The following is a 72,089-nucleotide window of genomic DNA, read 5'->3' as shown; positions in this document are numbered from 1 at the left end:
CACCGAGCTTGACGTCACTCCTCATCGCCTTCAAGACGTTCGAGTACTTAGCCTCGTCCGTTTTGATGACTAGGGCATCGCCCCTGGAGCGATTGGCGCCTACCCTAGACTTCTTGCTACCCTCATTCGCCTGGGCTTTCTTTTCGGCCCTTGACGTCTTCGGTTTCCTCTTGTTCTTGACCAGGGTCCAGAAGGCGTCATCCCCCTCTATTTCCCTGGTCTGGAGCGGCTGAGAGCTCTCAGCCTGCCGTAACCCCTTACCACCGTCTTTCCTGGGTGGACGAACCTTTCCAGGTCCTTCCTCCCCCGGTTTTGGAGGTACCTGGCCGGGGTTCAGCTCCCCAGCCCCACTATCCTTGTTCGGGGTAGTAACCATCCGCGTTTTGGAGCGGCCCCCAGGGAGCTCATCCCCTGGAAACTGTCTCCCCCGTTTTTGTATCTGCTCCGTTTGAGCAGTCACCCCCGACGTGCCCGCGAATACTTGAGTCTCAGACTTTGGCACCACCATCTTCGCTGGCACCTCCTCGGTCAATTCGACCTTGCCCGAGTCCGCGAATCCTTGGGCCTCAGTCTGGGTAGACCTCGACTCCACGGATTTCACGGGTTTACACTTGACCGTCCCGACCGCCCTCTCCAGCTTGGCGTCCAACATCGACTTTTCAGGTTTCAGCAAGCTCCTCTTGAGGTCCTTACTAATATTATGCTTCGATGATGGCATCCAGCTGTTCCGTCGCCACCACGAAAGCCCATTCTGTCGTCCATAACCTCTACTGGCGTAGTCGAGAAGAAGGTCAAATGACCCACGCTAGCGCTGCGCACTGAACTGCCGACTATTGCCTCTGGCCTCCTAGGCGGAGACCTGAACAACCCACCTCTTCCGTAAAGGTTGTCGCCTACGCTACTACCACTAAATGAAGAATTGCCTTGGTTTTCCATTTTGGTCCCACGAGTTGCTCGGGAAAAGAGGTCTACCACGCCAGAGCCCAGCATGACGCGGTAAGGGACAATTACTGTGGATAGTGCCCAGGTACCCCACAGGCTCCGTGAAAGGCCCCCTTGGCCATGCACCCCCTCGGCACGAGTCGCTCAATGCCTTGGGATTAGGGGTTAGGGACGATGGTCAGAAGGACAACAGTGCCCAGGCTGCACTACCAGCTAAGTACAAAACCCTTAGCTGGCGGTCGATTGTCATCGGAAGACCCGTGGAAGCGTGAGATTGGAACTTGTGAGGACCAGAGCTGTGTGGGTCGCTCCTTCCCAGACGTCAACTCACCATTTCGCAGCCCACAGAAATTGTCTCCGTTGTTGTAACTGGAGCACCCACCTTTACGTTGAGCCCAGTGGCAGTATTTTCCCCAGAATTGGTACTCACGATGTTTGGGTGCTTGTTGATCCAACCACGAACCTTCTCGACACCTTCCAAACCACCACTATGAACACTTACATGATCTTCTTCATTCAGTCGCGCATGGAGTAACTTGAATTTACGGTCGAGAAACTCTTGTTCCAGTCTCGCCAGATCCGCTATTGTCTTGTCTCGCCTTTCCTTCTCTAAAAGCAGGGCCTTCTCCTGGAGCTCTTTATCTTGTGTTGCCCTTTTTTCCATTAATAATGCCTGCAACTCTTTTTCCTCGGCTAACCGTTGCATTTCTAGCTGGAGGCGAGCTTGATGCTGTACTCATGATAGGTACGATTTCATTGAACCATTTGGGTTGCCGGGCGATAACTGGCAGATACTCCCGAATCCATCGCGTCCAGAACTTGTCTAGCATAAACTTGATGTGATTCCAGTTGGACCTTAGTGCTGAACGTTCATTAGTGGGTTGAACTGCTGGTTGAACTGCTCCGCTTGAGCTAAGCAGTAAAAAGTGGTTTGGTGTTAACGCCTCACTTTCCTCACTATCGATTGGTAGATACGTTAAGGGTCGTGAATTCACCATTGATTCAACTTCCGCTAGAGCAGTCACCAACGTTTCTTCGTCCGGATTTTTGGTAAGCTGCATGTTCTCCAGTCCAGTTTTCACCGAGCGCACCAGTCTTTCCCATATGCCACCCATATGGGGAGCATAAGGGGGATTGAACTTCCATTGCGTTTCGCCATTCGTAAATATGTCTGCCAATTTGTTGTCGATGTTGTTAATCTGCAGTCTTAACTCTGTACTCGCGCCTTGGAAATTTGTTCCACGATCCGAATAAATCTCACGACGAGCGATGAACCTGCGTATTGCAGTTTTGCATGATTCGGTTGTGAGAGAATAAGCGATCTCGAGGTGCACAGCTCGCGTTCCCAAACATGTGAAGAGAGCCACCCATCGTTTAACGCTTGCACGCCCAAAGCGTACATTCAGCGGCCCAAAATAGTCCAGTCCGGTAAAGGTGAACGCTCTTACGTACGGTGTCAGGCGGCCTGGTGGAAGGGGAGCCATTCGAGGAACTTGTGGTAAGCACTTTTTGATCTTACACCAGCAACAAAGCCTTGTAACTTTCCTTACTACTGTTCGCAATTCAGAAACATGAAATTTTTGTCGAATTTCGTTCACCACTGTCTCCTTGTTTCCATGGTTGTATCTCCTGTGGTACAAATCTATCATTAGATGCGTTGCATAGTGGACTTTTGGCAAGATGACGGGCGACATTGCTTCAAATGGAATACACTCAGCTGCTGCAATGCGAGTATCCATTCTCATAACGCCGTACGCATAAAAAATGGGAGCTAGTTTGTAGATCCCACACGCAAAAAAAAAGCGTTCATGAATTCGTGAACTAACGAGATCACGGTTTTTTTCGGGAACAACAGTCACGGATTCGAGAATACAATCACGTTTTCTGGAACGTTCTGGAAAACGTGACTGGTGTTCCCAAATCCATGAATTAAATCACGGTGTATTTTTGCTGGTTCACGAATTCGAGAACGCTTTTTTTGCGTATACTATTCTTGTCGATTTCGTGCTGTCCATTTTGTTCATTATTGTAGAGCACCGTGTACTCTTGGGGATATGCCTCCATTTGAGCCAATTTACACAAGACACTCTCTGCTAGTTTCAACTCTTCACTACTTAGAATACAACCGCTGTCAGGGGTTGCATATTTCCTCCAGTTGCGGTTCGTGAAGCGAAGAACGAAAGCCGTTGCAGCATTCATACGTTCCCATTTTGAAAAACGTCGAAAGTCGATCAATTGTTCTGCATATTGTTTTCGATGAACATGTACAGCTTTCATCTCTTCCTCCATCATAACTTCCTGAATTTGTTCCTTCGGCCATTCGGACTCTGGGTTGTACAGGAATTTAGGAGCCTTGAACCACCTGCTGCTATCTTCGAAAGTTGGCCCTCTGCCCCATTTAGTGGCTTCGTCGGCAACATTCATACTGGTAGGGACCTTTTTAGAGGACAAATTAGAGGACAAAGGCATAGTTGTTACGTACCGACGGATAACTTTGTATATGAGACAAATAATCTAAAAGATTTCCGTCCCGTAACAACAACAAAGTTATTGGGAATAATACGGCCATCATTATGGTGCAATCGAAAAAAGAGTGACCCATTATATAAAAGTAGAAGGTTGTATCCGAGACACGACCGCCAATTGGACGTAGGATTACGTGAAGTGTAAAAGATTTTATTTTGAAATTCTGAATATGTTCCCTGGCGTTGATATTGTGGTATTGCGGACTGTGCCCTTGTTATGTTGGCAGTGCCCATGCATTAAAAGGCATTGTTTAATCCTTCCGATACCCGCAGCCGCATGACTTCACGGTTGAAGCATCTCAGATGTCCAAGATTAATATTGTCTATCCGGAACAAAGTTAGAACGTTTATACGTTTATACTTAGATTTTTCTCCAGATACAGGCAACTTTCCCAAATTCGGAAGTAGTGTGCTGGATTCGCCTAAAGATGCGTTAAACAACGCATCAATTAGTTTGACATATAAAACTTCGGAAGAAAGTTCGGTTCGGAAGTCCTGACTTCCGAATTCTAATTCAGATTCAGATTCTAGCACACACACCGACAATATCAGGGAAAGACAGCTCTTCAGCAAACTCATCATAGATAATGGAAAGCGGCTTCTGATTTTGTGCCGGTGCAAGTTCCAGACACTTGTCTTCATTCCACATGAGTGTATGTTGTTGTCCAATCATCATTTCTATCTCGTTCATCTCGTCGACGACTTTAAGGAATACTGCCTTACGGTCCTCCGAAATATCCGTCTGCTCTGTTTGTCCGATCGCAGCCAATTTTTCATTGAAAACAATTCCATTCCGCCTGTAGAGCGGTGTAGTAACCAGATAGTCCAGCCATGATTTAACGGTACCTTTCTTCACGTAACCCGGCAAGGAAATTGATATGTGTAATACGAATGCACACGTTGATAGCATAGTCGTCATCCAGTTGGCGAGGAAGTACGTCTACCATCTGGGTCGTCGACTAGAATGTTGATAATTGCCAAATTACCTGTTGCATGTAAATGAAAATAGATTTGAAAAATCATATATTAATTTGATGTAATAAATTTTTAAGTAACACAACTTTTCCACAAACCTGCAAACGACGAAACTGTATGAAATTGATCCTAGGAGACACCAGTATTGTGGTGAGTGGGTCTAGCGGAGGCAAATTGGACGGAAACTTGGGATATGTAAAGCCATTCGATTGCGACAATGTGGGAATTGATCCGCTGTTCAGGTTTGTTCGACAAGTAGCACACGCCGAAAATGCTTCCACCGTTTCGAAATAATGTGTCGTAAGTAACACGGCAGCATTTGAGTTGGAGATTGGTTTCAAATCATTCCTGAACCAGATTCTAGCACACACATCACATGCGCAACCATAACCGTTTTCCACGAATCGTTTCTGGAACTCCCGATCAGCCCGATCGAAGTTGGGTTTGTCTTGTGTTCAAAGTGAAGAAAATATGTTCGCCATCATCAGCGACAGCATACACGTTTTCTTCAACGTCACCACGCTCATCATCGACATCTGCCCTTGCGGACTGCATCACAACATTTTCACCGGCGTCGGAATCTTCATGATCAGAGTTTACGACTGTATCAGCACTAATTAAGTTGAATTCTACTCGAAGAAATCGTAACACGGGAAGATTAATCCTTCTTGACAGACAGATATACATAATTGACAGATGCATTCGCATTTAAAATGACTGTACCAAGTACAATAAGACATTTCTCGCTTAACTTTTCAAAAGGACCTAAGTAACATTTTTTCATGAATTTATTTGAATATTGCAATCAATAGCTTTCATGTTGCTCTGTTAATTGCGCTATTCAAATTAATTCATCAAAAAAATGTTACTTAGGTCCTTTTGAAAAGTTAAGCGAGATTTAAAAACATAAAAGATGAAATGAAAAATTATTGCCAAGCGTACTATAAACAACAATAGCATAATAGTATAAAATTCAAGTAGCATGTGTTTAGGATATGTTTATACAAAACACCCTATCTCAGCTCAAACTTCTCCCATGTAATATGATGGTTATGATAAGAACCAATTTGTTTCCCACAATATGCCTATCCAATCACAAGCAGCAACACAGCTTATGATTTGTACTTTGAAAAATATTTGTCTCGGCTCAACCTTCTCTCGTGTGAAATTATGATTCTCAGAAGTAATGCACCTTCCCAATCACAAGCAGCGACAAAACCGAAGCAGAATCTAGAGAAAATTTCATTTCATTGCTACTGACCCCAATGTCAGCCACTCGATAAGTTGCCGCTAAAAAACGATAGACACCATCCATGCAAATCAATTTTCGCAACATCCCCCTCCGAAGAGCGCTTGCGCTGCTGCCGACGCCAAGCGATTATAATTTGCACTTTGAAGAAGTAAAAGAAGAAGAAGAAGAGTCCCTGGTTATGTACGAAAGCACTGGCATCGAACAAAAGAAAGGCGGAGCAAGCAAGTCGATACCAAGCGATTATAATTTGCACTTTTTAAGAAGTAAAAGAAGAAGAAGAAGAAGAAGAAGAGCCCCTGGTTATGTACGAAAGCACTGACATCGAACCAACGAAAGGTGGAGCAACCAAGCCGATGCCAATGATACGGCTCCCAAAGGGGCGGGGCCTCGAACTCCATGCAAACGTATTCTGACCAGCCGAAGTCTGGTTTTCTTGGAAAATCGGAAGGACAATTGCATCGCAGCGCCAACCAGACATCACCGGCGGTGGTAAGACTGCGAAGAAGGCAACAGTAATGATGGTTGCTACGGGCGGTGGCAGCAACGATAATTGCTACGAGCGGCGGCAGCAAGGCTGAGAGAAACATCATCAAGGACGTCTCATCGAAGGCGTGGAGCATTATAAACAGCATCGAAAGCGACATCTTCGTGCGTGTCGAGATGGCCAAGGCCGCCGTTTCGTAGGGTTTCAAAGTCGCCACCAAGTGAATGAACGAGGAAGTAGCTTTACTTAAAACGGCCCTTTTCAGGGCCACAGTCCCACTCAAAGAGGAGAGGAATTTTCGTACCGCGCACGTCGGAAATCAAAATTTTGAAATGAATTTCCACTACTGATGACACTGTCAGCCAATTTTTTATTTTCCGCTGGAACACGATAGACGTCATCCATTCTAATACATTGTTTTGCAACATCTCCATGCAAGGAGCGCATGGGCTGCTACCGACAAACAATTTTGTCCATCACCAAGTGATTATGATTTGCATTTTTTTGCAGATTTTTGGCTCGGCTCAAATTTTTATCGTGTAAAAAGATGATTTTGTTTCCGATGACGCGCCTTTCCAATAATAAACAGCAAGTATACCGAAATCAGAATCTTGGGAAAATCTCATTTGACTGCTAACGCAATTCAATGATGTGAGACGTCATCATTGTTTACTTCCCGCACTTTTACTGCTATCTATTCCAAATTTCTACCGTCGCCAAGCGGTTATGATGTGCACTTTGAAGAAAATATTTCGGCTCTACCTTCTCTTGCGTACAATAGTAGATTTGACAAGAATTGATTTTGATCCACAATGCGTCTTTCTAATCATTCATAGCAAACAAACGATAGTCCGTATCTTGCGTTAAAATTTCACTTTTCTGCTAAATAGTCACTATTAAGAAAACATTTTCAGTGGCGTCACTGGTATCCGGGGACCGTAATCGATGCCATTTTTACAAAAAACTATTTCTTCTCATAAAATTTTGGTCCTGAGACGAACCGATTTTCTTTCCAAAATGCGTCACTAACAGTAAATAAACGATACATAGTTCGAAGATTGTTGCTTTTGGCGATGGCTTCTCGATGTTCCACTTTCTGCCGAGACTGCTGCTACGAGCACCATTGTTGTGCCCGCTCTCCGAGAAAATTTAATTGAACTGAGGATTGGATTCGAGCCCGTCGGTTGCACGAGTTTGATGACTGTGCTTGCGATGCACATACGCGATTGGTTGGTTTACCGATTTTCAGTGCCTAGTAAAATTCAATTGTTCAATAGTACAGCACTTTGAATGCATCGATCGATTAACACCAAAATCTTTAAAATCGGTTGAAAGACGGCTGAGTTATTAGCCCATACTTCCTGACCACTTTTCGTGACGGTCTCAGATTTGAAACTGCAGAATGACCCCCCAATGTTCCGGAAAGACGTAATCCTACGTCAAAAAAATTAAAAAAAAAACGCTTATGTCAAGACATTAAATTCTCGAATCTAATAAATGAGTTTAGGTTTCCTTCCTGTTGGGTTTGAGTAAAATGCGTTCAGCGTACGTTTAAAGACTCACATCTTGGCGTGTCAATTGGCGAGCAGCAAGCCATGACTCTGCCTCTCATAGTCAGGGCTGCCATATATACAGATTTATCTGTATTTTACAGATTTTTGAACGTCAATACAGACATGATACAGATTACAGATTTTATACAGATTTTTCAAATAGAGTACAGATTCGCACAGATTTTTTGTTATTTGAAATGATATCGTCCCTATAAAAATCACATACAAGATCTAATTAAATATTTTTAATTTCTAAATAAAATCCTAAAATCTAAACTACCTTATTGTGAGAATAGGCAAGCTGGAAAACTATCATATTTACTGTCTGCGATGATTCACCACAGGTATTTGAGTGACGGCGAATTGCCACGATTGCTTTGATTAATATTTTGGTGGCTCTCCGTTGTGCTTCATATAAAGTCTACTTCGATGCTTTCAAATCTATTGGATATTGCCTTTTCATAATTCAAACCTAGCACCATTTCACTGTCACACATAAACAATACTTGAAACTAATAATTTAATAATAATATTAATACATGGAGTTGTGACTGCCTTCTGCGTACTTGACAAACTCAGTTGAGTTTCAGATAAAGTACTGTTATTCCTAATGAAATTGATTGGGCCTCAAAAAAGAACACCAAATATATTTTAAAGAAGTTTCGAATATTTGAGCTTTTAAGCTAGTTAAATGTTTCTCCAGTATATTCAGTCCATGTATATCGAATTGACTGATAGATACCAACATCAGTATTTTTGATAAATAATTATAGAATTTTTAAACAACTCAAGTAAATTAAGATAGACATTGACAAAAATCATTGTTTCCGAATTTCGGTAGAAATTGAAGGAGCTAGCCAAAATATCTGAAAAACATCACTTGTAGAATCATGATTATTTTTTTTTGCTGAAATGGAATAGTCATTGAGATGAGATGCTGTATTCAAAAAACAATATGAATTTCGGAATTTCGGAAAAGATTGAACTTTTAATGTGAATCATAGGTAACAACCGAGAAAATTTAAGTGATGTGATGCTTCTACATGATTGCAAGGAGCCCCCTTAATAGATTCCAACGGATTTCTGGGATTTCCAATTTTGTTTAACTGGTTTTAAAGAACTCATTGAAAATGTTATCTAAGTGCATCACATTACAATCATCAGAATCGCTATTTTGCATAATTTATAAAAAAAAATCTATTTTCCCAAAAATACAGACAATACAGATTTTTTACACATGCCAATACAGATTTACGAAAAAATCATCTGACAGCCCTGCTCATAGTCAGATCGCCGTGGCGAGCACACGCATCAACGGAGAGTCGCTGTTACAGAATTTCGTTCCGGTCATTTTACGCCACACATTTTGGCGATCCTGCCTGTCTATTTTTTTGATCCTGTCGCTGATTTCATGAGGTGAGTTGAATTCATGTGGTTACATTGTGAAGAATGATATATTTTAGTTTGAAAAGCACATAGCGCGTCTGGAGGACCGTTAAAAATTGTTTGTGGTTTGCTAAATCACAAGGCGCGTCTCGAAGACCGTCGGAAAATGGTTTGTGGTCTTAAAAATCACAAGCCGCGTGGTGGAAGGAAAAGGTGGCCGAAAAATGTTTTGTAGTTTGTAAAACTACAAGGTGCGTATGGAAGACCAACGGAAAATGGTTTACGATCTAGAAAATTCCAAAGTCCAGCGAACATTGATTTTGATCAAAACAAATTTAATATGGGCTTAAAAAGTATTCGTCTTCTCAGGTTTGGGGCACTTTTCAAACGGAAACAGGAGTTGTTGAATGGAATTCAATATTTAGTAGGATTCCTCTGGTGTGTTTATGACGGCTTGTAGTCTTTGTGGTGGGGGGAATGGCATATTCTCCCATCCTTCTTTCAACGCTAATTTTAATTCATTGTTGTTGGTAATGTGACTTTTACGAATTTTGCCGTCCAGCACTTTCCAATGGAAAGATATATTTTCCAAGCCTAATTTCTGAGTACTGGCGTTCACATTTCCGTTCAAAATGCGGAAAATTATTAAGGTTTTGAAAATTCGCTTAGGAATTTCTTCGGAAGTTGCATTAGATCTTTTTTAGGAAATGCCGTTTGGAATTTCTTGAAAAATCCCTTTAGGAAATCTTTGACTTTTTCGTTGAAAATTCCTTCAAACATTCTGTTGAAAATACCTTCAAGGAAGTATTAAAATGTCTAGAAGAATACATCCAACAAAATATAGGAGAGATTTCAGGTATTTTGTATGGTTTAATTGAAGAAAAGAATTCCTAAAGGAATCTCTGAAAAAATATCAATGGAATTTCCGATGAAAAGATCATAAAATTCTCCAGACTTTTATTCAGGAACTTCTCTAGAAATTCCATCGGAAATTTCGAATAAAATTGATCAAAATTACCGTGACATGAGATTTTTTTTTCTGAATATTGTTGGCGTATATAATTAAATATCTATGACAATATTTAATTTGGCCAGTCACGTGCCACATCGTGTCCTAGTTTAAATCCACTAAAGATCAAGGATACTAAATAAATGAAACAAACGGTGCAACGAAAAGCAAGCCTTGTGTTTCCAGTGCCTCTTAGCCTTTTACTTCATGTACTTTATATAGAAATAAAATGACGAATACAATTCTTCGGGTAATTTTTTATAGCAACGAACAAGTTTGTAGGAATTGTTCACAAGAAAAGCTGTTTTACACTGCTAGCTGAGCCTTATATAAAAAAAATAATATTCGCCCATAAAGTACATGATAGTACAACATTTAAGTAGTGTAAAATAAAAATGGTTACTCATGCTTCGATATAACGTACAATTCGATATAACGTACAAACTTGAAATCGATATGTACGTTATATTGAAGATTACCTGTACATAATTCCTTCAATAATATGAAATTTCCCCACACCACCGCTCCCAGATCATGATGGAGCCCCCACCATGCTTTACTGCTGAAAAAAGGTTCTGCGGCTGTATCTCAGTATTCCTTTTCCGCCATACCATCGGCCATTTGATACAAATATGCTGTACTTGCTTTTGTCATATAATATGATTTGATTTTGAAAGAACTCTGAATCTGAAAAGAACTGGGAATCTATGCCAAAGGTTGACAGACAAAAGGTCGAAAGGACAAAAGGTCGAAAGGACAACAGGTGGAAAGGACAAAAGGTAGAAAAGTCAAAACGTTGAAAGAAACAAAAGACCGAAAGGACAAAAGGTTGAAAGGGAGAAATGGTCAAAAAGAAGAAAAGGTCGATAAAGATCAAGCTGATAACAAGTTGGGTGTATTGCATTTAACTTCAAGCAAGAGTAATACACTCATCTCAACCCGTTCGACGTTTTGTCCCTTTCGACCATTTGTTCCTTCGACTTTTTGTCTTTCGACCATTTGTCCCTAACCCACTTCTTACAATAGACTTTAGTGTGCACAAATCTAACAAATATAATGTTCTTAATCATATTCAAATTAAAAATCGATCGTTGTTTTTCATGTCCTCCTTTTCAACCAAATGTCCTACTTTTTTGTTACGATTCGGGTGAATTGTCCTCCTTGGGAAAATATGATCACACTATTCTGCTGTAATAAATGTCTGCGGAAACACTACCATAATTTTTTTCCGGAGGAACTCTCTAAAGGAAGGAAGGAAGAAACTTTGTATAATAAGAGAGTTTAAAATTTCACGCAGTATTCATGTTCACAATTTATCATGCAATTTTTTTTGGAATTTCCGATGCAAATTCGGAACAATTGTGCATAAAATTTGGATAGAATCTTTCGTGTATATTCCGTGAAATTCAAATGTATTATTTGAAATAAAATATATACAAACAAACAAGGATGATAGTATGCATACGAATCGCGTAGTCTAATGAATGAGATGAATGAATTTATTAGAAATTATCTAAAAAAGGAAAGTCGGCAGAGTAAGGATTCAACCTTACTGTGTATTGAAATTGATTTATAATATGTATTCTTATATTATAATATACATATTATGTATTAAAAATTTAGACTTTCTCATCGAAGCCCATCTCGGTTGGAATGCCAACAATCATCACTGTAATAAAGCTTTTCCTTTTCTTATGGTGTGGACAAATCAGTCCGAAGAATGCGGTTTTCCCAGCCCCACTGTTTACCCAGCCAAACCATTTCCGGGAAAGAAGACAACCGGCCGAGCTCGACGTTTGCACACAGCTTATTACTACCAGCGTTTTGATGCGCTAGTTAGAATGTCGTTTCCGAAAGCTCAGCCCCAAGATGGGCTGATGGGAATGCGGTTGACTGTTTTTACGACTGTTTACCATCAGCACACGACTGCTGCTGCTGCTGGTTTCATGAGCGCTGCACTCTCTGGTTGATGATGGTGCGGAAGATTTATTTGTTTGTGTTGGATTCGGATACAGCGCACGATGGCTTTGTGGCTGCCATTCTTGGCGCACCATCAGCAGCAGTTAACCGCGCGGTTTTGGGTTTGCTTGGGTCCTACCGGGAAAACGTGGGTTATCTCTGAGTTGTAAAACCCTTTCCAGGAGTTTTCGTGCGAAAATAGGAAACTTTGTAACCTATATGGCGAAAGTAAGTGTTAATCAAGGCTTGTTCTGTGGGAAACCGGAGGTACCGCCACAAAACAACGTCATTGTGACTTTGTAGCGCTGGTAGTTGGGGGTTCTGCACCGGAAGGGAAAACTCATCCATCAAAATGCCCGCAGCTTATAAATAGGAAACTCTGTCGACGGGCATGACTTTGTTCGGTTGGGGTGTAATCATGAATAAACGTGTTTTTGTGTGGTCAACATCGAGTCGATCGCAACATAAAATGTTTTTGAACGTATTTATTTATTGATATTAAAATTATTATTATAGAGTTTTGGCACTTCCTCAGCAAGAAGATTGCTGTGGTAATTTTATGCTGATCATATGCTGAAACGAAATGATTCATGGCAAATTATACTAGAACATGGTTTCCGGCGATTCCGGTGGAACCAATAATTGAAAAAATAATCATTGCCAGATTCAGAACATGGAATAAACTGACCATCACTTTTTAAAAGGGTGAAATCTCATTACGTGTTGCTCAGATTCAGCGGCGGTGGGAGACCCGGACGGCAATTCAAAACAAGCGAAAACAACCTGGAAGAGCGTAAAGAAGCAGACGCCATGATAGAGCGGGCAAGAACCAGAGGAACCAAGTACTAGTCCCGGCTACGGTATTCGGTTCGGTTATAAAGAAGGAAGCGAGCGTAGGTGGTCTTTCTGGACGTCAAAGAGGACAAAGCTGCAACATCTCCTCTACGATATTTACCGACAAATAAAGCTTTCTGGGGTCTGGGATCTCCAGTAGCCTTGCGGCAAGTTCGATTCTCGGTCCAATCTAGGATGTTTTTGGGTTGGAAACCTTTTCGACACCCTGGGCATAGTGTACCTTTGTACCTTGTACCTTTCACACAAGATGCACACTCATCTTGAAAAGCAGGCCAAGTTCCAGTTGGAATGTAGAGCCATAAAAGAAGAAGAAGATGATGAAGCTTTCAATCGGCTGTACCACGAAAATCTGTTGGGCGCTCTTATAGAACACGGCGCTCTTATTACACGGTCAAGCAGTTTGAACAACTTCGACTCCACCTCTCGTTTATTCAAACATCCACCAAGTTTAACCAACAGCGGCACGAACAATCAATTTATTCGCCCACTTGAGCACCAACCATCAAAAAATATATGGGGGTTTAGTAGTAGTAAAATTCTTCTTTATTTAAACATTTTTTGTTCTACAATTATTTTTAAACATGTACAGTGATCGGCCGGCTTGGCCCTCCAACTTCAATTTTAATTATTATTATTATTATTATTTTGATGTTGTTACTTAATTTTTAAAATATAATGTATCATGACGGCCTGCAGGAGGCGCTAGTGTGTGTGTGTGTTTTTTTAATTTGATAACCCAACTACTATGTACACTAATATTTACAATAAAAATTTGATAACCTAGATTGGAAATAGCGCCCTAATTGGAGCCTGATCCGAATGCAAGCAACGGACCCTAAACTTTTCTTTACATTCACCAAAGCGTTCATATAAGGTTTTTATTCCGGCCAGACGGTGGACCTAGGATGTTCTTGTCCTGGGAGGGGTGTTGAGGATCAACCTCAGGAATTTGTTTTGGACCCGTTGAAGTTTGAGGTGGTGGGTTTTTGCGCAGCTCCCCCAGACCGGGATGCCATATTCGATCACAGGGAAGATGATTTGCTTGTAGACAGCAAGCTTATTTTTCAGGGACAATGACGACCGACGGTTGATCAAAGGGTACAGGTGTTTCAACAAAACGTTACACTTTGTCACCGTTTTGTCAACCTGTTGCCTGAAAATAAGCTTGCTGTCGAGGGTCAAGCCAAGGTAGTCAGCCTCATTGGCCCATTCCACAGTCGTGCCATTGAGGATGATTTTACAGTCCCCAGGCGGAACATGTTTAGGGGATTTGGAGTGGGGGAAAATTATGACCTGGGTCTTCGCCGCGTTCATACAGATCTTCCAGCTGGTGAGGTACTCTGTCAGGGCATCCAGGCCTCGTTGGAGTTTTGCCACTAGCGCTCAGATCACTCTACCGTTGTAGACGATGGAGGTGTCATTTGCGAACAGAGACAGAATGCCGCCTTCTAGAGGCTCTGGCATGTCGGAGGTGAACAGATTGAAAAGCAGGGGCCCGAGGATACTGCCCTGGGGGACGCCTGCGACGATGTTGTGCGCATTGGGACTCGCTCCGCTGATTGAGACCCGGAATGTCCTTGCCGACAGGTAATTGTTGATGATTTTCACCAGGTAGCTGGGAAGATTGTAGCGTTGTAGTTTGTACACCAGGCCATCATGCCATACATTGTCAAATGCCTTCTCGTTATCGAGTAAGGCCATGGCGAATGTTTTTGAGACAAATTTGTTCCGTCTGAGGACGTTGGTAGCTCGAGTCAGCTGGTGTAAAGTTGACCGACCGCGTCGGAAACCAAACTGTTCCTCAAGCAAGATGTTGAGATTTTCGGCAAACTCAAGTAACCGGTGATGAATAGCTTTTTCGAATAGCTTGGATAACCCTGAGAGAAGGCTGATGGGACGATAACTTCTGGGGAACTTCCACGACGATGGAAAGTAGCTGAGCCGGAGACACTGATTAAAGATCAGCGAGAGGTGCTTAAAGAACGGAGCACTCATGTGTTTGAGCTCGAGATTTAGGATGCTATCGGAGCGTGGGGCCTTCATGTTCTGCGATGATTTTATATAGGCCGTCAATTCGCCAGCTGAGATCTCCAACTCCTCCGAGAAGTCGTTGGGAATCAAATGGATGTTGTTAGCATGCTCGTTGACGGCTACTTCGTGTGGACTGACGATGTTCTGCCCAAGATTGTGTGAGCTGACGAAGTGACGACCTATTTCAGCGACCTTTTCTGCAGGAGTTATCAAGCGATCCTTAGAGCCATTATTGTCTAGTGGGATCAACGGTGGAATGGGCCGAGGCTTGGATTTTAGTATTTTGGTCATTTTCCAGAACGGCTTAGCATAATCTGGGAGAGTGCGGATCTTATTCGAGAAGTCGTTATTTTTGAGGTCCACCATTCTGGCCTTGATAATTTTTGTGATTCGATTGCAGCGTGCCTTAAGCTCAGGCAGTTCAGTACGCTGAAACTGCCTGCGAGTGGCATTCCGCAATCGAATCAAATCTTTGGTGAGTGTATCGATGTTTAAGGAGTTGCTTACCTGCCGAGCCGTCGGGACATGCTGCTCTCTTGCCACCGAGATTGCCTCTTCGATGGCGCACAGCTGGTGGTCGATACTTTCCGGCGTCTCCGGATGCACCTCATAATCGACAGTGTTATCGACGCACTGCTGGAACCGCTGCCAGTTCACTCGGTGGTAGTTTCGCCGTAGCTGCTGGTGCCGATTGACCGAGGAGCCCAGTTCCGCAACTACCGGATAGTGATCCGAACTGAGCTCCTGGTAGACGACCGGCTGCGAGACGTGGTCACTCAGGTTTGTTATGTAGAGGCGTTGGACAGTACGCCGCGATGAGCGCGATTGAGCCGACCGAAGTGGTGATTTCGACACCGATGGCCTCGATGACACTGAGCTGGAAGCTTGGAAGCAGACGACAGTTGATGTTGTAGCGAAGAGCGATGGCCACACCGCCTCCCCTGGTCGGCCGGTCGAGTCGCACGATGCGGAAGTCCGGGATGTTGACGTTCACCTCCGGTTTTAGGTGCGCTTCGGTAATGAACGTCACGTCTATTTCCTTCTCCTCAAGGAAATCCTTCAGCTCAATTATTTTGCTCTTTAGCGAGCGAGCGTTCCAGTTGACTAGGCCCACCCTAGCAGCCATTTTCAATGATGAACATGGCAAGAGTGAAGACCTGGTCGAAGAAAGGTGCAGCCACGCAGTCGAGTGGCGAGCTGCGCGAAGATCGGTATCAGTTGCTCCGGAGTGTACAGCGAGGCAGATTCCTCCGGTGGGACGACTTCGTTCTCCGACTGCCGACGGAACTCAGGAGGAGGGAGCGGGGGCCATTCGCTGGTGGATGGTGCCGACGATGTTGGAGCTTGGACCGATGCAGCTGCCGCTGCCAGTCGCTTGTGCGGCTGTAGCGGTGGGAGTCACACGACGGGGAGCCGGAATGGCTGGAAAGTTCACCTCGTTGATTACAGGAACACGGTTCTTCTTCGGAATGGTCCTGGTGGAAGCCTTCTTCCGGATTTCCAGGAACTCGACTCGCTTTCGGCAGCCCTTTGTGGTGGCCCGATGTTTGTCGCCACAGTTGGCGCACTTGGGATCGGCCACCTCCATTTTGACGTACTCGTCAGTCGGGTGGGGTTCGCCACACTTGATGCAGCGCGGCTTCATGCGGCAGTTCCTGGTGCCTTGCCCGAAATTGAAGCAGTTGGTGCATTGCGTGACATCGCGGTGCACTGACCGATATCGCTCCCAGTCAACGACGGTGGAATTTATAACACAAACCAGCTTCAGGTCCTTCCAGGTAGTTGAGCCGTGCTCCAGATGAATCAAGTAAAGCTGGTCGCGATATCTCCTCACCTTGTCGTGACGAGCGATCAGAGTGCACGGCCACTGGCTTCAGTCCGCAACTTTCAAGCTCTTCTTGGAGCTCTTCCTCCTTCATGTCGTGAAGTCCTCGCAGCAAAGCCTTGAGCGGTTTCGTGCTGGGGTGGTCATGAGTGTAGTACTCATACTTGTGGACCTCGAGGAACTCCACGACGGATTGATGATGGTCCTTGTTTGCCGGCATCACTTTCACGCCCTCGCTGCAGAGCTGAAAAGTACATTTCAGCCCCTTAGCGATCAGCTGGCGAATTTTTGGGCGTAAATCCGGTGGATCACCTTCCACAAACACGGGCGGGCACTTCCCCTTCCGCTCCGGTTGCACCTGTGGCAGCTGCGATTGCTGCTTCTTCCTCTTTTTCGGCGGATTGCCGGCGTCATCAAGCGGCAACGGCGAAAGCACGTTGCTCTGCAAAAGCTGCTTGGAGGGGTTACCCGCGCCTTCAAGAGCAGTGCGCTTAGGCACTTTTCCAGCGACCGAATCGGCCACCGAGTCTCCCATGACGGGTCCGGGAGAAAATAACGCCAACGCGACGAAGCGAAAACGTAAACAGCGAGCGAACGAGAAAATACACTTGGAAAAAAAGCGCGAGCAAAAAACACGTCCGTACGTGCTGCTGTCTCGAACTGGAATGCTGGTTGTTCGAACAACTTCACACACGTTCAAACAAAGCAGCAACCGAAGCGTTTTCTTGGGGGCGGAGTCAATGTTCGTCAAACTGCCTGACTGGTGTGTACGCTGCAAGACGCAAGAGAGTTTTGGTTTGTGGTTTTGGACAAAATTGTCGGCCTCGCCGAAGCGCAGTACGAAGCCTTTACGTGCAGATTCTTAATTTGGGATTTGTTTGACCTGATCCGGGTAGTCACTGAAGTAAAACAAGGATGTATTCTACCTCCGCGGCTGTTCCTAATCGTAATAGACAAGTTCATGGTGGGTGCGATTGACCGTGGGCTGCTCTATCTGCTCTTACTATGAAGCATTTGAACTACTTCTATTTGGCTGATGATATTGCTCTACTAGCGCAACGGCGCGGCGCTCTGATATACAAAGCAAGCTGAACGACCTGGCCGAAAGCTCCTCAGTATTTCACCATCAGCAAGACCAAACCGTTGGATGTCAACATGAACAACCACTCCAACTTTACAGTAGCCGGGCAAGTAGTGGAGGAGGTCAAAGACTTTCAATATGTTGGCATCCAGTTAGCGTCAGACAGTGCAGTGGAACCAATGCAATATCGACATAAATAGGAACACGGATGAGGAAGACTACAGCTGTTTGCGAGCTAACGAACTATATAAACACAGACTGTCTGTGATATAAAGATCCAATCCGATAAGTCAACATTCAACATTTCGAATATTCAAATTTCGTCAGTGAGACTTGGTGTACATCTGCAGAGATCACGCGGAAACTGTAAGTACTCATCAACTAATGTCTACGTCTACGTCTAAAATTCAGGCGTGGTGGCTTCATAACTGGTTCTCGAATGCTGAGCTTCATCTACGATGTCATCAAAATCGATAACAACAGAAAATCGCGAGCGTAAATGGAGATGGGCTTCCAGAACTTTATAACAAGACGGCTTTCAGTTTTTTCTTCAAATAATGATTACAGGGTTTTGTCAAATTTTCCCGGCTTTTGTTCGACTTGAAAAAAAATCAGGGTAAGAGTTTTTGAACTTGAACTCGGTGTTTCATTTTCTGACCAAACCGGAGGTCAGTTTCATATCAAGACGAGCTCGGTGGTCTAGTGGCTACCACTTCTGCCTCATAAGCAGGAGGTCGTGGGTTCAATTCCAGGCTCGTCACTTTCCTACTTTGTATTTCTATCTTAGTTCTTTCTGTGTTTCACGTTCTACCAAAACAATCCTACTGTTATATCCTTCCACACAATCCCAAACCTCCCGTGGCACCTATGAGAGGTCGTAGAGTTCTCTGCATCTTTCTTAAGTAGGTGTCCAACTAACCATCCTTCCCCTTCCTCAGCATTCGCAAGGACGTGGCCAGGACAGATCTCGACTATTGGAGAGTGCATTACTTCCATCTAAGAGATAGTGATTAGTCCCAAGTCAATATCTGTGGTAACGGATGAAAGTGATGCTACTCTCATACAATAGTCTTGGCTTGTACCACCTACGAATTTGTGCGAATTGCTCAATGCTAATGCTAATGCTAATGCTAAACCGGAGGTCAGTTTCATATCGAAGAAACTGATAATTTGTAACCTTTGAAATAGATGCATTAAATTACTAACAACGTGTTATGCGAAATGCTTTAATCAACAGGCACGCTGAAATTGTGCGCTTCGTGGCCAATTGGCCATGTTGTTGTCAACCGGCATTTAATCAATGATAGGGGAGGAGGTTCGATTGTGGGCACCGTTCGGTTATGGGCACCCCTATGTATCTTTTGACAACCGTCATTTGTTTGCTATAATAGCATGATGTTTTGTGCTCAATATCAAACCGGATGGGCATCTCTACTTTGAACTAGAAACAAATAAATTTTTCGTACAAGAAAAACAACACGAAAGTTGATAAATCATTCAATATCGTTTTACTTGTCCCTTAACTTATTTTTAATAACGTTTTAAGGCAGTTTTTATAATTAGTTTGCCATAATTGTTCGAAATAATGAGTTCATTTAATATTTTTGTTCTTTGGGCATGTCTAGTCATTATACACACACTTTTTGGAACAAAGCGTTGACCGATTTGCTTGCAACAAGTTGCATTCGATGGGGAATGCTTTCCCATTGTTTCCTATTGAAAATTGGTCAGATCGGACTATGGGATCAAAATTAATGGCTAAAATATTATTTTTTGAAATGAACGAGAAAGGCACTATTGCTGCTAGGGTGATTAATCAGGATTTTTTTGACTGTGATGCATACCAATAGGCCCAATAGGCCATACCAAGGGCCCTCCTTAGCCGTGCGGTAAGACGCGCGGCTGCAAAGCAAGACCATGTTGAGGGTGGCTGGGTTCGATTCCCGGTGCCGGTCTAGGCAATTTTCGGGTTGGAAATTGTCTCGACTTCCCTGGGCATAAAAGTATCATCGTGTTAGCCTCATGATATACAAATGCAAAAAATGGTAACTTGGCTTAGAAACCTCGCAGTTAATAACTGTGGAAGTGCTCAATGAACACTAAGCTGCGAGGCGGCTCTGTCCCAGTGTGGGGATGTAATGCCAATAAGAAGAAGAAGAAGAAGAAGAAGAAGAAGAAGCATACCAATAAAACGTAAATCAATGAAAAATTAAAACCCATTAACCTAAAGTGCTATTTTAGATCTTTCTTATGTGATTTTTTTCAACATCCTCCTTAATGCACCGAGGGAGGCATTGTAGGGAGTGACGCACCCCTCGTGCAATGTACGTTAGGGAGAGTCGGCACAACCGGGTATAGCAGGAGAGAGAGAGTATGTAACGGGGTGAGAGAGAGGATAGGAAGGGGTATTGAAGTGACGGCCATTGTATGGGACAGACGTGAGTGTTCTTGATAATAGAGAAGATCAAAATTATTATTCTGTTATCACCGTGTTCGAAATCCGAAATCCTTACATCTGGCGACGAGGATGGGATGGAAAAGCTGGTGAGTAACGCTGGAATTGATTGAAATAGTTTTCAAAAAAAAAAAACGACTGGTGGAGCTGATTCTTTGGTTATGCTACAGGGCATAGTACCGGGAAAAGATAGGTTAGGTTGAAAAAAAAAGAAAATGCTGTAGAATTGGATTTGACCGACTCTCACACATAAATACACGCGCAGAATTAGAGAGCAGTAATGTGCTTTGAGAAGTGCATCAGAAGCGAGAAAAAAAGGAAACTGTTAGTAAAACTGCTGTCGGGAGACATGCCTCTGATTCTGAAGTAAGCAGTGTTGTTCTGAGGAACACCGTCTGTGAGCGCTCTGAGGAGCTGGAGTGTCACAAGGTGGATCGCTCTGAGGAGTGAGAAGTACATCTGAGGATGATGAATTGCTATGAAAGCATAAAGAAAAAACGTTCTGAGGAACCATTGCCTTGAATGACTATATAAATTGCTTTCGTAAACACACAGTGAATCGTTCTAAGGAATTAATTCCATGTATGTGTGTGACTACTGGAATGCCGATAAGTGCTGGGACACATACGAAGCAATAACTGAAAAAGTTTGCGTAAAATTGAACGTTTTCTTGGTATGGGTAGCATTTTGTCGAAGTAACGATTGGTAACGTATTATGGTTTTGATGCTGTTGACATTTGCTCACTCTAAAAAAAACTGTTTTGTTAAAGTAAGAAGTTTTGAACCAGAAAAAATATAAATATTGGGAACTTTTATTATTGGCTTTGAGTTAGGTTCAGTCAACTTCGCTCAGTTAAGTATATCAATTATTTACATATAATGCATTCCACAGATTGATGAATCTCCGGGACCGGGACCGGGCGCCCTCCATTTCGTTGTGAGGAGATCGAAAAGAACCAACTGGCGAAGGAATGGAAAAGCTGGAAAACAGCGCTGGAAATATACTTCGATGCCTATGATATTGCGGATCAGAGAAAAATGCGTGCCAAACTATTGCACTTTGGCGGAAAACAGCTTCAACGAGTCTACGAGAACCTACCAGACGTCGATAAGTTGCCGAATGTTTCAATCAAAGCAAACTGGTACCAACAATCAATATGAAACTGGTGATTTTTTCGTGGTTCCAGTTTCGCATGCTCTGAACGGTCTTCGGTACCCAGACATGGAAGCGTCGCTTCAGTACGTAATCTATTAATGCCCCCTTCAGATTTTTTTAGTACTGCTGTCATAGCAACATTTTCGTTGATTGTCTTTCCAAACTAAAACAAACTACAAAATTAATAGCAGGTGGAGGCATATACCGATGCAGAAGCGGTGTGTAGTGGGCAGTTTCGGGCTCTGAGAAATTTCCCGTCGTATAAACGATTACGGTTGACAATTCCGAAGATCCGATTCACACACATGATTCACACACCGGAATTCATAGATCTTTGAAAAGACGCCAACTGGAGGTTTTGACCGATCATGGAATGCGATTGTTGAGCTACTTACATCAGCATGGATAATCAGAGTACGACGTTTTTACACGAATCGCCGGCGATACGGGTTTGCCTAACGATTAACATTATATTAGCATTAAACTAGTCTCATTCCAGGGAGAATCTGGTTTAGTTGGAATCGAGAATGACACACGAGTTTTTTCAAGCTACAAAACCCTAGACAACCAACAAAGTCCGCTCAAAATGTGCCAACCTTTTTTGCGGGATAAAGCGTCTTTACCAGCTGTAGATTCCGCACAAGAAAAAGTTTCTGAAATCTGACAGAAGTTTATTAAACGCTTCAAAACTAAAATGATACAAAGGGTATGAGACAGTGTACCTAGATTATATCGGTTGAACTTACATTTCAGTGACCTTTATACATAGTTCTATGGTTCCAGAATCAACTTTGAATATGCTTAGTAAGGAACTGTGGACGTGACATAAATGTAATAATTGATTCTACGTCTGAAGAATTACACCTCGCTTAGCTAATAATTCACTACCTTTCAGATTACAATTTCAGATTCACAGTTGCATTCATTCATTCATTCATTCATTCATTCACACAACATGGGCGGGAGAGGGTTAACTATTTTCCAAGTAGAATGAGGATTAGGCCTAGCTTAAGAGCTGCTAAATACTCGAGTAGATTTTAAGGTGGTTTAAGCGTGCAAATGCGTGGCTCTGTGGGATTTCCAGGTCGAATCTGTGATTTATTGTCTAACCTCGAAGATAACTGCCACGTGATTTTAAACAATAGGCCACTATTGTTACAAGTTGATCTTGATCGTTATGCTACTAGATCGCCCTGTGTCGGTGAATTCCAAATCCTTCCGATTAAACCAAATCTCGATCAAGGATAAACCAGATAACATCATGTCTTTGGTAACAAGTTAACCTGATGGCTAATTGTTCACGTCAAGCAGGTAACAAACCCGCGTTGACGTGGATATTATTCTTGAAAATACCGTCACCTATGGTAAACCATCTTTTAGGAGCACGGGTGGGAAAATCCGTTGCGTTGTTCTCGCCTTACGAAACCACCCCCGGAACCGACTCGAAGAGTGTACCGCTCCGGCGACGAGCCAGTGACTGCCTCCCATCTTTCGATAGTGCGAGAATCAGGAGAATTGCCATCGTCCGATCCACACGAACGTGAATTCCACCGCTGAAACCAAACTGCCCCTTACAAATGTTGGAGAACGCTTTTCTCGATTTCCGCCCGGAAGAAAATCCCCGAAGGCTTGGCCAATTACCTATCGATTCAATTCCTCAACCTTTTAGACATTGGAATAAATTCCACAGTTTTAAGCGTTGATCTGAAAAAAAAAATAAAAATAATAATGTTGAAGGAAATTAAAATTATCGTAGAACAGCCGCAAACCATTGGAAAATAATAAATAAACAGTCAGGATGATAACCTTGACAACAGTAGAGAATTAGAACAATTCAAATTTTTGTTGAAGCGTTGCTTTATTTTACTGGGTACCGAAATATTAGTACATGGAACCATAAAATAAGTACTAATTTGCTCTGACCACAACATCTTGATTATTATATCTATGCTGGTACGACGTGGCGGTGTCCAAATTGGATGAATATTTCGAGCCAGGAAGACAGTACATTCTGGAACGGAGTCGGTTGAGAAAAATTCGCCAGGAGAAGAACGAAAGATTTACCCATTTCGTGCTCCGCATAAGACAACAACTGGCAGATTGTGGTTTGGAGAAATATTCTCCGGAAGCGCGTGAAGTACTGACCGAGATTTTCATGATAGACATTATTGTGGAAGGTTGTACATCGGAAGAGCTACGACGCCGTATCCTGCAGAGAGATGCTACGTTGGCAGAGGTTGAAGCTATGGGTGCTATGATGGAAGGAGTGGAACAACAAATGAGCGATTTGACGTCCATCAATGTCAAAGAACCAGCACAGGAAAAAGTGTTCCGAGTGGAATCTCATCGGGATAAGTACAGATCAGTCGTCGGACGTAATCGAAAGTTTCAAAACAGCCGAGAGATCACGTGTTTTAATTGCGGGACGCAAGGACACATAGCGTCTTCTACGGAATGCAAGGCGAGGGATCAACCATGTCGCCGCTGCAAGAAAACAGGGCATTTTGAAGCTGTATGCAGGATGCCGAGCAAGAAACGGTTTACGAAAAGCTTCACACCTAAGGGAACAAAGAAAGTGCGGTTAGTAGAAAGGTGTTACCAAGAGCCCACCAACGATGACTCATCGGCAGACTTGACAGCGACCAAAGTGGAAGAGCCGAAATCTTACTATTGCTTCCATTTCGGAAATGACACAAACGTCATTGAATGTAAGGTCGGTGGTGTTCTGTTGGAGTTGTTGGTGGATTCTGGATCCGATGTAAATTTGATTCACGCTACAGCATGGGAAAAGCTGAAACAACAGAGAATCAACGTTTACGAGATGCGGAAAGGATGTCAGGAAGTAATAAAAGGATATGGAAGCAACGTAGCTTTGAATGTGTTGGGGTCATTCCGCACCGAGATCAAGGTAGGAAACAGGACAGAATTGGCAAAGTTCTTCGTCGTACAGGAAGGGCAGCGGTGCATTATGGGTGACGCGACTGCGAAAGCCCTCGGAGTCCTGAGAATTGGCATTGAAATTAATAAGCTGGAAAAGAGGAGCACCCCATTCGGAAAGATTAAGGATGTTCAAGTGCTGATCCATATGGATCCTGCATTCAAACCGGTATTCCAACCGGTCAGACGCATACCGCTTCCATACGAGACGGCAGTGAAGGATAAATTGGATCAGTTATTGGCACAAGATATCATAGAGGTGATTGTTCCTAGTTTTTAGACATTGATTTACGTTGTCGTTGCAATTATTATCTGAATAAACGTCCAATTGTTTGAAATGATTAACTATTTCATAAAGCAACAATAGAATTTGATAGTTTTAAATAATTGCGAAATTTAAGACGTAATATTATTTTTTTAGGTCAAAACGGAACCTACCAGCTGGGTATCGCCGTTGGTTGTTGTGGGTAAAGCAAATGGTGAGCCCCGTGTATGCTTGGATTTGAGGCGCGTGAACGAAGCAGTACTGCGAGAGCGGCATCCCATGCCGGTCGTTGATGGGTTACTCGTGCGTATTGGGAAGGGCAAATTCCGTAGTAAACTCGACATCCGCGACGCTTTCTTACAAACAGAATTGGCTCCAGAATCGCGTGAAGTCACAACTTTCATTACTAGTCGGGGACTTTTTCGATTCAAGCGGCTGCCATTTGGCTTAGTATCTGCACCGGAAATCTTCCAAAAAGTAATGGAAGAGATATTGGCCGGATGCGACGGTACGGTTTGCTACTTGGACGATATTTACATAGAAGGTGATGATCTGAAGCAACACAAAAGGGGCGTGATGTTAAATAACGAAAAATGTATTATTGGGGTCTCTGAGCTTCAATTCATCGGGCACGTAATTTCGGACAAAGGGATTCGTCCTTCTCCCTCTAAAGTTGATGCACTCGTATCATTCAGAAGGCCGGAGAATGCTTCCGAAGTGAAAAGCTTTTTGGGTCTGGCGAATTACATGCATAATTCATTCATCAATAACTTGGCTACTTTAGATGAACCACTCAGAAGACTGACTGAAAGAGATACACACTTTGAATGGTCAACTGAATATTAAACATCTTTTGAGGCAATCAAAAATGCACTGTCGAATGAAGCGAGCTTGGGACCTTTAAATACAGATCATTCCACTTCTGTAATAGTGCATGCGAGCCCCACTGCACTAGGAGCTGTACTAGTCCAGACGAATGAGACTGGAGTACGTCGGGTTATATGTTAGGCTTCCAAATCGCTTACCAGGACGGAGAAACGGTACTGCCAAACAGAGAAGGAAGCGTTGGCTGCCGTTTGGGGGGTCGAACGATTCCAAATGTATCTCTTTGGCAAAAGATTCGACCTCGTGACAGACTGTAAAGCCCTTCAATATCTTTTCACGTCACGTTCAAAAGCTTGTGCCAGGATAGAAAGATGGGTGTTGCGTTTACAAGCTTTCGACTATTCCCTTAAGCACATAGCAGGCGAAAAGAATGTAGCAGATGTCCTTTCACGACTATCAACATTGGAGCCCCAGCCTTTTGATTACTCTGAGGAGCTGTTTGTGAACGAAGTAGCAACAGTTGCGGCAATAAATGCTGCCGTGAGATGGGAAGAAATCGAGACTGTATGCAAACAGGACGAAGAGATACAGCAGCTTTTGAATAAGATTGCGTGCGATCGTCTATTTGAGCTTCCAACAGAATACCGCGTAATTGCACAAGAGCTTTGCCAGGTCGGCAACGTCTTGATGCGAGGGGATCGTATTGTTGTCCCCAAATCTCTGAGGGACAAGGTACTGTCCCTAGCCCACGAGGGTCATCCTGGCGTCCGTATGATGAAAAATCATTTACGTGTAGCAGTTTGGTGGCCCAGGATGGACAAAGATGTTGAGGTTTATGTTAAGAAATGTAGAGGATGTATGCTCGTGTCTGCTCCAGATGCCCCAGAGCCAATGAGTCGACGGGATTTGCCAAGAAGGTAGGAAATCCAAAGCCAGCAACTTCAAATGTCAGTAATGCAGGAGAAGAAAAATACAAACGTAAAAACGATCCGGTCCCGGGTTCCTCTAATGAGATACTTGCAGAAACCTTCAAAGCTCCATCGCCAGCTCCACCAGAGAAGCGGAAACGAAAGGAGCCATCTTGGTTCGATAATTACATGACACATAACATTAAGAAGTTTCAAGGGGGATGTAGGGAGTGACGCACCCTCGTGCAATGTACGTTAGGGAGAGTCAGCACAACCAGGTATAGCAGGAGAGAGAGAGTATGTAACGGGGTGAGAGAGAGGGTAGGAAGGGGGATTGAAGTGACGGCCATTGTATGGGACAGACGTGAGTGTTCTTGATAATAGAGAAGATCAAAATTATTATACTGTTATCACCGTGTTCGAAATCCGAAATCCTTACAGGCATCATCACTGATAGGTGAATTAATTTGAGTTTTTTTTAGCGTCTCCTGGCTTTTAGAATGAATAAACTATTCGTTGTCTTTAAATCTGGGTGGTTTTTATTCATGCTTCTTTATTTTTAGCTAAGTTTTCAAGGGTGCCCACAACCGAACCACGAAATGAAAATGTCCAAAAATGTCAAATTTTCTAAATTGTCAATATTTTTTTCTAAATCGATGAAATCATATTAATTTGTTTGCTAGTAGTAAGGTTATAAGTTTAGCTTTCGATTGCTATGCAAATGTCGACATAAGATCAACCAGGGCCAAAGTTATGGAACAAACACAAAAGGGTGCCCACAACCGAACCTCCTCCCCTACTTACATAATTACAATGGTTTGATTTTTTCTTAGTTGCAAAACTTTCGTAAGTTTCTGACAGAGCCCATGAACATTGTATGGCAGTCTAGTATGGTTCTCCCCTCTTATGGCCAATTTCTTTACCTCTGCTTAACTCTTGCGGTGCTTAAACATGGTTTAAAGCCTAATCAGAGGTGAAGAAATCGACCCTTAGAGCATAATGTTCACAGAAAGCAGTAAAACCGTGTAGTGTAAGCGAAATACTTTTAAAGTTCAACACTCGGTTTGATTTTATTCAGACTCTTTCACAGAATACCTTTCTGAAGAACTTGATGCTTTTCAAATTATCATAAAATTATGTGATGAAGCCACAATTATCTCTTATAAAATAAATTAAATCAAATCGATGTTTAGAGAACTTAGTAATGAAGTAGTAGTAGTTATTGGTATTGCTTTTCTAAAAATCCACACCATTATAAACAACTAATATGAACAAAGAATTAACACGAAGACCCAAATCTTTATTTAGCAATATAAATCATTATTTTGTTTTCTTAAATAGATTTAAGCACGTTTTTCTTCTTCTTCTTCATTGGCATTACATCCCCCACTGGGACATTGCCGCCTCGCAGCTTAGTGTTCAATTAGCACTTCCACAGTTATTAACTGCGAGGTTTCTAAGCCAAGTTACCATTTCTGCATTCGTATATCATGAGGCTAACACGATGATACTTGTATGCCCAAGGAAGTCGAGACAATTTCCAATCCGAAAATTGTCTAGACCGGCACCGGGAATCGAACCCAGCCACCCTCAGCATGGTCTTGCTTTGTAGCCGCGCATCTTACCGCACGGCTAAGGAGGGCCCCAAGCACGTTTTGGGCAACATTCGATTCGTAATGTAATTAATTTTACATTTAGAATTTCTAGAATTTTGTTTTGTCTTTCAGTTTTCTATTCATTAAAATAAGAAACAGAAACAAACCATCGACCCGACACCCATGATATTTTGCCAGACATCCAGCCACTGATGCTTATAGAATAATTGCGCAGTGCGCGCGCTTCGCCGAGTCAATGTGATTAGATTTTGTGATTTCTGATGATTCAGGGAAGTGTTCGTAGGTATCAATAAATAAAAAAGCCATTGTTTTGAATTCATAACATCGATTTATGTCCAGAAAAAGAAATATAATTCGTAATCGCAACGTAGTACATAGTTAAGAACGGCGAGAGCGATGAGAAGATCGTCCACTTGAACTCCGGGACCGGTTGCTGCGGCTCGAATGTTTCGAGTACGATCTGGATCGTGAACGACTGCGACTATACGAATCCGATCGCGAACGGCGATGACTCTTTTCCGAGCGAGATTTTGACTGATACCCACGAGAACGGCTGCGGGACCGCGATCTGGACCTGGAACTCGATGCACTCCGACTGCGGCTTCTGCTGCGGGACCTACCGCGCTCCTCAATCAATCGGATGTACCTACCGTTGAGTTCCGTATCGTCGAACATTTTAATCGCTTGCTTCATATCGTGCCGGGTGGCAAACTCAACGATTCCCTCGTTCATTCGATCACGATGGGCATCGGCGAAGGTAACCCTACCTGCCTCTCGCATACGGTCCTTCAAGTCGCGCCAGTTAACGCGAGATGACAAATTCTCCACCACCAGTCGATGGTTCGTTCTTGTTGGTCGGGGCGACCGCTGACGGGAACGTCCCCTTCGTGGCGGCCGTCTGGTAGCTTCCACAACAACCCGTTGTCCGAGCAGTTTCGTGTCGTTCAGCTCGTCGATGGCATCTACCGCGTCCCGGGTTTCACTGAACTGCACAAATGCGTATCCACGCCGCAAAAGGATCTCGTTGATTCTGCCGAAACCTTCGAAGAATCGCTCTAGGTCACGTTCCCGAGTGTCAACCGGCAATTTTCCTACGTAAACTCGACTGGCCATGGTAAAAAAGCACTTAGAACAATGTTTATCACTAAAGCACTGGGATATGTTTGATGGCTTCGTCAATCGGAACGGTTGAATTTGTATCAAAGTTGGGTACCGTTCTGTTCAGTACCTGACGTGAAGGTAAACAAAAGCATCATGGTAGTTATATCGAAAGGTGTGCTCCACATGTGTGATGGGTATAAAACAATGTTAGTGTAAGAAACTGAAAACCAAACAAAATCAAAGCTTGAATAGAGATGAGTGACGTTTAACGCTCGCACACTGATGTGCAATTCGGCATGTGTAAATACATGTTTGTTTTCCTTCTGTTCATAACCTCAAAATTGATCAAGTCATCACAATGGTTGCGAAAGAGTCAAAAAATATATGGAAATATACTCATTTTTACCCAAACTTTGCTGAGTAGCACCATCTAGGAGTGTTTGTTTTCATTTTATTGCCACTCACACATTCAGACGTGAGAATCTCAATATTCTCATATGATGACGATGCAGATGCTTTTGTATTGTTTATCAATGCCAAGATATACTCATTTTTACAAATATACTCATTTTTACCCAAACTTTGCTGAGTAGCACCATCTAGGAGTGTTTGTTTTCATTTTATTGCCACTCACACATTCAGACGTGAGAATCTCAATATTCTCATATGATGACGATGCAGATGCTTTTGTATTGTTTATCAATGCCAAGAGGGTGTGGGAAACAAAAAAATCCGAAAAATCAGATGTTATAAACGTTACAAACTCTATATGCAACGAATAACGTCACAAATCAGCTGATGTCCATGCTACACCAACACGAACAAAGAGCGATTCATCAGACCTCCGTAAATAAAAGCATTGCTGGCCAGTCAGGGTGGCCAATCTTTTTTGGTGTTAGATTGCACGTGATTTAAATTTTTTAAATTTATTAATCACTAGCAGACCCGACGAACTTTGTTTTGCCTAAATTAATTTATTATCTGATTAATTCTCGAAATTGATGGTAAATTTGTATGGGAGCCCCCTTTCCAAAAGGGGAAGGAGTCTCGAACCATCTTAAGAACCTTCCCCGACCCCAAAAACCTGGCTTCTATATGCGAACCGCGCAAACAAGCGATTCATTATCAAATATGCTCCTAAAAAGGTTAATTTCGCGTGATATCTATTAATAACATGTTCTGATATCGTGTATATTTTTCTACAAAATTGTAAAAAAATATCATCTATTTTTACTAACCATTGCATTTTTAATGCATGCAATCCAATCATTGAAGTGACAGGTGGGTTCTCCCTGTGGAATTTATAAGAGGGATGTTTATATAATGCTGTAATTATGCAAATATGGCTATAGAGGGTCCACTATTGGTCATCATGTCATATTTCGGTTTCCAACTTTAACCCAGGTGGATGTCATCCATATCTCGCACAATGGGCTTATTTTGCAGCATTTCGCGACTGGTCTTCACTGGCATTTCTGGATCCCAATGGGAATTAAATCAGATGTTGGTGAACAAATACTAACAGAAATTATACTTTAAGATGCCGTGCCGCCCAAACCGATAAAGTAGCAGATCTGGCTACCCTGCTCGCCAAATAGGCTTTCAGCGATCGTGTACGTACACGCACGTTTCACTCACACTTTTACTCGGTTTGTTTGCAACCACGAGCAGCTGTCACGGCAAAATCAAATGGGATTGTTTGCAACCACGAACCTGCGTTCGTGTTGGTGAGAAATGTCGGCGAGACCCTAAAGGGCCTATGCACGGAAAATCAAAACTACCCAAAAGTGGATTGTGTTTACTCAAAACTATAGACCTGTGCAGGAGTTCATCAAATTCACTCCCCGAATAAAAAATATTATAGAAAAGCAATACAATTTATTGTAACATTGCTGTCAAAAACAATGAATTGACCATAGATTATACTGTAGATGAAATCAAGACAAAATTTTCAAAACGACTTATCTGTTTTTGTAAACAAAGATTCAAACGACGATTTGACGAATCTGATAGCTCTCCCACGCAAACCAACACCATCAACAGGTAGCGGAAACCTTCACCTACCTATGGTCCAATGCACCGAATGAACACAATGACGTTTGAGACGGGCGCTGTTTACTAAAAATGAACACTTGCATGAACTCGATGAATGAAAAAGTATTCATTCTTAGTAAACAGCGCACCGCTCAAACGTCAATGATGAACTCGGTGCATTGGACCATTGGTGATGCTGGTTTTCGTGGGAGAGCTATCAGATTTGTCTATTCGTCGTTTGAATCTTTGTGTACAAAAGCAGATAAGTCGTTTTGAAAATTTTGTCTTGAAATAATAGAAATACATTAGAATGTATAGTTTTTTTTTATTTTATTTCTTTATTAAAGAGGCTTGCAGCCGTAGGCTGGCTCACCTCTGAATGTATAGTTATAAACCATTCAATTAATTGTAAATGAAGTTTTCGCATTAGAATGTACGGGTTGTTAAGTATCGTAACTACACAGCAAAAAAAGTTGTTGAATATTACATCGAAATCGCTGCAACCCGTTGAATGCATCGGTTGTGGAAAATTACATTCCACGATGTACCCATGAGCTTCCTGCGTAATTCATGCAACCGATGTAATAATTTTCGATGTAATAAAATGCAACGTAAACAAACGTGATGTATTTGCAGTGATGTAATTAAATTGCTATGTAAACGACCCTTCAATTTTGTTCTTTCAATAACATTTAAAAAACTTGTTTATACCTTTCTCGTTTTATTATTCTTTTAATTTTTCAGTAGAATGATGATTCGCACTTAAACGGTAGTGTATTTAATTAAATATATTCCTTATGACGAATATCGATGACCATAAGTACGATGCAGATTAACCGTCACTGCACACCAGCGGGTCGATCTCCAGTTGCATATTGGCAAGTGGCACGATTCTGTGAAAAGGGTGTCCTGAGCAGTAACTGCTTACAGCCTAGAAATGTTGACACCGCAATCCTAAAAGAATTAATGACTACATTTTCAATCTTGAATTGGGTTTTATCCTTCCGAGACAAGCGAAACCCTTCTGGGATACCGAATAAAATCTTTTTGATATCTTTGATTAAATTGCGATTTGGATTCCGAATGGAATCTTATCATGATTTCGAAGGGTATTTTTCCGGGATTCCGCAAGAAATAGATCAGGGATTCTGGAGGGAACTCTTGCGAGATGCCGAAGGGAATGATTCGGATATTCCGCATAGATTTCTTCCGAGACCCCAGGGCGAATCTCTCCAAGATTCTGAAGGGAATCCTTTCACAATACCGCAGGAAATCTTTCCAAGTTTCCACAGGGAATCTTTCCGAGATTCCGCATGGAATCCATCCGTGAATTTAGGGAAAATCTCTCCGGGATTCCGCGGGGAATCCTTTCAAAACTGCTGGGAATTCTTCCTCTTCCGAGAAAATCATTCCGGGAATTCTCAAAAAATATTTCCGAGATTCCGCAGTGAATTCGACCGAGATTCTGGAAGGATTTCTTCCGAAGTTCCAAAAATAATTCTCCAGGAGTTTCGAAATAAATCCTTACGGCATTCCAAAGGGAATCCTTTCAGAATTGAGGAAATAATCCTTCTAAGATTCCGAAGAGAATTCTTCCGATATTCCGAAAAAAAATTCCGAGATTCCGAAAAAATCCTTTCCGTATTCCCGAGGGAATTTTCTCAAGATACTGAATTACTGAAATGCGAAGGGAATCATTTCGGGATCCCACAGGGAATCTCTCCGGGAGTTCGAAATTAATCCTTCCGGGATACCAACGGGAAGGTCGCTCTGCCGAGTTACGGAAGAATTCCCTGCAGAATCTCGGAAGGATTCCCTGCAGAATCCCGGAAGGATTCCTTGCAGAATCTCGAATTGATTCCTTGTAAGGATTTCCTGTAGAACCCCGGAAAGATTCCCTGCAGAACCCCGGAAGGATTCCCTGCAGAATCTAGAAAGGATGCCCTTCAGAATCCCGGAAGGATTCCCTGCAGAGTCCCGGAAGGATTCCCTTCAGAATCCCGAAATTCCTCGCAGAATCCCCAAAGGTTTAACTGCAAAATCCCGGAAGCATTCCCTGCATAATCTAGGAAGTACGCCCTTCAGAATCCTAGAAGGACTCCCTGCAGAGTCCCGGAAGGATTCCTTTTAAAATTTGGGAAGGACGCCCTTCAGAATCCCAGAAGGATTCCCTGCTGAATTCCGGAAGGATGCCCAGCAGAGTCCCGGAAGGATTCCCTGCAGAATCCCGGATCGATTCACTGCAGAGTCCCGGAAGGTTTTCTTGCAGAATCTCAAAATGATTACCTGCAGAATCCCGAAAGGATTCCCTGCAGAATCTCGGAAGGATTTCCTGCAGAATCTCGGAAGGATTCCTTGCAGAATCTCGAAATGCTTCCTCGGAAGCATTTAATGCAGAATTCCGGAAGGATTCCTTGCAGAATCCCGAAAGGGTTCCCTGTAGAGTCCCGAAAGGGTTCCCTGCATAATTTCGGAAGCATACCCTACAGAAACTAGGAAGAACTCCCTGCAGAATCCCGGAAGAATTCCCTGGAGAACACCGGAGGTACTTCCTGCTGAATCCCAAAATGATTTCTTGCAGAATTTCAGTGAGGTTCCCTGCGGAATCCCAGACGGATTCTCTGCTGAATCCCAGACTGATTCTCTGCTGAATCCCAGAAGGATTGCCTGCGGGATCCCAGAAGGATTGCCTGCGGGATCCCTAAAGGATTTCCTGCATGGATGCAGGCAGGAATCCCTGAGGGATCCCGAAAGGATTCCCCGAGGGATCTCGAAAGGATTTCCTGCGGAATTCCGGAATAATTTGCTATGGGATCCCTTTGGAATGCTGAATAGAAATTGCAAATTATAAAGAAATAAGTCAGTTCAATTCCATAGAGCAATTAGGATAGCTATCTATACATAAATATGTTTATGTTCATACATACCTATTACACTTTAGTACTAAACTGGTCTGATACACTTTGATCAATAAAAAAAAAATCGATCGGTTGTCCAGCGCAGAGTGAACCGCCATCGATTCCACCACGTTCAAATTGCTCTTATCGTTGCTTGTGGCGTTGTTAGAGGTGCCATCTTTGGCCTGAAGCTAGCTGATTAGAATGCTCTTGGTGGTCTGGTTTATGTTCGACCCAGTGGTACTGACATCAGCGGTTGAACACGGTGAGGGGGCGGCAGTGGGAGACTTTCAGCGTGCATTGTAGGGCGATACGTTGGCAGATTTCCGTTTGTCATCTCGCGTAGCCTTGGTGATGTTGGAGGCATGAGCGGCAGATGTTTTTGATATCAGTGCGGAGCTAGGAATCGATTGCAGACTAAAAACAATTCGTGGTGCATCATTTTCAGCTTGACCTTCTAGGTTTTCGGGCAATTGTCCACAATGACGTCAGCCTCTGCTTTCATCTCATCGTCAATCAAGTGACCATGCGGTACGTCGTATCACTTCGTCACTGCCGTGTTGCGATTCACCCCGATTCTCCTTTTACCACTTGCCATCCGAGTCGACTTCGTAATCAAAGAATTTCTGGAAAAGTTAAAACATTTGTTAGCTCCATAACACGAAGTCTTCATTAAAGCGTGTTACTTACAGTGTGCTGAACGAAGGGACGTCATGGTTTGGTCTGAGTGCTTTGCTTCCGCTACGTTCTCCGATACAGCGGTCGGCGATTTTCTTTAAATAGGAAGTATTTGGCACGATAGCGGTGGGTTGGAGAAGCTGCCGCTTTGATCTGATGACATAGGTGTCTGTAATTGAATTTAAATTTTCTTTTTCTTTCTAGAATTTCAACGGAAACATTCAATTTCAACTCACCTATAATCAATACATGGCCATCCTCTCCTTCGTCATCCAGCATTTGCCAACCACGTAGTCTTTGTTTTTAACTGCTGCATGTACAATCCATCCCGTTCATTCTCTCCTGCACCGGCTTCAACCAACACTTCTTCCAAACGTTTCATGCGTTCCATTCCCTGTAAGAATACTCTGCACACTGGAGCCAATCCCATATCGTCCTTCACACAGAAGGGCGTGCATCCCAATCGAGAAACCACATAGCTCTCATCTCCCACAGATTGACGATCCATCGATTTCTCATCACCCGATTGTTTTACATCTTTTGGCATTGTTTTCTTCACGAAGAAACTCTTAAAGGCCTGAACAGCCTTCTGTTTGCGCTTCACTTCTGCTTCAACTTCCTCTTCCTTCTTCGAATGCTCTCTCCTTTTGTTCCTCATTCTTATGCTTCTCTTCAGTTTTCACTTCCACTTCCGCTAGTTTTTACCGCTCCTTCTCTTCGTTTTTGTTTCGTTTCTGTTCATCCTTCTCTTTTTTTATTTGCGTTTCTGCTCTCCTTTCTCCTCCCGTTCCTTGTGCTTCTGCTCTTCTGCTCTCTTTTTCACTTTCTCCACCAACAGTTCCTGTTTTTCCTTTTCACGATGCTTCCTTTCCTTTTCCTCTGGCTTCTTTTTCTTCTTCTCATTCATTTCCTTAAGTTTAAAAACGAGTCTTGGTTCGCCTTTTTTCCACTAGGCTAACTGCTTAGGAGTGAGCTTTTTCTTCTGTTTGCTATCCGACAGCAAGGAGCGCTCCTTCCAATTGCGCGTGCACAACATATAGGCATTTTCCTCGTCATTTCCGCTGCTCACTAGAATCCCAAAGTCCAAACAAATGGTCACACTAATGGAATCCCAAAAAAAACTTATCGAGACCCTCAAAGGACTCCGGTCGGAATCTTCAAAGGATTCCCATCGTAATCCCCAGAATTTTGGTCGGAGCTCCCCAAAGGTTTCCAGTCGTAATCCTCAAAGGATTCTGGTCTAAATCTTTAAAAGATTTCCGTCAAAATCCCCAAAAGACTACCGTCGGGATTCCTAAAGGATTTTTTTCGGAGTCCCTAAATCCCAAAGATTTCTCCTCGAAGTCCCCAAAAATTCGACAGCAATCTATAGGAGATTCAGACAAGGATCCCTCTGGGACTCCGACGAGACTCCTGTGGGGTTACGTAGGGAATTTGTGCAGTTTCCGGCGGGAATTCTTTGGGAATTTCGACGATTCCACTGGAAATCCAACGAAATTTTAAGGGGATTATGTCGGGTCGGGAATCCTTAAAGAAATCAAAGAAATCCAGTTAGAGGCTTCTGACGGAAATGCTATGGGGATTCCATTGGGAACACTCCCGTCTACAGAGAAATCCAGTCGGAATATACAAAGAATTTCTGTCGTAATCTTAAAATAATTCCGGCGGAATCCCCTAATGATTTTCGTCGGAATCCCTTGGGGATTCCAGCCGGAGCTACCAAAGGATTCCGTCGTAATCGTCAAAGGATTACCGTCGAGATCTTTAAAAGATTGTCGGAATTACCAAAGGACTCCTGTTGGAATCTTGAAAGATTTCGGAGGAATCTTCTAAGGATTCAGTTGAAATTCCCAAGGGATACCTGGAGTCCTACCGACCGGTAGGTATCCGCGAAGGATTTCGGTTGGAAACCCCAAAGATTCCGGTCGAAACCCAAAAGGTCGGAATCTCTAAACGATTCAGCTCAGAATCCCCAATGGATTCTTGTCGAAATCCTTAACCATATCTTTTACACGACTATTTTCGAAGATTTCAATAAGAACGAATGATCTATGGAAAAAATGCTAGAATAAAAGTTATTTGGCATAGCTAAAATTAGTGGAAAACGAAAAAAAAGTTTTTGATTGTAAATCAATAGTTACTTCAATAGTTTCACTATTTTTACTCAAAATTGATCATATTTGCAGTCTAATGAAACCATAAAGTTGCGCCAAATACTGCTCTTTGTTGTCGAAATAATTCGATGAATGTTGGAAGGTGCAAAATCTGATTTAGCTCTACAACTATCATGGGAAGGAAAGGGTTAAAGGATTTCTACTGGAATCCATGAAAGGTGCCTTCCGGAATGTGGTCAGGCCGAAGGCCATTTGGCCGAAGGTCATTAGGCCGAACGGTCATTAGGCCGAACGGTCATTAGGCCGAATGGCCATTAGGCCAAATGGCTATTAGGCCGAATTAGCAAGAAGCAAAAAGTGAAAAATTAGAAGTTCTTCCTTTACCTTTCCCCTTCTTCCTTCTCCCTTCTTGCATCTTCCTTCTTCTATCTGTCTTCTTTTTTTCCTTCTTCCTTCTTCCTCTTTCCTTCTACCTTCTTCCTTCTCCCTTCTTCTTTCTTCTTTCTTCCGTTTTCTTCCTTCTTTCTCCCGTCTTCTTTCTTTCTTCTCTTCTCTTCCTTCTACCTTCTTCCTTCTACCTTCTTCCTTCTTCTTTCTTCCTCCATTCTCCCGTCTTTCTTCATCCTTCTTCTTTTTTCCTTCTTCCTTTTTCCTTTTTCCTTCTTTTTTTCTTTCTTCCTTCTTCCTTCTTTCTTCTTCCTTCTTTCTGTTTCCCTCTTCTTTCTTCCTTATATCTTCTTCCCTGTTCCTTCTACCTTCTTTCTTCTCCTTTCTTCTACCTTCCTTCTTCTCCCTTTTTCCTTCTTTCTCCCGTCTTCCTTCTTTCTTCTACTTTCTTACTGATTCTTCCCTCTTCCTTTTTTTTTCTCCACCTTCTTTCTTCTTCCTCCTTCTTCCTTCTTCCTCCTTCTTTCTTCCTTCTTTCACCTTTCTTCTTCCTTCTTCCTTCTCCCTTTTTCTTTCTTCCTTCTTCTTTTTCCTTCTTATATCTTTCGTCTACCTTCTTCCTCCTTTCTTTCTTTCTTCAATCTTCTTCCATCTTCCTTCTTTCTTCTTCCTTTTTCCGTCTTCCTTCTTTCTTCTTTCTGGTTTCTTTCACCTTCTGGCATCCTTCTTTCTTCTTCATTCTTCCTTCTTTCTTCTTCCCTCTTCCTTCTTCCTTCTCCCTTCGTCCTTCTTTCTTCTTGATTCCGTTTTCTTCATTCTTTCTCCCGTCTTCCTTCTTTCTTCTTCCTCCTTCTTTCTTCTTTCTTCCTTCTTCCTTTTTCTTTCCTTCTTATTTCTTCTCTCTTTATCCTTCTTTCTTCTTTCTTCTTCCCTCTTCCCTCTTCCTTCTACCTTATTTCGTCTTCCCTCTTCTTTCTTCCGTTTTCATCCTTCTTTCTCATGCCTTCTTTCTTTCTTCTTCCTTCTTCTTTCTTCCTTCTTCTTTCTTCCTTCTTCCATCTTCCTTTTTCCTTCTTCCTTTTTCCTTTTTCCGTCTTCCTTCTTCCTTCTTCATTCTTCCTTCTTCTATCTTCCATCTTCCTTCTTCATTCTTCCTTCTTCTTTCTTTTATCTTCCATCTTCCTTCATCATTCTTTTTTCTTACTTTTTACTTCTTCCTTCTTTCTATTTCCTTCTTCCTTCTTCTTACTTTTTACTTCTTCCCTTTTCCTTCTTTCGTTCTACTTCTTCCTAACTTCGCACTACTCACTTCTCACTCCCCAGTTCTCATTCGGCCTAATGGCCATTCGGCCTAATGACCATTCGGCCTAATGGCCTTCGGCCTAATGGCCTTCGGCCTAATGACCCAGCATCTTCCGGAATCACTAATTGCTATCAGAATCTTCTAAGGAGATTACTGTTGGTACCCCTAGAAGACTCCTGTCAGCATCGCCAAAGGATTCCGTCGTAATCCTCAGAGGACTACTTTCGGGATTTTCTCAATAAAATTGGGATCCACAAAGGAATCTTAAAAGAATTTCCTTCGGAATCCCCAATGGATTCATTTTGGTATCTCTTGACTTCCTTCAAACAAACAAAACATGTTTTCCTTCGAAATTCTCACAGGATTAATTTCGCAATCCAAAAGCTTTCCCTCTGGAATCCTTCAGATGGATCCTCTTTGGAATAACCAAAGGATTCTCCTAAGAATTTACCTCGAAAACCCCAAAGGATTCCAATCACAATCCACGAAACATTTCCATCAAAATACTCAAAAATTTCAAACGGATTCTTAGTGGAACCCTATAAATATTGCCATCGGCATACAAGAATGATTTTCGTATAAATCCTTAAAAGATTCCCAAATTTAAAATCAAGTATTACTGTCGAAATCCTCCAAGAAAAACAATCAGAACTCTCAATGGATTGCTGTCGGAATTCAGAAAAAAATCCCATCGGAATCCCAAAAAGGTTTCCGGAAGGATTCCCGTCGGAATCCTTAAAAGATTTCAGTCGAAATACGCAAATATTCCCGTCAGAATCCTCAAAGGATAACCATCAGAAATCGTCCCGTCGGAATTCCAAAAGAATTCCTGACAGAATTCTTTTATTCGTCTAGACATTTTTGTGGATCCCAACGGGAATTCTGTAGGGATTACGATGGAATCTACAAAGAATTTCAGTCGAAATTCACAAAGGATTCGGCCGCTGTTTAAAACCACATTTTTAAAATAGACCTCAACGCAATCCGAAATTCCTGGGCAATTCCATTGCGAATTTGGAAATCCGTGGAAGATTCTGTCGGAAACCTGTCCATGGTCATGTTGGTTGTTGTCGGCAGTTTTTTCATGCCGATTCAACTGAATTCTGGTTTCCTATTTCCTGAGGAAACCGTATAACCGTGACTGTTTCTCGGTTTCCTGATTACTTGTCCGAATCTGGGGACAAAAAGAAAATTATAATTTAAATTAAACAATGAATTTAATAACAAAAAAATTGAAACTTACGCATCTTTGAAAGAAACAATAAAAAATAACATGGCGCACCGTCGCCCACCGGAGCAAAACTGATGACAACCAAAATATGGTCAGTGTTGCCAAGATTTAAAATTGTATAGCATACCATTGCAATATTACACACAAAGATGTGTTATTTTACACATCCGATTTTGAACCACTTGGTTGCATCTGAATCTGTGTAATAATCAATGCATTTCAATTTGAAAATTACACAAATGCAATGTAATGCGAAAAGGTCTTTCAGAACAAGTGTAATTTCGAGTCGATGTAAATTTACATCGAAATTGGTGCATATTTGCATACGATTTTTGTCATTACATCAAATTTTTTATGCATCGATGAATTTACGTCGATGTACATTACAATAATTTTTGCTGTGTATACAAAATTTGAGATTTTTCCATACACTTTTTTTTGACATACAATAGAGTGTATCGTACATATATGGTTGAAAAATCCAAAGAAAACCGTTCATGTTACAATAGACCTGTGCAGGAGTTCATCAAATTCACTCACCTGATGGATTTTGACATTTGAGCGGGTCGTCTTCTCGAACAAAAGTTCATTTTGCGTTCATTATGCGACCCGCTCAAACGTCATAATTTCTTGGGGGAGTTCATTTTGCGTTAGTCTATAGATTAAATTGTATTTGTATAGCACAACAATACAATATTGGACTTTTTAATTATGACGGCTTTACCATTCAACAATAGACTTATGCAGGGGTTCATCGAATTCACTCACTCGATGGATTTTGACATTTGAGCGGGTCGTCTTCTCGAACAAAAGTTCATTTTGCGTTCATTATGCGACCCGCTCAAACGTCATAATTTCTTGGGGGAGTTCATTTTGCGTTAGTCTATGAAATTTAGAGAAAAATAATGCATATTTTTCGCAATGGGGTAGATATTGTTTAGCAATTTGAACAAAGTTTTCATACACACTTAAAATAAATCGCCGAATTCGGTAAAATTTTACCGAAATCTCAACAGCAGAACTGATCGGTAAATAATGTTACAAAAGATATTTTAGTTACTAGATAAAGATTGTCGCTTCTGTTCCCTTTGTTCTGCTGTCCGAAACATGTGTGGTACATACCTGTCAAATCGTATGGATTTTCCTTCTTTGACATTTAGCTCCCCTATCTTCGCCAGCAAAAGATGTTCCGGACAGCGACGACAGCGCCAATATTTATCTAGTAACTAAAATATCTTTTAATGTTACTGATTTTCGGTGATTTTGACAGTTGGGCAATGGAAAAAAATACAAAAAATCTGTAAAAAAAATTACCAGACAGTTCTGCTGTTGAGATTTCGGTAAAATTTAACGAATACTGTAAAATGAGTTAAGTGTGTAAGTTATCAATGATTAAAACTTATGTACTAAAATGTACCAAAACAAATGCAAGTATTGTTACATTAGAGAACTATGTTGACGTATTATATCCACGTTGTTGATACAATATGTGCAACCATCAAGAAACAATAAATCCTATTGTATACCGTAGAACATATGGTAATTCAATTGTTTACACTATTGAGACTATGGTCCAATGCACCGAATGAACACAATGACGTTTGAGACCGGCGCTGTTTACTAAAAATGAACACTTGCAGCGCACCGCTCAAACTGATGAACTCGGTGCATTGGACCATGGTACTGATTTATCCGGGTCACCCGATGGATTTTGACATTGGAGCGGGTCGTCCACTCGAACAAAAGTTCATTTTGCGTTCATTATGCGACCCGCCCAAACGTCACAATAGACTCACAGACAAACAGACGTAACAGCTTGAACATTTTCCTGAAAAATTCATCGCCCAACTCCTCTACCACCATCTTGCGAGCATGTTACACGAAACGATGTTTCGTAAGACATTGTCGCCAGAAGGCGCTGGAGTAAAATGTCAAACTCGAAGGAATACGACGCTAGCGCCTCTAGTTGTGAAGCGCGCAATCAATCAAATTCAAATTGATCGTTGAAGTCATGGACGATGGTAATTTATCTAGTGTTACGTCTGTTTGTCTGTGATAGACTTATGCAGGGGTTCATCGAATTCACTCACCCGATGGATTTTGACATTTGAGCAGGTCGTTTTCTCGAACAAAAGTTCATTTTGCGTTCATAAGGGTTGCTGACGTTAATCATCTTTCTCTTGCACGCGCACGGATGGAATTTGATGAACTCCTGCACAGGTCTATAGATAGTAAAATCTACACGATTAGAAAGGGTAACAAGGACTGTAAAGTGTGGGAACCCAACGTTAAGTCATCCCATTTTTTCCCAAGGTGAGTAAAATTTGTTAAGAAAATTATTTTGAACTTTTTAGTGGAGTGTCTTCACTTGTCATAAGATGAGTTTGTACAATCCCATTTAATTCCACCACTTAATTGTACCTTGGCAGATACGTATTTCGACCTCAACAGTAATACTAAGGACACACCTGTGGTACTTGTACCATGGTACAAGAGGACAAGAAAATTATTCCAAGACTATCTTTAATAAAGACAATAATTGGTATGGTACTTATTTCAATATTCTTGTACCATGGAACTTATACCACCAGTGTGTCATTAGTATAAGGTCGTCCTCAGTGTCGTCGAGTCAAGTACGAGTGAAGTGAAGAGTGAAGTAAAATTCACTTTTGGTTAGTTTCTATACAAAATAAAGGACATTTGACTTAATATTAAGTAAATTTTACTTAATTTCAAGGAAACTGTCACAACCCTGCGAGTTGCGACGCACCGAACTCTTCGTGTGCACTCTGTTCAACCCCTGTTTTGGATCCAGCCCTGAAATCTATACACGGAAGAAATAAACTCCCCAATAGTGAGTTTAATAAGGGGTCGATTTGGACGATACCGATAAAACGGCGTTCCAGCCAACTTCATCTTTACACATCCTCCGAACTAGGTTGTCCGGGGTAGTGTCCAGACCACATGTGGCAAGCATGTGGTCACGCATTGCGCGAAAACGTTGGCACACGAACAACACGTGCTCCGCCGTTTCCTCTAAACCTGCGCACACCAAACACTCGGACGAGGCCGAGCAAGCCAGCAACGTTACCTGCACTGTGATTTTGCAGCACATTTAAACGGCCGGGCCGAACCCCCCCCGTGCAGCATTGCGTCTTATGTCCCTCCAATCCGCAGCGTCGACAGAGCTTGCTTCTGTCAGAGCCTTTGCAGTCCCATTGCTTGTGTCCCGGTTCCAGGCACTTGGAGCAAACTTCGGGTTGCTCATATATGCCCACAGGGCATACCGACCATCCCACCTTGACGCTCCCTAACTTGACTACCTTGGAGGCGTCCGCTGCAGATAGCCGAACGAATGCTACCTGTGTCCCTGCCGGACCTTTCCGTAGCCGAAGGGCTGTGGTGGGCGTCTCCACTTCACACTGTCGCCGCAGTGCCGTGACGAGCTCTTCGACTTCGGTGATCTTGTCCAGGTCTTTAACCCTTAGATTCAACTCCGTCGTGAGTGTCCTCACCTTGACCGTCTCGCCTAGGACTTCCTCCGCCAACTTCTTGTAGGCGGCGCCTTTTTGCGAGACGCCCCGCTTCAGCTCGAGGATCATCTCGCCCATCCGGGTACGTCTTTTTCGACGTACGTCGGCGCCGAGTTCACCGAGCTTGACGTCACTCCTCATCGCCTTCAAGACGTCTGAGTACTTAGCCTCGTCCATCTTGATGACTAGGGCATCGCCCCTGGAGCGATTGGCGCTCACCCTAGACTTCTTGCTACCCTTGTTCACCTGGGTCTTCTTTTCGGCCCTTGACGTCTTCGGTTTCCTCTTGTTCTTGACCAGGGTCCAGGAGGCGTCATCCCCCTCTATTTCCCTGGTCTGGGGCGACTGAAAGTTCTCAGCCTGCAGTAACCCCTTACCACCGTCTTTCCTGGGTGGACGGATCTTTCCAGGTTCTTCCTCCCCCGGTTTTGGAGGTACCTGGCCGGGGTTCAGCTTCCCAGCCCCACTACCCTTGTTTGGGGTAGTAACCCTCCGCGTTTTGGAGCGGCCCCCAGGGAGCTCATCCCCTGGAGACTGTCTCCCCCGTTTTTGTGTCTGCTCCGTTGGAGCAGTGACCCCCGTCGTGCCCGCGAATACTTGAGCCTCAGTCTGGGTAGACTTTGGCACCACCGTCTTCGATGGCACGCCCTCGGTCGATTCGACCTTGCCCGAGTCCGCGAATCTTTGGGCTTCAGTCTGGGTAGACCTCGACTCCACGGATTTCACGGGTTTACACTTGGCCGTCCCGACCACCCTCTCCAGCTTGGCGTCCAGCATCGACTTTCGAAGTTTCAGCAAGCTCCTCTTGAGGATCTTACTGATATTATGCTTCGATGACGCAAAGTCGATGATGGCGTCCAGCTGTTCCGTCGCCACCTCGAAGGCCGAAAGCCCATCGCGTTTGCGGTTCATTGCCTTCACAAGCCATGGGCCGTCTATAACCTCTACCGGCGTAGCCTGGGAGATGGTTAAGTGGCCCACGCTGGCACTGCGCACCGAGCTGCCGACTATTGCTTCTGGCCTCCTAGGCGGAGACCTGAACAACCTACCTCTTGCGAAGGGGTTGTCGCCTACACTACTATCACTAATTGAAGAATTGACTTGTTTTCCCATTTTGGTCCCACTAATTGCTCGGGAAAAGAGGTCCACCACGCCAGAGCCCAGCATGACGCGGTAAGGGACAATTCCTGTGGAGGGTGCCCAGGTACCCCACAGTCTCCGTTAAAGGCCTAGCTCATTGTTTCACCCCCCTGGCCATGCATCCCCTGATGTCAGAAGGACAACAGTGCCCAGGCTGCACTACCAGTTAAGTACAAAACCCTTAGCTGGCGGTCGATTGTCATCGGAAGACCCGTGGAAGCGAGAGATTGGAACTTGTGAGGACCAGAGCTGTGTAGGTCGCTCCTTCCCAGATGTCAACTCACCATTGCGCAGCCCAGGTCATATAGGTATGACCTCTATATACATATGTATACCTGTATCAGGTTAATAAAACTTGTGAGCCATGTCGTTTTCCGAAATTCAGATATATCATTTTCATTAAAAACCTAATACATCTTTTGTACGGCTACAAATCTGCGAATTGATATCAATTAGACAGAGTAGCCATCCAACAGCCACATCCTCATGGGTGGTTAAATTTATTGCCTTCGCCGATTCATTCCTGGCAACGCCAACTATCAATCGCCCAATCCATGGTAACGGACAAGGCCCAGTTTTGACCCCATGCATCGCCGATATCTGCCGACTCCTTGTAACCTACTACCTATGCAGTTACCGGCCTGATTTTTGCATTTTACAAGTGCACCTGCAGTTGTGTTCTATTTTTTTTGCTGTTGTTGCGCCACCCAAAAGCGGCTAGCATTCCCTACATCCGTAAACGTTATTCCACCTCGGTACACATATTTACAGGGCAAGGGACTTCCGTTTACTGAGTCGGTCGGTGGCGCACACACAGTTGCAACATGTAAAACACCGATGCGGGTCCCGTTAGTTGCCCGGAGCCCAAACAGAGTCCATCGCCGCCCAACCATTGCAGCACTTTTCCGAACGTGCATATTTTCTGTTGTTTTGTGCACTTTGGGCCACCAACCAACCGCCACCCAACGCCTCCCCCCCCCCCTTTCAGCTCACCGGAAATATCGTGAACCGTTGTTGGGTGTGATGATTGCGATTGGTGAATTCGTTAGCAAAGTTCTCCGGACAAGCGTTTGCACATTCACATGCTGCTGCTGCAGCAATGCTACGCAGAAAGACTGTCATTCGGTAAAACGTGGTACAGACTAAACAAGGTTTGCTAATCCGGTTTGAACCTGCTGGAGGGTGCGGTGTGTGGTGGGTCATTCTGGAATTGTGCTGAAATAGAATTGCTATGTTGTCTTCTAGAAAATATGAAATATTATTTCCATAATAATTCTAAAACAACATTCAACAAGTTGTTCGAATGGACACAAGCCTTGGTATTTTTAAGGCAATAAGGTCGACTGCAACCTCACCGTTATTCTTCTGGAAGGCATAGGTTCCATTAAAGTTATATTAGAGGATCTGACAATGATTTGAAGTCCTATAAGTTCATGAAGAAAATGAGGGGAATTGTCGTTCTCTTTTGTTATTTTTTCATCTTTGATTCTATTTAAAGAGAATACATCATGTTTGATACAATTTTCCCATTTAACAGAATATACAGATAATATACCAACATTATATTGCATTATGTGAAGTAAGTCACTAACATTTATTTTTATTTTTCAGGTAATGCTGCATCTCACCAATTCATCACTTCAAATTCAAGTAACAGGTATGGATAGTGATACTTACTTTTTGTTAAACGCAATCTTTTCGTTTATAACTGGATCAACAATTAATACTACCCAGCGTAACCAGGAAATAGAGTACGAGCCGAAATTTCTTGGGCATAAAAGTATCATCGTGTTAGCCTCATGATATACAAATGCAAACAAACCTTGCAGTTAATAATTGCTGTGAGGCGGCAATGTCCCAGTGGGGGATGTAATGCCAATAAGAAGAAGTATGAAACTTGACGAACAGTATGCCAAGTACCTACAGATAGTATCTCTGAGTTGGTAATAAAAATTCCTTTATTCGGCTTGTATCCAATAAACGGATAAGCCTTATATCGGAGCGTCGTTATCCGACATTCAGCTTCTATTACTGTTTGAAGTTCTAATAATTAGCACTTGATAATCATATATAAATCTTATAGGTACTAAAACCTTGTTAGATGACCTAAATGAGGCTTATTAAAATGCCTAATGGTTTCCTGGGTAGTTTTATATATTAAGAAGTTAACGTACAATCAAATTCATTAAATTCATCTAAATACATTATATTTGCATATGTACATCTGTATTCTAATGCGAAAGCTCCACTATTTCCATAATTAACAATACGGTTTAAAAACTCTGTACATGGTATTAGCAGGATACCGTGCAGCGACTAGACAAAAACGTGCCACGTGGTGCTGTTAGAATCGCACACTCTTATTCACCTGTGTGGGGTACGTTTATGCATTTTTGAGTTAGTTACCAGCGAACTGTACGAACACGCAAGCTTTTTTCGCTTTCTAAAACTACTAGAAATGTTACGACTACTGGAGCAAAAGTTTTTTGTTTTACTCCAACAATACACCAGCTGGTTTCATTTTTTTGTTCGTACTGCTTTAGCTCCGAAGCTGAAACACTTGTTTTAAGTTATCGGTACTGCTGCTGCTGGACGGTAACCCGCGTCCTTCACGTTCCCACCACTCGTATACGCAGTCCAAGGAAGCACTTTTCACTGGTGCCACCAGACGAGCGTTTTGCGCCACTAAAATTTATTTGCATACGGGCAATAAAATATATAGCGAAAATAGAAAGAATTGAACATTACCAACCCATTTGCTGAACCGAGTCAGATCTGTTATAGGTTCTTGGTGGAAGTGGAGTGGCGGTGCTCTACTTTAAAAAGGGGAGATGAGGACATTTTGCATCTATGAATGAGTGAATATATTTTTCGTTCAATTGAATGTGCGTTTTATATTTGAATGAATCTCAACACGGTTGTTGAAGACAATATATCAATTTAACTGGTCATGGAAACACCAAATTTAAGACAACAGGATATAATGATTTCAGGTATCTGCTACTAGTCTTGGGAATTACTGATGTCCCAAAATTGTGGTGAACATTGGTACCAGCGGGTGTTAGATTTTCTAACAATTGTTTAAGAACGATTCCCACCAACATCAATGATGCTCTTACGGACGACATCGCCAGTCTCAGTGCCTTTCACGAAAGACGGGGCATTATATAAAGAACCATCTGCCATCATGGACCTTAAGGTGGCTCAAAAAACACTTTTTCAAATTTTTTTGATGGGCCGTCCTTTTATTCGGTTCTATTTGATGCCCTAATGCTCTGGACAAAATTTCAGCCAAATCGGTCAACGTTTGGGCGGTGTTAAACTCGTTGGAAGTTTATATGGAAAAATTTATGCAGAAATATCCAAAAACAGTAATTTGCAGTTGGACGGCACAATTTACGATCAAGAACCATGATACTCATTCAGTTCTTGTAGAATTAAATACAGAATGATATGCTGAAAACCGCGAGAAGATTGGAGTTACTTATTTTTTATTCAGTGTTAGTGTTTCAATTTTTTTCATTAGTTTCAAGCGTTAAGTCTTGCTGCCTTTACTAATATTATGTCCAGGACGACTTTTTTAACGCAGTTTTGACGTACAAATTTAGGTTTTCCCATTGGATCCTGCCAAAAACTAGTATAGAAAGAACAGAAAAAGCGTTGAAATATTTTTTTTTCGGATGCTCTAGGCCGTCCAAACTGTTCTGGAGCACATATCCTAGAGCGTATCAGAAAATATGTGCAGAAACAAAATGTCCTAAACCGGAATATATGTCCAAAACTAACCATATGATCATGATACATAAATTAATCGAGTTTTGAATAAACGTAATTTCAGATTCTCCAATACTTCCTTCCAAAACGTCGTTCAGAACATGTGATCTACCCGATCAACCAAGTCATGGAAGATGTATCCGTTCAGCGCTAAACATCCCAGCAGGTCTTTTGAGCCGAAAGAATTAGGGTTAGGAAGAAAACTACAAAGAAGTACAGCTCAATCTGATACATATATGTTATATAAAGAGTTGACCTCAGGGATGCCAGACATACAGACATGTCTGTATTTATACAGACATTTGGTCTTGCATACAGACATCATACAGATTACAGACATTATACAGACTTTTGATTGAAGTTACAGACTTTTACAGACATTCAGTTTTTAAAAACTTTGCAGAACCCTGTTGGGCTTTCCAATCAAACAATTTTGGGTTTTCAAACAAAATTGTTATGGGGATTTCATACGGAGTTCTATAAGGTTTCCTGGTATCATTTTGGAATTCCGAGCGTAGCCTTTTAGGATTCTGAACGGGATTCCTTTTGGGTTCCAAACAGACTCCTTCTAGAATTGCAAATGGAAAGATTCTTTGATTTCTTTCGGAAACCTAAAAAGATTCCATTCAGAAGTCTAAAATTAATCTATTCTGACGCCTAAAATGATCCTGTTCGGAAACCTAAAGAATTCCATTACGGTACACAAAAGATATCCGTTCGTACGGATTTCCGTACAGAATTATGTGAATTATGTGAAGTTTCTGAACGAAAATCTTTTGGGCTTTCGGAAGGAATCACTCTGGGCTTTCCAAAAAAATCTTTTTGGACTTCTGAACGGAATTCTGATGGGATTCTGAACAAAATCATTTTAGAATTCCGAACGGTCTTCCAAACGGAATCTTTTTGGACTTTCGAAAGAAATACTTTTGGATTTTCGATTTGAGTGTTCTGGGCTTCTGAACGGAATCTTTGTTCGCTACTGGACAAGAGATTCCTATTACCGAAGCTCTAAAAGGATTTTTACTAGGAAGCGCAAAAGAAAACGATTGGAAAACCCAGAAGAGTTCATCCTGAAAGCCAATAAAAGATCCGTTAAGAAAACCAAAAAATCTCGGTTCGTAAACCCAAAACAAGGTCTTTATTTTGATATCCGAACGAAATTATTAGGGATTGTGGAAGGAATTCTATGAACACAACTCTTTTGGGCTTCCAAAACAGAATTCTTTTGGATTTCCGAACGGAACCTTTTTGGAATTCTGAACAAAATTATTTTGGACTAGGATAGGAAGATGGAAAAGCCATCAGGGCTTCTGAATGGATTTTTTTCTTTCTGTACAAGGGATATCCTTTTGGGATTCCGAAGCCTAAAAAGATTTCGTTTGGAAGCCAAAAGGATTTTGAACAAGAGCGCAAAAAGAGTTCCGTTCGGAAGCCCAAAAAAGTTCGAAAGTCCAAAGGTTCTCCGTTTGTAAACCCAAAAGATGTCCGTTCCGTTCTTTGGGTTTCCAAATGGATTTATTCCTTCTGTGCCTCTCCTCCGAACCGAACTCTTTTGGACTTCCCAACGGATTTTCATTTGGAAAATCGCGTTAATATTGTCAATTTATGCTAATGTAACAACATACATATTGATAACATTATTCAGAGCTATGTAGTGGAATATCTCCACTCGTCATAAGACGAGATAGTATTATCCCATTTAATTACACCACTTGATTGTAACTTTACAGTAACTTCCAACATACGTATTTGTACCTCAACCTTACTTGTCTTCAGTATCTCATACTGGACTCGACTCACCAACTTTTTGATTATTGAAACCTCAATATTCTACGTTGTCGAAAAGCAAGATTTTTTATGATTTTTATAATTCCTGTACCTTCTTAACTCCATACAGACAAATACAGACATTTTGCTGAGTTTGATACAGACTTATAAAAATTGTATCTGGCATCTTGACCTTAGTCTTCAAACTCAGATAAATGAATATTAGCTATTAGTCTCCAACCGACTACACCCCTTCCAATAAAATAGCAACATATTTGTTGCTTATTTGTAGTTTTTAGATAACTTGTGTGGGATTTGAGTAAGTTACCATCAGCGTGTCAAACGGTGAGCAGCAAGCCATGACTCGGCCTCTTCTTGTTAGATCTCCGTGGCACGTACACGCTGGGAGAAGTGTTGTCATCGCATTTCGCTCCGGCCATTTGGGGTTACACCAAGGGCCTCATACGCCTGTCACTGGCGAACAAAGCTCGAAGAGTACATCTGCATCGAAGCTTAGAACCGGTGTTAGGGCGCAATCGTTAATGTGAACATTTTTATATTCGGTTAGTTACTGCAAATAAATTCTTTTTCAAGTCCCTATAATCAAGCAGGTATCTCAAGCATACCACATCGTTATATTGCTGCATGATTGAGTGTTTAATTTTGATAAAATATCGAAAACAAAAGAGTGCATAAAAATTGCCTCGCCATAACAAAAAGGTGGTAGAGAATTAACACTGTTGTTTACAGTTTAGAACCAAATCCAGATGTCGCACATGTTGGGGTAGGGATTCAATGCTCCGCCTTCTCCCCCTGGGTTACACATTTTGGCGATTCTGTCAGGTTATTTTTTTTTTTTATCCTGGCACGCTGACTTCAAAAGGTGAGTGGAATTCAAGTGGTTTATGTGCGAAGAATACAATTTTTGATGGTTTAAAAAAATCACACGGCAAGGTTATTTGTATTGCCACAAAGCGTGCCTGGAAGACCGCTAGGAAAATGATTGTGGTTTAGAAAATCTGAACGACCGGTGGAAAATGGATTGTGGTTTGGAAAATCACAAAGCGCATTTGGAAGGCCGCGGGAAAATGGATTGTAGTTTGGAAAATCACAAAGTGCGTCCGGAAGACCGCGGGAAAATGGTTCATGATTTGGAAAACCACAAGGCGCGTCTGAAAGACCGCTGGAAAATGGAGTGTCAAACGGCGTGCGGCAAGCCATGACTAGGCCTCTTCTTGTTAGATATCCGTGGCGTGTACACGCACCCACGAAGAGTTGCTGTCCTCGCAATTCGCTCCGGCCATGTGGGGTCACACAACTTGGATATCGTCTGGTGAGAATCGTTTAAGCTGTAGTGACGAATCTGGAACCTGGTAGTATGGTCACATTAAATTGAAAGATCGTATCACCGTCTGTCTGTCTACAATAAAGGGTTAATGTCGTGTGGTGTATTTGCATACTCAGCATTCTTTTTGAAATATTGTTAAAAGAGTGTCGAGTTATTTTTTTGCCGTAAACTACGTCTAAGGTGAAGACTCGGATTTCCATATTCGAGACCGTGATGGGCGATGACCGTGATGATAGTTCGCCTCCGCGCGGTGCTCACTGAAAACGCATATCAACGGCAGTTGATAGGTGGCTAAATGGTGGCTAAATGGACTACGACGACGGGAGCGCTGGTTAGCGCATTGAGACTGATGCTAGTTAAGTCTCAATTACGGTTCTGGCAGGCGTGTTAAAAGCTGTGTGTTTTAGTATATTGTGTATTGCAAGGGCTGACAGCCGAGTTCTATTCCCTTAGTAAAGCCGGGTGAAACCGACTCGAAACGGCGGGTGGGCTAATGGTAAGGCTGCCTTCCGTCCCAGAAAATCCGTGGCGGACCTTGCTGCACGATGAACTCCCTGACTAACGCCGATCTGGCTCTGAACACGAGAGTGTCAACCCACGCCTGGGCTCCCTGCTTGCTCGCAAGCATAGGCAACCATGAGATCACAGAGGCGACTACTTAAGTAAGATTCGATGGCAGCTGCAAGGGGACCCATGAGCCATGTCAAGTACTCCAGTTTCCAGGGGTAGGGGCGCCACAGGCGCAGCGGGAGATCCTTTCGCAAGTAGGGGTCTAGCGAGGTCTCCTCCCACAGCTCGTTAGCAGAGTCTTAGAAGAGGGAGGAGGGTCCTCACCCCGCAAGGAAACTTAGAGAGAAGGGAAACAAAGGAAACAAAGAGAAGTGCGCCGATGTTCTTAAGACTATGCGAGGTGCCGAAAAGCTTTCGACACTGGGTGAGGACCTGCAAAGCGTGAGACGCACCAAGGCAGGTGAACTGATCTTGGTGCTGAAGCGTGGAGCACAGGCGAGCGGTACCGCCTATAAGAGGTTGGCCCAGGAGGTCCTGGGTGAGGATGTGGAAGTGAGGTCCTTGGGCACCGAGGTGACCGTCCGGTGTAAACAGCTGGACGAGGTCACCGAGGCAGAGGACTACATTTCATCGTTACGGGTGCAATGCTATATAGAAGTTGAGCATCTTCTACTCGCCTTATAGGTGGGACCTTTGGCACGCAAGTAGCTTGGTTCAAGTTACCGGTAGCGGACGCCAAAAAGGTCCTGGCGGTCGGGAAACTGAAGGTTGGATGGTCAATATGCCCAGTAAGCATATTCCAGCCACCTTCAGTCGAAAAGTGTTTTAGGTGCTTCGAATCTGGTCAGAAGTCATAGGAGTGCCGAACCGAAGTAACCTGTGTCGTCGTTGTGGAGAGGAGGGACATTATGCAGGTTGCATTCGGTGCGGAATATTGTCCCATTGATTCCTAATGAAAATTGGCCGGATAGGATACAATCATACAAAAACGGGTAAAACCCCATCACTCATTTTTTGGCACTTATCCTCAACCGACTCGCTCGCAACAAACTGCATTCAATGAAGAATCCTGTTCCATTGTTTCTTAATTTTAAAATTAATTAAAATTTGGTCAGATCGGACAATGGGATCAGAAGTTATGGCCAGAATACTAATTTCATTTTCATTTTTCATTTTTTTTTTTTTTTGACCCTTGTGTCCATCCGATTTGCTTGCAACAAGTTGCGTTCGGCAAGAAATTGTATAATGCATATAAACAAATATGAAAAATAAGACCTATCCACATATTTGTGTTATTTTTACCTTTTCTTACATATTTCTTAATTCTTTTGAACGAACGAGAAAGGCACCATCACCGATAGGTGGATTAGGGGAAACCGCCAAATGTTGAACGGCTAATTTTGTCGCCTATTGTTGAACTCCCATAAGAAATGCAGGTGCGTTCAACAATAGGCGAAGAAATTAGCCGTTCAACATTTGACGAATTACCCTATTTAGGGTTTTAGTGCTTGAAATTGCTATAAAGCTTTTTTAAGACAGTGATATATAAAACTTATCATACACATATGACGATATTATTACCTTGAAATAAGCCTTAAGGTCTGAGGGAAGGGTATTCCGTTAAAAAAGCACGTGGCATCCCTCTCTGAGAGAGAAAATTGCACAATTCAGCCCGCCAGAATGACATTGTCAGTGTCGCCAAAATTATTTCATCATTATGCAGTTTACAATTGCTTTAGAATTTGCCGTAAACGGAGAACAAAAGGAATTGGCAACTATGGGGAAGAAATTTATTACTCATGCATGCATGCATCCAGTGGTTCGGCGAGAGAACAGCAGCAACGCCGACTAATCACGCAATGAGCAGATCAAAATAAACAAACTCCAGCTGGTTTTGGAAAATGAAAACATGAGCCATGAAAAGGATTTGTGTAATAACAGTAGTGCTGATGTAAATAAGAAAAATAAGACAAACAAGACAAATAAGACGAACAAGACAAATAAGACAAATGAGACAAATAAGACAAATAAGGTAGCCATAATAAATAAGACAAATAAAATTAGTTCCTCCAGGAATTCCTCTGGAAGTTCCTCCACAAATTCCTCCGGAAGTCCCCCCTGCATTCCTTCGGAAGTTTCTACGGGAATTCTTCCAGGAGTTCCTAAGAAAGTTCCTCCAGGAATTCCTTCGGACGTTCCTCCAGGAATTCCTTCGGAAGTTCCTCCAGGAATTCCATCGGAAGTTCCTCCAGGAATTCCTTCGGAAGTTCCTCCAGGAATTCCTTTGGAAGTTCCTCCAGGAATTCCTTCGGAAGTTCCTCCAGGAATTCCTTCGGAAGTTCCTCCAGGAATTCCTTCGGAAGTTCCTCCAGGGATTCCTTCGGAAGTTCCTCCAAGAATTCCTTCGGAAGTTCCTCCAGGAATTCCTTCGGAAGTTCCTCCAGGAATTCCTTCGGAAAGTCACCTAGGAATTCCTCAGGAAGTTCCTCCAGGAAACGGAGGATCTTCCGGAGGAACTTCCGGAGCAACTTCCGGAGGAACTTCCGGAGCAACTACCGGAGGAATTTCCGGAGCAACTTCCGGCTGAACTTCCGGCGGAACTTCCGGCTGAACTACCGGAGGAACTTCCGAAGGAACTTCCGGAGGAACTTTCAGAGCAACTTTTTGAAGGAACTTCCGGGGGAACTTCCGGAGGAACTTCCGGAGGAATTTTCGGAGGAACTTCCGGAAGAATTCTCGGAGGAATTCTTGGAGGAATATTCGGAGGAATTCCTGGAGGAACTGTCGGAGGAATTCCTGGAGGAACTTCCGGAAGAATTCCTGGAGGAACTTTCGGAGGAATTCCTGGAGGAACTTCCGGAGGAATTTCTGGAGGAACTTCTGGAGGAATTCATGGAGGAACTTCCGGAGGAATTCCTGGAGGAACTTCCGGAGGAATTCCTGGAGGAACTTCCGGAGGAATTCCTGGAGGAACTTGTGGAGGAATTCCTGGAGGAACTTCCGGTGGAATTCCTGGAGGAACTTCCCTGATAATCCCTGGAGGAACTTCCGGAGGAAATCCTGGAGGAACTTTCGGAGGAATTCCTGGAGAAACTTCCGGAGGAAATCCTGGAGGAACTTCCGGAGGAATTCCTGGAGATTGGAGATCCTAGAACATCTGATTTGGGTAAAACTGAGTAGAATATCATTCCCCTGGCCACTATTGACCTACATGGACATGACGGGTTTCTATTGGCGCGGGTTTCCGTAGTTTTCATTGTCAATATTTGCATATAATCTTTCATTACTATAGAGGTCATTTTGGAGTCGCTAGGGATGTACAGAAGAAACATTTTGTTGACACATAGTATAGTCGATGCTAGAATAGTGTTATAAAACATTTTTTGAACCTGTAAGTTCCAACTGAAGAATGTCATGTAAATCGAAATTTACTATATTTTGAATAAAAAAAAAACATCCTTACTCACGCCCCTCTAGGGACAAATTTAGCATCCCTAGAAACATATCTCACTAGTATGAAAAAACTAGATGAGAGAGGGAAAGACATCCGTAAAAGAATTGTGAAAATCGGTCGAAAGACGCTTGAGATACAGCTGTTTTAAAATTTAGTTCCCACGATTTTCTGATCACTGTATTCAGCTTTGAAGAAAAATGCTATTTGCGCAGATTTGCGCAAAACAATCATCATATCCAGAGTGTAAAATAATCGAAAATTTTTAGTGAAGTCCATTTTTCTTCATTTGTCAGTTCACTTCCGACACATTCATAGTCGGCTCTGGACAGTCAATATTCATTGAATATTTATGCACATTTTACAAATTGATAAATTATCTGAAATCTGAACACGTTTCAAATGAGTAAAGTGATTTATCACACAGGACTGAATCTGATTTTCATCCGCGAGGCACTTTTAGCGGTAAACATCAACATAAACAATGATAATTATGTTTTTTTTCTGCACATAGTAACCACATTCAGTGACAGTCGAATGAATGAGTTCGTGGAGTAGTCGTCTGACTATGTCATTCTATGTTTTGAATATTCATGCGATGTTTGGCAAATGTAACCATGTTATGGGTGGACCCAAGATGAATACACCACTAGGTGTTCCAATCTGACAAATTCACGATTCAGCCATCTTGGATTTTAGTATGGGAGAGCCAGCCGGTTTGTTTATGTTTTGCACCGAAAATGAATTTTTCACCCCCGCCTTCTTCTCATCCATAAATTGGGCAGATTGAAACACCTAGCTGTGTATTCATCTTGGGTGGACCTACTTGTCCCTTCGGTGGTAGCAATAACAAGACGCCGTGCGGGTATCACAGCTGAATCTTAACCATTGTGCTACTGCCCAGCAGCTGCTGTGGCAGTCGGTCTCTCACGGTGGCCAATAGAGTAATTTTCACCCGGATGGTCGATAGGCTATCGTCCGACCTCGTGGGTCGGAAGCCGGTTGTTATAGCGAGTGACTTCAATGCTTGGGCGGTGGAGTGGGGAAGCCGCTGCACCAATCAGAGAGGTCAAGCTTTGCTAGAGGCTCTAGCAAAGTTGGAGGTCGTGTTAGCAAATGACGGCTCAACCAGCACTTTTCGTAGGAATGCAATGGGGTGGAGTCATTCTTTGACGTTACGTTCTGTACTGAACTGGAGGACTGACTGAACTGGAGGGTCGATGAGGGCTACACCCACAGCGATTACCTAGTCATCCGCTACGTGATCAACCGTGGTGCGTAGCATCCCCGTCAGGTCCATGGGTGGAAGACCCAAAGCTTCGACAGCGAAGTTTTCACCGCGGCTCTGAGACTGGAAGGTAACACCGACAGTCTTACCGGGGACGCACTGTCCGCACTGACAGTTGTCCTGTCACGTGCATGCGATGCCATCATGTAGAGGAGGGCACCACCGAGGAACGGTAGACCTCCAGCATACTGGTGGAGTGCAGCGATCGCAGACCTACGGTCAACCTGCCTTAGGGCTAGGCGAAGGATGCAGAGAGCTCCCTCTGAGCAACTGAGGGATGAACGCCGCTTAACGTTTAAAGCTGCGAAGTTGGCCATTAACAAGGCCATCAGTAGTAGTAAAAGAAAGTGTTTTGACAACCTATGCCAGAACGCCAATGCTGATCCTTGGGGCGATGCCTACAGGATAGTAATGGCGAAGACCAGAGGCGGTATCACGGGATGTAGCTTGTGTGATCGCGTGTATGTTACCCATTGGGCTAGTCATACTGGAAGATAAGGAGAGTTTCGAAATGCGCGGAACCAGAGGAGCCCGTAAAGCCATTAGAATCACCTCGACTATCAAGTAGCAACGGAACCATCGGCTGATACCTAGCGTATCAAGAGGGATAATAGGAGGCATGGGGAAGTTCACTTCCATCTGACACAGTTCCTGTCAGGCCATAGCTGCTTTAGGTGGTACCTACACAGGTTTGGGCATACGGACCCTCCCGTTTGCCCAGACTACCCAGGGGTCGACGAAACTGCCGAGCACGTACTATTCGTATGTCCTCGTTTCGTCGAAGTGAGGAGTGGAATGTTTGAGGTCTGCGGGAGGGACACTACTCCGGATAATCTTATCCAGAGGATGTGTCAAGAGGTTGAAAAGTGGAATGCGGTCTTGGCCGCTACCGCTCAGATTGCCTCTACAAAAAAAAATATATTCGAGACCGTCACGAAATTAGGAGAGATTTCAAACGCGTCTTTATCTTTCGATGGATTTTCAAGATTTTCTTATAAATCGATTCAGAAGCTCTCTAGCAATTTTCCAATTACATCGAGACTATTGATTATCAACGTTAAACTATTGAAAATGTTATTTCTTTCCAAACCCTTTCATGCATCCCCAACACGGACATCAGATTGATATAAGGTACGGGCCTTTTGGCCCACTGCTTTGTTTTCCCTGTGTTAAAAAGACCCATGCTTCGCGTGCGCGCGTCATTTTCATTCATGATTTCGTGGAGAGCTGACCAGTACGTCCAGAAGCGGTCCCAGCGACAACGACTGTCGCAGCGGTGATGGTGATGCAAAACATTTTTCGCTACGATAGTGGTGACGATCGTGGCAACAACATCGTATCATTTACGTCCGTGTACCAACCAGTATCGGATCTGGCAGTCGATGATGTCTGTAACGTCAAGTCATCAGATGGCGGTCGCGTGGTCGAGTGGTTACTGTTATTGAGGCACATAATTGGAAATAAATCGGTTCTTGTCAGGACCACCATCATATTTGGAAAGAAGGTTAAGTTTAGATATTTTTATCCAATGTGCAACCGCTAGGAACTAGAAAATTTAGGAGTGGAATTTTCTAGCATGATTCTGAGTTCGGTTATGTGCTGTTAGTGATTCAAAATGCATATTGTCGAGAAGAGTAACAAATGAAAGTTGATTTTAGACATTTTTTCTTCATAGAACAAAGCATAATCGTTTGGTGTCAGTGTCGGTCAAAACAATGGCTGTTGGCGAGTCATTGCTGCAGAAAATTATTCACTAATGTGTCGTCTGCAGTGATTTGGATGTCGTCGGCACAAAATGAAATTTTTCCGCAAGACACTAAATTTTGTTTTGTTTCTGCTGATGATTGAAAATGAAATCGGTTCCGACATGAGCTTTAATTCAAAGTGCAAAATACAATCGATTGGCAACGGCACAAAGTTGCCGTCGGCAGTAGAATCTCAAGCACGTGTCGGAAGGAAACGATGCAATAAATTTATTCGCATTATGACTGAAGAAAATTCGATGGTGTCAGTATTGGTGACCGTCTGCAGGTCAGGGATGCCAGATACATTTTTTATAAGTCTGTATCAATCTCAGCAAAATGTCTGTATTTGTCTGTATGGATATTAGAACATACAGGAATTAGAAAATTATACAAAAAGCATGCACTTTTGAAAACGTAGAATATCGAAGTTTCAATAATCGAAAAGTCATTGTAATACTTAGTCGAGTCAAGTACGGGATATTGAAGACAAGTAGGCTTAGCGCTTTCGAACAAAATACCTTTGGCTTCCTTACGGAATATTTTAAGACTTCGGAATCCCAAAAGGATAACCCTTATACAGAATGAGAAAAAAATCGACTCCACTCAGGTATTCCAATAGAATTCCTTTTGAAAGTCTAGAAGGAATCCGTTCGAAAGTAAAGTCCAAAATAATTTCGTTCAGCAGCCCAAAGAACTCTATTTTGGAAGCCTATGCGAATTTCGTTCAAAAATATAGAAGAATTCCTTTCAGAATCCCAAATAATTTCGTTCGGAAACCCAGAGAAAGGACTCATTTGGATTTACGAACCGAGATTTTGGTTTTCTGAACGGAGTTTTTTTTTCGTAGCTTTATTAGAATGATTTTTAAGTTCAGTATAAAGTTCATCACTTAAAGAAGAACTGAACGGAGCTCTTCTTGGCTTTGGAAAGAACTCTTCTGGGTTTTTTGAAGCGATTCCATTTGCGGTTCCGAGCAAAATCCTTTCAGGACGGCGGTAGGAAATCGCTCAAGTATTCTAATGGGAATCCCTTGTCCAGAAGCAGAAAAAGATTCCGTTCAGAAACCCAGAACCACGGGGATGACAAGCTACGCCATCTTTGTCACATCTTTTCATCACCAATACGAGTGCACTGCTAATGCAACATAAACAATTGCGAGGGTGAAAATGATATAAAACGAACAAAGGCATAGACAGTACCTTGTGCAACTAGCATTCTAAATAATTGAGCAAATAAGTTGAACATTCTTATGTTTGAAGCATGGAATCGTGTGTAAAATTGTTTTAATTGATAATTCGTTAACTTTTTCTCTATTTTCTCATGGTTGTATCATGTTGCATTATTGAGTGGTATGGGCGTTTTGCATCATATTCTCCTGTAAAAACGTAAACATTCAAAATTCACGCACATACTATTGCAAAATAAATCAGTATTTGTGTAATTTGACACTGGGGGATAAATTTATCCCCCAAAAAAGAACGAACAAGCAAATCTGTCAAAATCCATAGTAAAAAAATTGGATGTCGCTCCTCTGCCCAGAACGCTCCAATCGAAAGTCTAGTATTTATTTGGAAAGTCCAGAAGGATTCCGTTCGGAAAACCAAAAGTATTCCATTCGAGATTCAAGAGAGATTATGTTCAGAATCCCATCAGAATCCCGTTGGAAGATTCCTTTCGTAAGCCCAGAACAATTTCGTTCGAAAACTCGAAGGGATTCCGTTAGTAAACCCAGGAGGATTACGTTCGGAAGTTCACATAATAATGTTACCGTTTGGAAACTTTATAGAAATCCTTACGAAATCCCAGAACAATTTTGTTTGGAAACCAAAAATGGTTTAATTGGATAGCCCAAAGTTTCGAAAACTGAATGTCTGTAAAAGTCTGTAACTTTAATCAAAAGTCTGTATAATGTCTGTAATCTGTATGATGTCTGTATAAATACAGACATGTCTGTATGTCTGGCATCCCTGCTGCAGGTGGTTACTAAAGATTTTTTTTCCAGTGGATTTGTCGTCAGTGGACTTGGGCCCTCCTTAGCCGTGCGGTAAGACGCGCGGCTACAAAGCAAGACCATGCTGAGGGTGGCTGGGTTCGATTCCCGGTTTTTTTCGGATTGGACATTATCTCGACTTCCTTGGGCATAAAAGTATCATCGTGTTAGCCTCATGATATACGAATGCAAAAATGGTAGCTTGGCTTAAAAACCTCGCAGTTAATAACTGTGGAAGTGCTTAATGAATACTAAGCTGTGAGGCGGCTCTGTCCCAGTGTGGGGATGTAATGCCAATAAGAAGAAGAAGAAGGAAAGTAAAATATTCTCGCAAGATTATGACTTTGGTTTAATTGCTATAAGTGATTCAAAATACGCATTATTGAAGATTAATAGGCTCTTTACAGAACCTCCATTTGTTCTAGAGGAATTTGTTCTGCAGCAATCCGGTGACGACCACCAAACTATTGAGTGGTTGCTGATAATGATTGAAGAAGCACATTATTGAAAATAAATCGGTTCTTGTCAGGACCACTATTACATTCGGAAGTAAATGTAAAAGACTGTACTGTAACTGTAGCAAGTTAATGGCATCCAGTGAAATTTTCTCGCAAGACTTTGAGACTGAAATTTGGCATGTGGTTGATAATTATTGAATATGATTGCGTCGTCCACGAAAAGATAAATTGGCTCGCAAGATTCTGTCTTTGGTTTTTGTTGCTATTAATGATTGGAAATGCGTATTATTGGAAATAAATTGGACTATTGAACATAATTGGTTGGTGTCAAGACTTTAGACAGAAGAGATTTGATCCGAGACGAATTTTCTTCAAAGTACAGAACATAATCATTTGATGACGGTAGAAAATTGACGTCAGTAGCGGAATCACAAGCGTGCGTCGGACGTTGCAATAAATGTTTTCGTATGGATGGTGTCCGTAGCGTTTAACAACCTAAGATTAACATGACGCTACAATTATCATTGCACCAGAAGGGTTTTCGTAGTTTACGTCCGACGATCGTGTCTGATTTTTTCATCCGAAGAGCATTTTTCAAATCCTCCCTCCCTCTGTACAAGCTATGTATGTATGTGCGGGCTGTTACCATCCGATGTGCATGTGTTTGCTTGTATGTTCGTCCCAACGCGGAACAAATAGAAAATACAGAAAGTGTAGAATTTTGCACGCGTTCTCCGTTCGGTTCGGCTGTTTGCTGTGAATGGGAACCCGTGTTTTGGTCCGGTTCTGTAGAAAGCTTTCCAGGGGAAGTTCTGGAACGGGGTAAAGGTGCGAACGGAAAGTGTGAGTTGTTTTATTAGAGGGCTTATGCATTGCTAGTGTAGGATTGGCCACCATCAGCAGCGAATGGCAAAATTTATGCCCCGTCATTTGTTTTGTATAGATTTGTTCAACATTACAATTGCTCCTTTGGTGGAAAAGTTAGGTTGTGGGGTTGGGTCAACAGTAGTTTCTTTCTACTACATGCAATTACATTAAATTTGTTTCCTCAAAATTTGATATTGTGTTCCTATTTGCCATTATTATTCATAATAATAGGGTCGAATTCTATTGTATCTTATTTGAATACATCCATTTCTCTTAATTATACAACTGAGTTTCTGCAGATTATTGGATTTGGCCATGGCATCTACGATCTACATCTCGTAAAGTCTGTTAACATAAGCTTCCCTCAAACCGTTCAATTAAATGCTCATTTTTATTCACTCCCCCGGAATAACAACCATCATCATCAGCAATGCTCTGGAAATCGAAAGCCGTAAATTGGCAGCAGCGCGTCGCGTCTTTTCTAATCTCTTCAAATGAGATCGCCAAATCAGCCCATCGTCAGTTTTCGGTTATCCAGTCAGCTAAAGTGCTTCTCCAGACTCCGCAGGGAAACTGCTGAGCTCGTCGGAATTTCCCATTCCACCAACCGACCCGAAATGAACCAATTGCCAAGAAACCATCTTAAAGTGTGTTTTATGGGCCTCCTTCATTCTCCGCCATATATTTTCCGTCGTCAACGTCTTCACACTTTGGCCTTTTCGGTTGCTTACGTCGTCGACCGAAAACGGAAGGTGAAGACCAAAAGTCGAAGGATCATCGTTTTCTTTTGGCATCTTTTCGGCTGTTGTTGGCCCCCCACGCTCAGTGCGCACAGACTGTTTGAGGAGCGCTCATTCCACTCAAGTTGGGAGTGTGTCTACCAGCACCAGCATTTTTCCCAAGCCAACAGAAATTTGTCGTCGTATTGCTCAATGGCCGTATAATTTCACTTTAGACTTTTAGGCTGGCGGGGTTCTTCTTTTGGTGTGGGAATTAAATTCTCGCTTCAAAAGAGGAACAATTAGTTTAGGATTTTGCTTGTTTTCAGCGTGGGACCTTGCCTTGTGAAGGAAGAAAAGCTTCTCTGTGAAAAATGTTCTACTCGTACGATTTTCTACGTCATGAGGTCTTTGTAAAACCGCCATGAGACCGTTGTAAAGCTCAAATGTGACTGAGAGGTAGATTCTCAGGAGAACATTTTAAAATATCTTATGATAGATGGAGATATACAAATCACAATTGAATCTCAAACAACGAGATCCGTCTGCAGTGTCACAAGTGGCCGATAACAGCTGGAATTCGGGAACGGAAGTATAGCTGATCGGCCACACCTTACGTTACGAGCGGAAACGAAATCTGCACATTAGCGTAACCCAGAGCAGGACCCAACAGCTAGTTGTAATAAGAAAATGATCATATAATAATGCGTGTCATGTAGACCCCTTACTACAGTTAGCCTCTTGCAGACAAAGGAGTAGGATTCCAAATCCGGCGATGGCTCGATTCTCAGTCCGGTCTAAAATGGGGGAATGTAGAGTCATTTGTAAAGACAGAAATGTGTATGATGAATGCAACAAACTCTCCGGTTGTTTGCATCTAATTTGTTCATAACGATTTGTATTAAAAGCTTAGTTCAGTCGCCTTTTGACAAAGAGACCTTCAGAGAGCCTAGGAAAAAAAAATATTGGAAATACAGAATTCGTTAGGGAGTTCTGGTGAAATGTGTAATAAAATTGCGTCTCCGATTCAAAAATAAAAACCCCGAATAATCTACCTACACAGAAAAAATTAATGAGAAATAAACAGCGCGTATTCTACGCTGAAATAGTCCTCTTGCTAACAAGATTGCTTACAACTTGTATGCAATATTGACGATTCACGTCGAATATTGTATACATTTAGGCCTGAGACGAGACCTGCAAAGAGGAAAAAATGTAACTTCAGCTGCTGCCAGTCAACTGCTGTCACGAGCTGTCAGGTGCAACCAGCAGCTTTTTGAGTGAAAGTATTGGTATCCCAAATAAAATATTCCACATCATTTTTGTTTTACCAAGACTTTTTTTACTTTAACGAGTATTCCAAACCTTCCGTTTAGCTTGTTAATAATTAGTAATAAACCTGTGTTTTGTTCCCGGTATAAAAATCCTTATGAAAATGAATTAACTATTTCGTGAATTGGATACACTTTTATTGTGCTCAGAAGGGTCCACCTGGGGCTTAGGTGAAACAGTCAAGTAAACAGTTGAAACTCGATGGTCAACTGTGATGAAAAGAAGAACAAGTGTGAAAACAAGAGAAAAGAAGCAGCGTCTTTGCAGGTCTCGTCTCAGATTTAGGCTATATCCCGTATGGAATTACGCTAATAATGGCGTTCCATTTATGTGCATGATTTTTAGCGTAAATTTCAGTGGATTTTTCTATCTGTGTAGTGGTAATGGTGCCTTTCTAGCAGATTATGACGAATAGTATTTTGACTATAAATTCTTAGCCCATGGTCCAACCCGGCTCACGAGACAGGATTCCTTGTCGAGTACATCTTGTTACGAGCGAATTGGTTAAGAATAAGGCAGAAAAGGTCTACAAATAAAATTGTTTTAGGAGTCTTTCCTCTACCAGTGCGTGTGCGCTGGAAAGTTTTGACTTTTCGAAAGCTTTAAGAGCTTCCTGAGTGTACTCCCTCCCTACCTTTTGAATTTTGACCGAAGGTGAATTGTGTGGTCCCCCATTTTATTGGACGATATGCTTTGCCATTGAAGAGGCATAGAGAAAATAGTGCCGGGTTCGTTTGCTCTACCGGAGAAGAGGTAGAAGCACGTGTTTTGGTGTCGTGTTTGTGCGGCGAAAACGAAAACGAGCTGCAAAGCTTTCAAAGACATTTGTGGAAACTGCTCGGGGTCACACCAGATAGCAGAGGACAGAAGATGCACCCTTGTCGTAGAATCGACCAGCAGGTGTTTTCAACGATAGCCGATGTTGTATAAACAACTCAAACCTCTACAAGAACTTCTACCCAGAGGAGAAGAGCGCTCACCTGTGAGTGGATTACCTCAAACCCGCCCTTGCGAAAAAAAAACGAAAAAACGCAAGTCAGAAGCTATGACCGAAGGAACGCTGAACTACAAGATGAACTCCACAAAATCATTTACTATCAGATCTTGCTTGCAACTAGGCCGAACCTGAGACGAGACCTGCAAAGAGGAAAAAATGTAGCTTCAGCTGCTGCCAGTCAACTGCTGTCACGAACTGTCAGGTGCAACCAGCAGCTTTTTGAGTGAAAGTATTGGTATCCCAAATAAAATATTCCACATCATTTTTGTTTTACCAAGACTTTTTTTACTTTAACGAGTATTCCAAACCTTCCGTTTAGCTTGTTAATAATCAGTAATAAAGCTGTGTTTTGTTCCCGGTATAAAAATCCTTATGAAAATGAATTAACTATTTCGTGAATTGGATACACTTTTATTGTGCTCAGAAGGGTCCACCTGGGGCTTAGGTGAAACAGTCAAGTAAACAGTTGAAACTCGATGGTCAACTGTGATGAAAAGAAGAACAAGTGTCAAAACAAGAGAAAAGAAGCAGCGTCTTTGCAGGTCTCGTCTCAGGGCCGAACAAACCATTAGGCCGCAACCCATCTGGCCGAAAGTCATTTGGCCGATATGGTCATCCGGCCAGATACGTTATTTGGTCGAAAGGGTCATTTTGCCGAATCGGTCATTTGGCCGAATACGACAATTGGCAAAATAGATCATTTGAAAAGCGTGAAATGAAGATTAAGAAGTAAGTCGTCTTACTAATCACTCCTTATTTCTTACTTCTCATTATAAAATGTGAGAAGCGCGAAGTGAGCAGTGAGACGTCTCATTTCTCACTTCTCACTGTAAAAAGTGAGTAGTCTAATACTGATCGTCTCTCACTTCTCAATTCTCACTACTCACTTTTTACAGAAAGCAGGCTCACTTCTCTCTCCTCATTTCTCACTTCTCACTGTAAAAAGTGAAAAGTGCGAAGTGAATAGTGAGACGTCTTACTACTTATTTCGTGCTTCTCACTTCTTACAATTTCCACTTTCGGCCTAATGACTCTTTCGTCCGAATTCGGCCAAACGGCCCTTCTTCCTTCAAGGTTACGGCTTCTCCTTATACCAACGCCAAATAGTTAGGGCTTTCAACTAAATCACATTTGCCTCCAATGTACCAGAAACCTTAAACACCACCAACGAATGGGGACGACAAACTCCCCAACAGATGGCTCTTGTTGGTAGCTGGGTGGCAGATCACGGAACGGAAGTCAGGAAATGACACGAAGAACGTCGGGAATAGAAAAAAAACAGTGGGTGGAGGCAGAAAAGGCGGTTTGGTTGGTTCCCTTCGGGGAGTTGGACGTGAAGCATCGTGGTGAACGGACGTTTTTGGAGTGCAAGAACAAAGTTAAAGATAGTAATATAGGAAACGTGCGTGTGACGCCGATAATCGTTGGTGGTTAATCACTAAGAACAGTTCATTCCAAGTTTCGGGTGGCAACAGCAGATTGCGGTTCCTGGCTATCATCTAGGCCGCATTCCCGTCACGCCGATGTTGTAACCGTTGTTCCGGTCCGTTCCGTCGGTAGCCTGCCATTGAGACCATCGACTATTTCTCCGCCGGCCCAGCTATCGCCGCCATTGCGATTGCCGTTGATCGTCCGTCGTCCGGCAAACCTGCTGGCCTATCTACCGCCAGCCTACCGATTTCCCAAAACGTCCTGCGCATCAACAACCGTCGAAAGGATAGTCAAACGCCACCGCAGGGAAAACCTAGGAACCGATGAAATGTTTGATTACTGGCAGCACGTTTTTCGCCCAGGATATGGCACAAGCATCTACTTTGCCAACCTTGGGTTATGTTCTCCAGAATGTTAGGTAGAGGGGTCACATGTTGACTTAGTCTCACTAAATATAGCTAATGCCTTTAGCAGGACCTGGATGCCATTGGTCCTTTGTAAGCTCCTGGCATGGGGCATTACTTGCAACATGTTTGCCTTCATCAAGAACTTCCTCACCGGACGGACCTTCCAAGTGCTGATTAACGGCACCACTTCCGATGAATTTCCGAACGAAAAGACGGGTAAGAGTGACCCTCTTTCTCATTTCCATGAACGGGGACACATTTGTGCGTACGAGGACACATTTATGGGGGCCAGCACCTACTAGCGGGACCATTAATAATAATAAGCCTTTAGGCCGTACTTAACCGGAAGATCGTTCGAATTCTCGGAGTAGACGTCGAGCGGAAACTCAGTTTCATGCCACACCTCCGAGCGGTTTAGGTTGCGTGTAGTCTCATTAGCCCCCTTCATTTTTTTTCTGAAACTCCTTACAAAGTAGCATCGTACCAACAACATACCCACCAGGGTGAAGGTTGGCCAAGCAACAATTGATAGCCGTCTGCTCAACGGTCCTTGTGGTCTATAACAGTGCCCTTCAGTGACCTTCATTTTTGCGATGTTTACCATTAAGGTTGCCAACTGTAAACGAAGATTCTCATATGCGGCATACCTGCTCCGCTTATATAACCCTCATCAGCGTCTTGTCATCTATTTTCAACAGTTACGTCTGTTTAGCCTCCGACATTTTCACTTCAACCCCCGCAGATGCGACCTGTGTAGATGCCGGTATCCTTTATTTTCAGTATCGGCTCCTCGCAGCTATCTATCGCAAAACTGCCTCCTTCGGGAGTTATATGCCAACTCGGTCTCTCTGGCCGACGTGGAGCATTGGAGCTTTGCTGGGCTTTACTGGGATACTAGAAAGTCAGTGTTCTAAACAATATTGGCCTGAGTGGAGGAAATAAATCAAATTGCTGCCATTTCGTCATTTTTAGTCGTATTGGCCTGATTTTATTACTGTACTGCTCGTACGGATCCTAGAATTCAGAACACATGTTGTGACTTGGGTGTGGTCCTCCTATCCGGAGTTATTCTGGTTGGTCTCTGTGTCACATGCAGTAAATTTGTCCACAACTTCCTATTTGGCGATATAAGCCAAATAAAATTTCGCTTTTTGCGTCCCTATATTCATACCATTTCGGTAGATTTGTAGGGAAACTGCCCCGATCTCCATCTCACTGAACATATATTCATCTCATCAAGAAACAATTAGAAATGCAACACCAATTTCACCGCTTCTTTTTGTCAACATAAATCAAATAAATATATGAATCAAATAAATCACATAAATAAGAAATAAATCAAATACCTTTCCATTGCTTTGTTTTTGATGGGATGAACATCGGAGCCATCCCGAGCAGGAGAGATTGGCTCAATAATACCTAATTCTGTTATTGATACCATACTCTGTTATGAACTAGCCCTGCATAAGAGGAAAAACATACTCTGTTATTAAATTGAATTTCAATACCAAATGCATGATCAATTATTATTCGTTTGGTATTGAAATACCTAAGCATGTTATGCCTCAAGTATTCTGCATATAAGTTTTTGGTATTTTACCTCTTATGCAAGGCTAGTTCATACCAATTTCTGTTATCGAGGTCGTCGCTCCTGCTCGGGATGAAATGAAATCCAGGAGCATATAGAGGAACCTCTATATAGGGATTATACCAGAACAAAAAATCATTGTGACACTTGTTCTTGAATGGCCAACAACAGGTTTTTTTCGATGGTGTTCGGTGTTCGCTTCCGATCCGGCAGGTACGAGACGGCGTGGAGCGCAGCGAGCGAGATGGGCAGACCAGGTGCAGAACGACTTGGCGAGCGTGGGGCGTATCCGAGGATGGAGAGATGCGGCCTCGAACCGTGCATTGTGGTGTCAAATTGTTGATTCAGTGTTATATGTTTAGATGTTAACTAAATAAATGAAAAGAGGTTTTTTTCGCCAATCGGCTCCAAAATGGTCATTTTAATATTTTCCCATCATATTAGAAGTATTGGTATCAAACTCCAGCATTTTGCAAAACAAGTGGGACTTTGACATCCGAATATGATTCTGGACACATTGGTTACCCTGGGGTCAGTTGCGTGGCCTTTGGTGAAGCTTCCGGAGGCATCAATATAAGCCATTTTCAAAATAAAGCTTGTCCACATTAAACTTCGGACACCTTTATTCCAATGCGGTTTTTAGCTATTTTTACAAACTGAAACGATCTATTTACATAACCGCTAAATATCTACGCTTTATGTGTTGCTTTCAGCATGTTTTTGCTCTCATCTCATTAATAAAAAGGCGACAAATCAATTTAACATTATCTAAGTGTGCGAAATTTGACATGGACAGGCTTTATCAGCAAGTTTGACAATATGGGTGTCGAAATTCAGCATTTTCCAAGACAAATGGAATTATGATATTCGGATATGTCAAACCCTCAAGTTGTCTGTATTATATGTATGATAGTCCATATAGCTTCCTCGTCTGTTGAATATGCTTTTTGGAATTCAGTTTTTCAGTTAACAGTTAAAATCTTATTGTTCGAACCTAATAGACTGGAAAGCTGAATTACAAAAAAAATATTATACATTCTTTAGACTTATTAATTCCCACCCGGTATCACTGTGCAAGGCGCACGGTCTTAGACGCCTTAGGCATAATACACCGAACCAGCTCTTGTGTCCAGCGTTCCTTCTCGAGACTCGACTGACCTCTCCGCACACGATAACACCGCTGGCACGTTGCGGGTGAAAATGAAATATAATTCATGACTTTGGAATAAAAATTACGTGATTGTGTGGCACGCTACGTGGGTCCCTTGCGGGAGCATTCTCATTTTTTGTCTCCTTCCTACGAAAGAAGGTAGATTTAGAATCGTCCTCCCACATCTGCCTCCACCATTCGGTCAATAACAGCGGTGGGCGAACTAAGGCTTCCTCTTTGCTCCTCCTATGGAATGAGAATACAAATTTGCGTGACTTCATTATAGTCTATCGGAGTAAATTATCCGGATTAGTTTCGCCTTTTGTCTGGTAATGGTCGTTCTTGGATCAATTGAATAGGATTATGTTCCCCTCTGTAGCAAGTGGAGCAACATTCTAATTAGTTTCATTTTCTACCTTTTCAGATTCGAATATTGGACAACTAACACATTTCGAGGCGTTGGAAGGTGAGTTAAGATCCATGTTCATTCAAAAGCAATTAAACCATCGTCAATCATTTCTCAAGATCAAGATTAAAAAAATATTATAGATCAATCTATATGCCCGTACATGTGTCGGAGTTTTTGAGGATTTCTCCTTTTTTTATGAACATTATGGTCTTTAAATTCGAATATGAAAAAAAAGCAAGGACTACACGTTGATAGTTGAAATTTGTCAATGATTAATAAGTAGGGGAGAATAACCTTTAACGCATTTGCAGAGCAAAATGTCTCAACACATAAAATCTGTCAACAAATCGTTTCCACTAATTTTATTACCGAATATTTCAACGTCAAGAAAATCATCAAATGTCTGCTCTTGCAAGAGCTAGCAATTTTAATACGTTATAAAGACACAAAGGGCTAGTTGTGGAGCGTCTGTTTATCTGTGGTTCGGCTGTTGAGGAATTGTCGAACAAACCTATATGTGACTATATAAGTCAATTTTGCATAACACTACATGTACCAATAAGTTCTCCATTAAGCTTAAAGTAATTATTTGAATATCAATGAAGAAAACTAAGGTAGCATATTGAGTACGATATATACAAGCATCATTGTAATCGTATTGGAATGAATATTCAGCCTCTGATGGGAAAACATCAAGCTTTAAAAACCACAGCAAAAACAGCAATTTTACTCTCGTTTCTCCAACAAGGAAAAGCTAACGACGAGCCATAACGATCCAAGGAAAGGGTGAAGGGGGAGAGGATTAATGGTAATTGATATGGCTCATTGCTACCATGCTTCAATCTATCGAGAGGATTAGCCTTTGACACTACAGGCATCCGGAATTATTATGATAATAGCTCAATAGTAGCAGTGTTTGCTTTCTTCGTTAACGACAATGTGTCCCATGCAAGATACCATTTTGTTAGTTGAAATTGAGAATTATGTTATATGTTATAAGGATTTATGGAATATGTTTTATTTTCAGTAAATTTTCCTTAACCCGTTTCGACCCGGGCTACGATTTCAAATTGTAAAATCCACCGTTCTCTTGTTTTTCGACCGTTTTGCATGAAATTTGGAGGAAAGATGCATTAAACCCTATATTTTTGTGTAGGTGTATTGATTTGGTGATTGGGTTCTTGGGTACGGTTTTATCGAGGGGGTCCCCTGGGTCAAATGGGGTAAAAAAAAGGTCAACTTCCTTTTAATCGTAGATAACTAGTAGTAAATGCTCTCAATAATGATGCAATCGTTTTTATTCATCATTTTGCAATAGTGGGAATAGAAACTGCACGTTTGGACCTCAAAAATCCGGTTACAGATGTTCCGGGAACCTGGTTCCCCCAGGGATGTGGTCCCTTTTTGAGATGTTCTGAATCCCAGCTTGCGACACATCAAACTTCATGATTTTGCAACACAAATATAATAGAAGACATTTGCAGAGCATCTGTGCACATTAGCCACTTCCGGAGGTTCCCTGGGAACCTGAAGCCCTCAGGGAAGTGGTCACTTTTTGATTGATTCTGAAACCCAGCTTGCGACACATCGAACTTCATGATTTTGCAACGCAAATACAATAGGAGACATTTGCAGAACTTCTGAGCGCATTGGCCACTTTCGGAGGTTCCCTGGGAACCTGGTGCCCTCAGGGAAGTGGTCACTTTGTAAGTGGTTCTGAAACCCAGCTTTCGACACATCGAACTCCATGGTTTTGCAACGCAAGTACTATAGAAGACATTTGCAGAACATCAGATCACGTTGGTCACTTCCGGAGGTTCCCTGGAAACCTGATGCCCCAAGGGAAGTGGTTACTTTTTGATTGATTCTGAAACTCAGCTTGCGACACATCGAACTTCATGATTTTTCAACGCAAATACAATTGAAGACATTTACAGAACTTCTGAGCGCATTGGCCACTTCTGGAGGTTTCCTGGGGACCTGATGCCCCAAGGGAAGTGGTCACCACATCTTTCATTCAAAACAACTCAAAAAATGACCACTTCCCAGGGGGAACCAGGTTCCCGTAACATCTGAAACCGGATTTTGGAGGTACAAACGTGCAGTTTTTATTCCCACTATTGCAAAATGATGAATGAAAACGATTGCATCATTAATGAGAGCATTTACTACTAGTTATCTACGATTAAAAGCAAGTTGACCTATTTTGACCCCATTTGACCCAGGGGACCCCCTCGATAAAACAGTACCCAAGGACCAAATCACCAAATCAATACACCTAGACAAAAATATAGGGTTTAATGCATCTTTCCTCCAAGTTTCATGCAAATCGGTCAAAAAACAAGAGAACGGTGGATTTTACAATTTGAAATCGTAACCCGGGCCGAAACGGGTTAAGTAA

The 72,089-nt window shown here is 42.4% G+C and overlaps 1 protein-coding gene and 1 long non-coding RNA gene across 4 annotated transcripts; both read right to left on the bottom strand.

The window, feature by feature from the left end:
• Positions 1–28,344: 28,344 nt before the first annotated feature.
• Positions 28,345–29,273, bottom strand: LOC134220262 (serine/arginine-rich splicing factor 4-like). Its single transcript, XM_062699264.1, has one exon. It carries the CDS (start codon positions 29,150–29,152, stop codon positions 28,418–28,420), a length of 735 nt encoding a protein of 244 aa, XP_062555248.1. The 5' UTR covers positions 29,153–29,273; the 3' UTR covers positions 28,345–28,417.
• A 2,622-nt stretch (positions 29,274–31,895) lies between these two features.
• Positions 31,896–39,880, bottom strand: LOC134220261 (uncharacterized). Of its 3 annotated transcripts, none has more exons than XR_009981822.1 (6): positions 39,797–39,880; positions 39,599–39,727; positions 34,986–35,849; positions 34,762–34,918; positions 34,102–34,697; positions 31,896–32,128 (listed from the first exon to the last, which is right to left on the bottom strand). It is a non-coding gene; the product is annotated as an uncharacterized LOC134220261 (long non-coding RNA). The 3 variants fall into 3 exon arrangements; XR_009981823.1 differs by having other exon boundaries at positions 33,657–34,697; positions 34,986–35,817; XR_009981821.1 differs by having other exon boundaries at positions 34,986–35,817.
• Positions 39,881–72,089: the final 32,209 nt, after the last annotated feature.

This window comes from Armigeres subalbatus, chromosome 3 (genome assembly GCF_024139115.2).
Source record: "Armigeres subalbatus isolate Guangzhou_Male chromosome 3, GZ_Asu_2, whole genome shotgun sequence".
Lineage (NCBI taxonomy): Eukaryota > Metazoa > Arthropoda > Insecta > Diptera > Culicidae > Armigeres > Armigeres subalbatus.
Note: the sequence above shows the minus strand (reverse complement) of the source record. Positions and strands in the feature narration are given on the sequence as shown.

Bases quoted from the DNA above. Each gene is read 5' to 3' on its own strand.
- LOC134220262 (XM_062699264.1), bottom strand. From the start codon at position 29,152: ATGGCCAGTCGAGTTTACGTAGGAAAATTGCCGGTTGACACTCGGGAA.